The following is a 72,089-nucleotide window of genomic DNA, read 5'->3' as shown; positions in this document are numbered from 1 at the left end:
AGCCTTTGAAACCAGTTTGATTCTGTTCATAGCCTAGGTTCACTACTCTTTCTCTGATGTACATTCTTGTAATTACGTTCCCTGTTTTCTTCTTTTTGGATCAGAGGGTACTTTTCAGTTTCTCGTCATATTGGAACACTTGAACGACAGCACATCACGTGACTTCTACTTCAACGGGTTTCCCTTGCTCGGGAGCGCCACATAGAGTACACATTTAATTTCTATATTATCTATTTAGCCGACAGGTATGCATGTACGTGTTCCGTTCTGATATTAATATTTCACAAAATTAGTATTATCGACAGCTAGCGAGATAGTGTTCCTTTATGTTAACATATAGAAACAAACTGTCTTGAAATAAAAGTTAAGAGAATTCTTGCAATAAAAATGAATCCTATAAAAAGTAATTTTACACCGGTGAAATAAAGTTGAGTAAATTTATTTGATTTAGTTTGGGTGGTTTTCTGTTAAAACAATCGTTCCTATACCAACTTCATGCATTTCTGGTAAAACGTTAAAACCAAGTCTCACCCCGTTTGCATAAAGTATTTTAACCGTGTTCAAATCTCATTTAAAAAGGGAGTCTCACCCTGTTTGCTTCGCATGTCTTTCAGAAAACAATGATTCTGGAAACTATACAGTACAGTACAGTACAGTACAGTATAGTACAGCACAGCACAGCACAGCACAGCGCAGTGCAGTGCAGTGCAGTACAGTACAGTACAGGTACTGGAATTATAAGTAATCTTATCAATGGGTGATACCGACAAGATATAAAAGAATGTCCATACAAGTTCTCAAGCCAGCACGCAATATTTCTAAAAAGTATATAGTATATCATCCAGCATAATTTCCCTCGATTTCTTCTCCTCCTACAGTTATGCTGATGATAATGTATATGTTGGTGGTGTGGTGGCAGGGGCCTACATTTCAATGGATGATATCGATGTCGAATATTTTGGAGTCGAAATGGTCGTAGCAGTGATGGCGGTAATAGCAGCAGCAGCAGCAAAATGGTTGTAGTGATTATAGAACTAGTCCCAGTTACGAATCATAGCTGCTATTGACTGATAACTGTTTAAGGTAGTATGCACCTCGAAAGTGAAAGACTTAAACTTTTGCTTAAACTTTCCTTAAGAAATATTTCAACCGTTGTCTTTCCAAATCAAGAATAAAAATCAGGGGTCACCGTGCAAACTTTAGTACTAGAGAAGCAAAGTACCAAAGATTTACCGATATTTAAAATCAAAATGGCCACCATCCCTGTGTCAAATCTATGGAGAAAAAATAAAATTTTCAATTTTCGAAAAAACTAAGTCGGTGAAAGTTTTTGCCCCACAAGTGGTAGAACACATAAGAATTGTAAAAGTTTGAAAGTCCGATATCTGTCCCCGACGCGCGATCTACCTTAAGTGATTGCAGTAGTAATGTTAGTATAATTATAGCCCTACCAATTGTTATTTGCGACTAATAAAGTGTTATTTGACTGCAGCTAAATTTGTCCTTCTTTATTCGAGGCTTCCCACCAAAGATCTAGTAAAATTGAACTACACTATCTTACGAGTCTTGAAAAAAATCGTGCCAACACGTGACCTTCATCCAGATCAGGAAACTATGGGTATCCAAGCGCCCGCAGCTACCCTTTTGAACAGCTCATCCGTTTTGAAAGGAAGGTCGTTTCTGTAGTGACTTAAAAGGCTGGATGTATACTTTTCCTTTCTTATTCAATTGCTCCTGGCTTGTGTTTTTTGCTAAGCTGATCATGTGACTGAGGAGGAAACTTGAGATGTGTTCCTATCGGCTGTAGGCGAACAAATGTTCTGCGGTAAGTGGCTTTGTACAGACCTCTCATCGGAAAATTCATCAGCGATCGTTTGCGTGGTGGAGAATACGGGTAGTCTTTGTTTGTATTTTACAATCTTGAAGGAAAATTAATAGACCAACCTTCGCGGTTAAACTTGGTATTGCTATATATTATTTATGCATTTCTGTTTGCCATGCGAGGCTTTCTGATCTCTTTTTTGTTCAAAACAGCATTTCTTAGGTTGTTATAGTTCTTAAGAAATATCAAGAATCGTTAAACAACTAGGTCTTGATATGTCAATTTTTGAAAACCCGTATTTTATAACCGATATATACTATCATATCGATAGTATATCATATCGATATATGTCATATACTTTAGATTGTCCTCGTGGAATGTGTGAAAAAGATGGAGCTTGGTGAGCCGAAAGTCTAATTTTCAATTTGATAAGCCAGGATGATTGTCCTTGCCTGGAAGTAACGGTTGAAAGCACCGTTTTAATGATGTGTGCGTTATTACCAATAGTTTCAGAACCAGATGTTTTGAACAACCTTCGTCCAATGTTCATTGAACCATGACGAAACTAGGCCTCGCAGCATACACATCGCCTGAAGCGTGGACTTTAAGTCCATTACGATCCTTTCAAATGAAATTGTGGACACAGAAAGATGATGGCTGCCTTTGGTTCAATGCAGACAGCCTGTCCGATGATAAAATTAGCATGTATGTTTTGCAACGAAAGGTTACCTCGTCACAAAAAGTATTTATGATTCAACAACGTCTAGCGAGATGACAAAATAACGTTATGATGAACACTGTCCGCTTTCTACAATGTTAGTGGAAGATTCTTTGATCCTGTGCCATTAATATGAAGGTATTACCTCGTCAAAAGTGAATATCTTTTGTACCGTAATATCTTCAGAAGATACGCTTTTTGTATCAAATTCATAGCGTGAAAGGATATATACATTTTGATAAGCCATTATAGCGACCCTCTCGCACACAGTTATAGCTAGAAGACCGGGGTATATTTACGATTCGTTTCCTTTGAAGTAAAATTGCACCGTAACGGCTGTAACAAGACAGAGTCATAGGTGTGTTTTGTGAACTGCGTTTTATCCTTCCCTGTGCTACATATTGTAATTCACTAGTGTAGACCCCCTGTCTCCATCGAGCGCGTGGTATAGCAACTACGCTACAGGGTTTCTCAAATCCAAATTGAACTCTGAGACTTGGATGACGACAGATCATTTTCGGAAATGTTGAAAGATTCTCTGTCTTTTTTACAAGATATCAGTATATCATAAATGACAATTTTAAACATTCTGTCGTGACTGCAGGTATGCCACAATAAGGGGCTACGAAATAGCGTCCCACAGACACTGCTGGAACACGACCATAGGTCTGTCTCAATTACATGCACAGAGAGACGAGTACGCTAATTGTTAGAGTAATGAAATATGATCATTAAACCAACTTGCAAAACGGTATTCTTGAAAGATTAACTTTAAAAAAGAGTTGGTGATTTGAGCTCAGAGGGGGTAACTCTGTTGTAATTTCTGCCTTATAATGCTTAGTTGACAAAGTATGGAGTAAAATGTATCGCAAACTTGCTTTATTTGCGCTGATGACTTGATAGGACAAACAACGTGCCCCATTGTGTTATATTCAACTGTACTAAATCTACACTGTACGCTTACAAAACTTTCTCCAAAGAGGGCGCAACAAGGACAAGAGAAAAAAATATTTGTTTCGGGTAACTAGACCATGTCACATGTACTCTCCTTTCAAACTCATGGACCGTACTTTCAGTTTTTTCTTGATTCTCGATGAATCTCGTGAGATTTGAAGGAAAGTTGGACATCACGCGTACACGTTGACGTTGGCATACGCGTTGACGTCTTGCAATCCAAAATGGCCATTTCGTCTTCAGTAAAAGTGTTATCAGTGACATGTGCAAATTTAAGAATTGTGTTTGAAGTACTGTATGATATTGAGTCGTTTCCCAAATTTCACGATATTCGCACAAGATGTACAATAAAATAAAAAAAAGATGATCAGTTGGGTATATTTAGTGTTGAAACACATTGAGCAGTGCAAGGTGTATTTCGAGATATTCTGCAACTTTGTTCAGTCTACGTTTCGACGAGCAAATCACCAAATATCAAGCAATTTTGCACGAAGCGTGCTTAGGTTGAGTGTGATGCATACATAATACTTAAACATGGTGTGCTACAAATTTAATACATAAAATTCAATAGTGTGCTATACGTTTTGGTAAATGCAACTTTAAAATACACCAGCATTTATATGCCTTGAAACATTTAACATCAAGCAGTAAAGAATTCTACTCAAAGTAAAACTATTATTCTTGTTTAACGATAACTTAATTACTCACTTGTACGTATGCCACTCAAGTCAAAATTAATTTAGTAATGAAATCGAAATTTGCACTTTCATATTCATCGTAGTCTTCTTTATTTAATACACAATATACTATATGACCATATTACTTAAGGCATTGAAAATACATCAGGCTCTCTTTGCTTTAAAACATGCATATTACGTCTTTCGGGATTTCGGGAAAAAGGCAAATCATTATGTGACAAGTTACATTTGTATAGACAAGGCAGTGGTTGACATAGATACAAACATACATGCATGCATGCGTATGTGCAAACGTATTATGTACGTACATACATACATACATACATACATACATACATACATACATACATGCATGCATGCATGCATACATACATACATACATACATACATACATACATACATACATACATACATACATACATACATACATACATACATACATACATACATACATACATACATACATACATACATACATACATACATACATACATACATACATACATACATACATACATACATACATACATACATACATACATACATACATACATACATACATAGGGGGTCTTGCATCTGATACCCTATGGTACATTGAATATTTATTGAGAAAATAATACATTACAATACAATTAACAATAACGACAATAGTCATAAACGTCAATTGACTCAAAGCATGATTTCATATCCACAATTAATTTGTATCCTTGCCAGGACGCATACAAATGTAGTCTAACAATATGCACTGATTCAGCTTCGAACACGACAGATCACGTGTAACAGGTCATGTGAACTTTGAAAATGGTGCAAAGGCGACGTGAAGGGGCACTTGTCTTACAATGTCAAGCAGCAAGGAACACGTATGTTCTGTATATGACGCGGAAACAAGTTAATAGTCCGATGTACCAATTACACCAAACATATGTTACAAAGTATTATCGTTTTAAAGACTAGATGCACATCTTTCAAATCTTTCACGCATCACTTGTCAAGAAACAGTGATCTTACCCGAACGCCTTTCGTTTCTTCCTGTCATTTGCATAGAAACAAATTTACAACAGATCGCTCTCGTGCAACTAGTACACGTCTACCCCATCGTAAAACATGTCAACTGAAAATGCTCAAGCATGTATGTAGCGTGGTGCAGTTGTCTGTAGTGTCTGTAGATTGACACTCTTGTTTTCCCTGACAAAACGCCTATGTCTTATTATGATCTATATCACTCGAACAGCATCATCACATTTTACTTAGCCGTAGATGTGATAACAGCAACATTTTTAAAGTTTAATATACAACTTATAAGTTATTTGACGTGAAACATCAATACACCCATTCGTTTACTCATATGTTGCTATGAGCAACACATGTACAAAGTTTCATCAAAATCAATGCTGTCAACATTGATAATATATAGCTTCATTTAGATGAGATATTCAAATTAGCAATTGGCTTATATGGAACTGCCATCTGTCCTTCACTGTTGTCAAGTGACAAGCTCCATCAAATTTGGCCAGTCCTTCGAGATGTAAATTGCTAAATATGATAATATAGGCCTATATATAAATATTAGCAGTTATTTGACTTGAAACGGTAGTATTTCTCTTAGTTCACTCATACATTATCATTATTAATATCTGTACCAAGTTTCATCGAATGGTCTACTGTTGACTTTGACATATAGCTTCAATTAAACGTACAATTGATTGAAGTGAACAGTCAGCTGACATTAAACATTTTCAGTGTGTGTGAAAGGTTTACTCAATTTTAATCACGTCCTTCCAGACATATCCCTGATGGTGAAAGTTCACTGAATATTAACATTACAACAGCATTTGAATATTGAAATTAACAACATCATTAACATGCAACCGTTAAATGACCTTGGAAATCGTAATTTGTTTGTACGCTCAATATCTATAGCAAGATTCAGCAAATGTGATGCTGTCATTATCATTCATTATGCAAATTAGCATTAAGTATACATGTCACGCTTACAGAAGACTATTCAGTTCTTGCCGGTTTGTTTTACAAAAAATCTATAAACAAAATTTGATTGTGATCTGATAACCCACTCTTGAGACAGACAAACGGACAGACAGACACATAGAATTAGACATTGGCATGATATTAGATTTCATGGGTGAACAAGGGAGCTAAAAAGCTGCTATACGAGATATCACACTCAAGATTACCGGCATAGGTATAACAAAACATGTCGTTATCACATTTCTGATGATAGGCATGAGGTTAACGCTGTGTTGGTAATCTTCAGAGTTTTCTTTCACACAGATACTCCAGGTGAGGATTGAGAGCGCTAAGTTCTTCCAGAATTAAAATAAGACTTAAGTAGTCGACAAGAGTTTTAGTGAATAATTTAGAATATACCTAAAGTTATTGATTTCATGCGTTTACAAAGTAAAATATCTTACATTCTAAATTTCTACCACCCATATCTGCAGCGTGCTTCATCAAAATTGAATCAGTTTTTCAGATTTTCACAGATCCCTTTACACTTCAAAAACAGGGAATGCAGATCAGGAAACAGACAACTAACTAATATTCGGGGTAATACAACCGTCACGGTCATCCGTACACGTGATGAAGGCAATGATATGCATAAGGATAGCAGTGCCCGTCCAAAGAAATAATTCATGCGTTGAGGTCTCCTCTGTGAAGGAAGCATGTCTCTGTAGAAAAGGATTAGCTCTCAAATCTCCCGTAAACATTATTAAACATTGACGGCTGCCACGGGCTGTCAGACGCCGAATATCAAAACTGTGTTAACACTCTTTGAGTGTACAATCTATGATATAGTTGGAACGGAGGAGAAGGTGGCAGCAAAGAAGGCATATAGAAGCTATTTTATAGACAAATATCTCCTCTATCATGGCTATTATCTTTTTTATATCTAGTTCTGCATAAAGGTCAATAAACAAGCGGAAAACTGTGAGTGATTTATTGAAAATTCGGACCGTGAAAAATCAAGTAAATATGTTGTAGTCAGTTTCTACATTAAATATAATCTATGTGAACATGTTCGAGCATTTTCGTCTCTGGGCCTCGAAAGATGCCAATACCATTATCGTCGCCTCTGTTTTGTGGTGTTGCAACCGACTGGGCGATGACACTGCGCTGCAACTCTGTGATTTCATCATCGGCATCCTACTGGGGTGGCTGATATTGTTGCCTTCGCTGAATAGCGTCTCCTACGATGGGTGGTCATGCATGTATTTGCATATCTCGTTGTTACCAGGATTCTCGACCAACTGTTATGCTCATGATCGATGTAGTCCAGGAAATTAGCTCGGTGCAGAGAACTACTCCAAGGTCCGATACAGTTGAGACTTTCAAGACGAAATTACAGTCGATCAGGTTCACTGTAGAAGTGTAAAATTACACAGTTGTTGGGCCAAGGTTAGAATGATACCAGTTCTTGTTCTAAATTCTCATTGTCCTCTTCCTTTTAAAGGAATCATGGTATTCTTTGCAGATTGATTTGGAACAGCAAAATATTAATAATCGTCAATTGGTTAACAATAATACAATCACTCTTTCATTGGAAAGTATATTACATAAATATTTTCTCACTTGGTGCCAAACTTATGAAAAATATATAGTATGCATTTATTCCGCAAATAAATAATTGAAATTCTTTATCTTTTTTTGATCACTGGTTCCTGACTTTAAACATTATCATCTCATGGTCGGCACCCCTGGAAATGAAGTCTTTATGGCCAAAAACAATTATTTACTTGTTAGATTTCTTTCGGTTCGTATCTTTCATAAATAATCACAACTTGTGACCTGTACATTTGCCCTTGTGCAGAATTAGGTATAAAATGACACTAACGGTAGAGAGAGCTTTGTCTGTAACACTATTTCATTTTTATCATCTGATGAGGTCATTTGTGTTCCCTGCTGAACAAGCTAGTGAAACATCAGCCGACACATGCTAAGTATTGAAGTAAAACACTTGCCACTATCACAACACGATAAAAATACTTTGCATCTGCATCGATCAACTATTTACTAAAGCAGGTTCCGCATTTACCAAATACTTACTGTCACTCACTTTTCAGAAACAGCAAGTCGTCCATTGTAGCTCATTAAAGCCAACATGAACCAGTAGGAAACGCTGCCTCGTCTTTGTGATCTTTGTCATCGTTAGACATCAGATGCTCGAATTGTATTCTAACACGATAGTTGATAAACATCACTGGCGACCCTATGATTTAACATTAGGGGACGTTTCCATCTAAAAACCAATGCATATTCAATGCACATTCACCCCTTGAAATAGGGATTTCAAGGGGTATGGCGCTCCTAATTTAACTTATTTGCCATCTCGTAAGCTGTTTGCAATATGTGATTAGAGATAGCGATTAAGTGGGTGTACAGGGAAGACATCTCTGCCTTACACACTTCACTCATACAGATAATCGTTCGCCTTGAACTTCTTTGAACATTGTACCCTAATTTTCTCAGAATAGGACCTATAAATATACTACAAGCCATATGTTAGTTCAAATTAATAAAAGTAGGAACAAATTCCGATGTCCTGAAATGATAATACTGTTGTCAAGGTTTACACGAGACTGAGTTTGTGCCGCTTCACTGTACAATACCTTGGCAGAAAGTAGTACCGGCCAAGCTATTGGTATCTAAAGTTGTTGACCAAGCGTTATGTAATGTCTGATTATATCTGATATAACTACTTTAGATTGCATATTATCAGTGCAGAAAGAGCCCAAAAAAGTGCACCATTTTTTAGATGCAAGCGTCCCGTCATGAGCGTCTATTCAGTCAGACATAGGACGATGGCATGCTGAAACCCTTGAGCCAAATGGCAAGTTACTGACCACCATTTTGTACAGGAATGACTGGTACTTCTCCGTCGTACCTCGAAAAAGGACCATTGAGCAACAGACGAATAACTTTCCACTGTCATTTACGTTTATATGAATCAAACAGTTTGAATGAATAGTAAGCAACAGCTGACAATATTAATGAAAGTATTAGTAGCTGTCACTTTAACTTAATTTCAACGATAATTGCATTCATACCCCGATATGTCATTCAATTTTTCTTTTATAAAATATCGACTTTGAACATAAGGCACTACAAAACATGCCAGAACGTAAGGTCATTCACAGTTAGGAAAACCTTCCATTATCCGTGTCACTCATAATCAGGTAATAGACAACTATAGTTGTCTGGACCAACTATCGGCCGAAGAACACCTCGTTATAAATTTGCGTGCAAGGCTGTTGAATCGCTTAATAAAGCCAATAATAGTAATGCCTCTTGGATATGGCCTAAAGTCATTGTAAATTCAAAAATGACATTTATATGATGTTTTACGTAGTTTGGACAGGATTAATGTTAAACGATGTGTATTGATTCACTGAAAAGTGCCTCTGAAATGACATTATACTACCGAGTATCCTCACTCGGTAAAGTGTTGACTGTCCGTTCGGCATGAATAATTTACATCCAATTTAGGTAAGATAATGAAAGTGTATCTTTTCTGAGGATAGCTGTACATGGACTAATGTCATTTCGATCATTTGAAATACACAATTGACGTATTTTCAGTTGATTGTCAAACTGACCAAATTGCGTTGACCATTTAGAAATCTGACGTTTATTGTGACCCTAAATGTAATTGGCCTTGTTTCGGTGACTTTGAACCCTTTTTGTCGCTCTTAGGAGGTCATACACGTCAATGCTATCTTACATTGACAAATTGCGAACGTCATTTTGCCCACAATTGAGTAAGATACATATTCTACTTCTTTTTCCGCCGATATTTCCATGCTTACGTAAGGGTGTGATGGTTAGCATGTATGATGACCCAGGGTGGTTAAATGCAATGGTGGGATAGTGGTACCCCTATAGGGCAGCTTTCCAAGAAACGTCGGTCTGGCAGCTGAAGGTACTTGCGTCATCTCCTGTTGTGTCGAGACTGCCTGCTGATGTCCATTGAGTTTCCAAGAAAGATGCTAATCCTTTTTTGAGAAACATCATCAACAGACAGTCCTCAAAAGATTCGTGGTAAAAAGAGACTCGCACTGAATTCGAGCAAAAAGGGGCGACCTAACACGGTTCAAGCCAAAGTACTATGGTAAGGCACAAAATGGTTTGGAATGCTGCATCTACGTATAATTTATTCTTCAAATTACAGATTGCACAGTGTAAACTCGAAACCGGAAGAGCATCATCGTGTCTCTGACGTGCGCATGGGGTTGCGGTTCACGGTCCATAAACCTTTCCGCCGGAAGATCGTTAAGTCAAGAAAGAGTAGAGGAGAGAAGAGTTGCCCCTGGCGATTGGACGGCAATGAAATTATCTTGAGAAAATATAATTACGGGAGAAATACACCTCACCATCGCGAAGTCGTCAGTCGTTTTGCGTCACGGAGCTTGTCGCATTGGATATAAGATGCGATGGTTCAGTTGCGAAGGAATGTTTCCCAGCGTAATCGCCTTATATGTTGACTTAATAGCAATTAACTATGGAAAGAAACTATTTCCATATATACATAAGTAATAGATATGTCATGGTCGACAACTGTGTCTGTATTTCATGTGATGGCATATATATAATACAAGATTTTCTGTGAAGCAGATTTCGAATCAAGGGAGTATTTTAGTAAAACGAATCCAGGCCATTTGCTGCGAATCGACTTCAGTCTTTTGCCATTCTTCTTTGTCATGATGGCACACTATTACTTTGAAGTGCACAATTGCCCTCTACGTGGCAATAAAAACAGACCTGCCTCATTAAGTACGGCTTGTCTTGAAAAGGTTACGGGCCAACGTGGATGAAGCTGAGAAAGTCTGTGTCCATGCAATCGTATCTTTAGATGCCATTCAGCAATGGTTCTTAATAGCTGTCCGTTTGTCGCTCAGACGTGAATTGGTCGGCGACAGTGACGGGAAATACGCGGGAGAAAGAAACATGTATTCGGTGAGGCATGATCTGGATTTTCACCCATTTACCTAGCTCCTCTTGAATACAGGGACATAATTCCATTTGCGATTTCTTGGCGGTTGGTGGCATTTTCCTTGGACAATGGTGTCCACACACAGCATTGTGGATGAAAGATAACTTATCTTTAGCTGACGGGCTTAGAATATGGGCTTTTGATGTACAAATGCGATAGCGATTCCGCGAGTGGGAGACTTTTCCAATCGCTTACAGATCGTAATGGAATATTCATCAGAAGGGATAAAAATGAAATAAAATAAAAAAATGCACCTGTAGTCATTTAAGCCTCATTAATTTTACAAACTTGTCATCTAATTTCAGGCATACCTGTATCCCACGCAAGAGTGATGAACTCCAATTTATGAAAAAATGAATACTGTCACTTTTAGAAGATATTCTGGGCATGTTCTTTGTATTAAAAGATATCGGTAACCGACGTCGGTATGGAGACAAGCTCATGAAGTAGCCGTAATAACCGTATCACAATGACTATATAGTGATCATAAAGCTAAACAGCACGGCTGTTCAGCTGTCGATGATTGCCTGTACGGGGGAAAAAGCTACGACACAAAAGACGAGGGCAAAACAAACAAAAACACAAGTTAATATGCCATTGTTGCAGAACCATTCTGTCGTTTTTCGGGTTTCGATTATTAATGCCTAAAGCATATCCGGTGCCTGCCATGTTTTATGTCATAGTACCTAGCCGCACTCATATTCCATTTCTAAATGACTCATGCCATCGCACTCAATACCAAAACAATCATGACGCGGTAGCTTTAATCCTTTTTGGTTTTTACAACAACTGTGACTAAACTCAGCCACAAACACTACACGCAAAACAAATCACTGACGCATGCGGAACTGCCAGATTCTTGTTACTTTCCTGACATGCTATAGGCGGACAAGATAATCCGTGTGTCTGCCATTACGTCATTACGTGACGAGTTCCTGTCATGGTTGGCGTGACTTTAAAAAACATCCACCGTGCTTGTCGTCTGCACTTTAAAGAAAGTGTCAGACCAGCCTAATCAATCATTGAGGGATAATTTTAGCGAATATTGGAACTAGATTTGCGTACTTGCGTTTTAAGAGGTTTAACTCCGGGAAGCGCGAGGCAATATTTTAGGCGGATACAACAAATTATTGAGGAAATAATTTCAAAGCACTCTTTGGTAGAGGAGGACCAGAGTAAATATCGCAACAACGAAACCGTGACAACGACAACTGTCACAGATATGAATTGCCTGTGGGCGTTAGTGTAGTGATGTAATGAGTGAAATACGTTTGAATGTAAAAAAATTTTCCATCCCAAAGCTTCCAATAAATCCCTGTTATTGCATTAATTACGGATGAACCAGAACATCTTGGAAATTGATATGCGGTGTAAGACCAAAAAGTAGGCTAAACTAGAAGGTAAAGTTGGAATCAACCAGTATTTTTGATCGACCATAATGCTACACTTATAGTGAAGAAAATATCAAAATCATCATGTTAGGTACAGTCGTGATTGAAATGTCAATACATAGCACATTTCGTATACCTTTCTTTACCAACTTTGGTCTCGTTGTGTAAGAGTCACATAAGCAAATGGTAAGATGCAGCTACACAAAAGCAGAAATGCACGAAATCGAAATAAAACACAAAGAAGCCTTCGGACCAAAAATAACGATGGAAAATAAAGCGACCATACAAATTGACCTACCAGACACAAAGTAGCTCTATGAGTGCCGAAATGCATAGAATTGGGTATAGAGACAGATATGTGTTGTCCCACTATATTTTAAATTTTATGCTCATTCAGTAAAGTCAGTAGGAAATAAGCCTACAACAAAGTATGTGCAATATAATAGGATTTGGATGTCATGTATATCATGCTGAAAGGGGCTGATACTTTTTCATGCCATACCCGAACTATTATCTGCATGAAGTAGCAATAGTCATTTATTATTATATATAGTTGCAAGAACGTTCTACGATATTTCTGATCAAAATGTGCACGATGACCGTCAAAGCTGATTAGCAGGAAAACACACAATAAATAATCATTTCTTTACCATTGATTTGTAAACTCTAGGGAGTTGCCAAATCTTGAATAAATCTCAATCACGGAAACATTAGGAAATGGGCCTCAAGAAGAGGAAATGGTTAGACCCCAATTGAAAATTCATCTCTGATATAGATAGAAGGGCGGAAAGACACAAATGATGATAGTGTGCAGAATTCTACACAAAACCTACACGTGTGTAAAATACTAGAGGACCGGTAAACATATATATATACATATATATATATATATATATATATATATATATATATATATATATATATATATATATATATATTGTTTTATGTACACATCGGAATCTTGAATAACTTTAATAGTGTTGAATTTTCTAAATTGTCAAACGTACGTTTATTTTCTAAATTTGCTACCCAGACAAAATGAAACTATTTTGAAAACAAAATTAAAAAACTAACAATTATTAATATTTTCATCACAACGAAGCCTCCATTTTTCTAATTTGATCCGTTAGTCGTATCGGTGTTTACAGTTTGTTTTCCGGCCCTTTCAAGAGGTCCCCAGAATAACGAGAGGCTCTTTATGATGTTTGAAAACGGTAAAAAGTTTGATTTCGAATGATTTTTCCGAAATCTTCAGTTAAAACTTATTATGAGTGTCTTTATAAGTGTAGCCAGATGTTATAAATATATTATTTTAACCGTGAACATACCTATAGGTTTCTAAATTAATGGTGCTATCAATGACAATGTATAGCCAATTTTCCTCTTCAGATGCCCTTAAGGTTAACTAACTTTCATGCCATAAAAGACATACAGTGCTCGATGATGCCTCCTGCGAGTAATGCCATAAAGTAAATTTGTGTCAATATTCTCAGTCCAATTGACAACTCATATCTAAAGGATTGGACCTGTTTGTTCGAACTGTTCACTTCGTATCCCTGTATATGTCTGACCACCCTGATTAAATGAATTGGAAGATACCAAAATTCGGTGAAAGGATTATATTTCTTCCTGATGCTTTTAACTTTTGCAGAGGATTCAAGTTCACGTTTCGAGCGTTACGGAGACACGATATCGTCCTTGTGAACAGCGTCTCGCCGCACCATTCGCATCGATCGAGGAGTTTGGTTGGAATCAATATCGCTGCTCTTTCAAGCACCACCTATTGCCTACTTGTGTGCAAAAGGAATCATAAACATGTCATTACTGCTTTTTGAGGAAGTGTCCCGAATTTTTAAACCGTAAATTGAGTCAAAAAGCCTACCATTCCCTCTTCATGGATGTAAAAATGAGACATCCATGCCCTCTTCAAGACACAACTAAAGGTAATATATCATTAAACTGTCTCTTGAGGATATGCCATGAGATTTAAAACCCTAAAATGTGTCTAATGATCTGCCACACTCTCTTCAAGAAGTCACGTTTTCAGAGAAGCATTTGTCTTTCCCAGCTTTTCAAGGCCTTACCACCTGCCGTATTCTTAGCTTTCATAAAAAAATGTCTCAGACTTTCGGAAATGAGCGATAACCGACGAGTTACACTGGTAAGACTTCCTTTAGTTAAACATCATGAAGCTACTGACAATATTTTCTGAATACACACTGCAGTTGTTGACTGATTGCTTTTGGGGGTACTGACAGTTTGCTCTGATAATTATGCTCTGTTAGTATTCTAACAGTCACATCCGCACAAACCAGGCCGTATTCAGGCATCAGTTTGAGGCGATCGATAGACCGGCAACCGTTAGGCCGCATGAACTTTGACATTTTCGCCACAAGTCCATCACTGAGAGCTCAGGATCTAAACTTAAATGCTTCATCTTCAACTTTTCCCTGCGCTCAAATGGATGCCAATGCCGGGTCGTTTCTGGTCCGTTAATACAGTGCTCGACCCAGGGTGACTTGTCTTCGTGTAGTTCCGGTTTTTCTGAACAATACTGTTGTCGCCTTTTTATCCCAAGCGTTCATTCGGTCAGTTAATATAGATCTCTGTGTTAACAGATAAAGGCATGCACACACATTCTCATCTCTAATAAAGTGACAAGAACAAATAATAGCGGACCACGTTTGTGACCGTTTGAGTTTACCTTTAGTGACGTCATACGGAAGCCATATAGTGACGGCAGAGTCTATCAGCAAATCAAACGACCGTGTTTGTCAACTGTGGAATGTTCAGAGTTTGATTTATTTTGGGTAATTCACGATCGATCGGTCACAGGTCAGATGGTCTTGTGTGTGTCTTTCATAGATCTTCCTTATTTTCAACTGAATGATGCTTATTTGCATATCAAGGCGGACAAACAGAAGTGCTTGTACTGTACAGGTATCATGAAATTAAAAACCAATTGCTGTTCTGCAAGGACTTCAGCAGAACTTTAAACATTGTTGGGCTTCATTTACCAATGTTTACCCATTCTAACAGAGGCCTGAATTGAATCAAGCTTTTGCAAAAATCGACCCTGTCATACTCACGACAACAATAAATGATTCGAGTAACTTCCGTGTAAGAATAAATATCACCACAATATCGCAAATTGCCACGATGGAACAAGATCGCGCATGCGCACACGTTTTTTTTATTTTTAGAAGATTCCATGCGCACGCTTATTGAGTTTGAATTTCTCACGTATAAAATAAGTCTTCCGAAGTAAGCTTCTTTTACGAGTGACATTTACTTAAAATGTCGTAAAATCGGTCACAAATATAGCACACATCAAAATGAGTATCAATAAAGCACTTTCTTATTTTTTGAAAAAGGTGAGCAATGTTGTTTTATGCTAAAATTGTTAAAATGTTCTCAAAAGTTACATTTTAGCCAAATTTTAAGACGTTTTTTGTATGTCTCTCATGAAATCTGAAAAGAGGAGACATTAGAAGGCTTTTAGACCATTTTCGTGCCCTCAAAAAAGCACACCATGAAAACATTCACGTCAACTGGACCCGAACACATAATGGCTTCGGAACGACGTAACCTTCAAGTTCACTGTTTGCCCACCGAGCAATGAGCTCTGTGCACTTATGGTTAATTTTGCAATTCGGGAGGCTTTCACACCGGCCCATTTACGTTAAGGATGTGAGGATGCGTGCCTCCTGCGTTGATTTCAAGGGCCTGATAAAGTTTTAAAAACGCACTCGCGATCACCGCCGTTTCATCCTCGCTAATTAATTCAACTGCAGATCCTACGATGGCGCCACCCTGTCGACAAATTTTGCGGGCAACACACACACGCGTCCGGTTGCTTCCGTTCTGTCCGAGGTTGCCGATAAGCCGTGTATGAATAAGCAATCGATTGTCTCTCTCTGCTCGACGAACCGGTTTCCCAAGAAACGCCGTCATTTATGACAATATACAGGTTTGTCAAAAGGACGTCGACAGTTCTGAAAAATTAATAATATTTTCACCATAATTGTCCTGGAAAACAATAACACTTTGTCGTCTCCCGGACAAATGCTGAAATACACAGTGTCAGCTTTGCCACTTTCCCGCCACATTGAGGGGCGAGAACTTTACAAACGACAAGGCATTGTATACAAATATAAAATATCATTGTTGACAAATGAATTCTAGTCCGGGCCAAAATTCAAGCATTATGAACAATTACATTCAATATGAACATTATCTGAAGACAAGCCTTGTCAAAAGCTGAATACAGGGCAGTTCGATGTGGTTTTAGGATAAGAAAAGGGAACCAAATTTTACAAACGGGAACAGATACAATGGAAAACATCATAGTTACCGTTAAGTGAAACAGCTGTAAATAAATTGTACTAGATGTCTTGTGTGAAAAGCACTTACAAAAATTCAATTAAGGCCAGCAAGTTTCATAACGTGAATTTCGAGAAAAGCAATTTTCTCCGAAAAATCCATCGATTTTGCAAAGTTGATCATGTGTTATTTTAGAAAAAAGTACCACAAAACTATGGAAATTCTGTTATGATTTATTTTATTTTGCATGCAGACTACCCTATTCTTCCGATTTCCGTGCCCCTTGTCTGTGTTTTAGAGTTGTATCGTGACTGAAATATTCATTAGCTCAACTTTCTGTGGGTAATAATATCATAAACCAGTGTAATATCTCAAGTTATCTCGTAGACCCGCCGGTGAAATTCGTCAAACCCGCCCTGATGAGTCGCGCTATCGCTCACCCATCGGGAGATTACGACCAAATGAAATATTTATCAAATGTATTATCACCTGGCGATGAAATCTTGATTTCTGTCTGTTCATAATAAGAAATTAATCCGTGGTTGATGGCAACCCGAGGGGATGGTATTTGATTTGTTGCGAAACTTTGGGGTTGCGCGCCATACGACCACCTGTTACGTACCACATTGATGACGTCAGTAACGCCCTTGATTCGTTACCGAAGAAAGTTCGTATATGTTGTCAATTATTGCAAAAAAAATCGATTACATTTTTTTTTCATTTTTGGATGAGTATCTGCTCTGGCTTTTGTACCTCCTACGAACGACATGCTCAGAGTATGTGTCACAAGAAAAATATGACGCGGACCTGTCAGCTGAGTGATGGCGATTATGCTAGTGACATGCCCATATATGGTGTGGCAGACCACGCCCCGATTCGAAAGCGGCTTTTATTAACAGTTTTTGTAGTCATGTGTGGGTAGTTGCAAGAATCTATATAAACCTTAACCACTTAGTCCTCGGCATATAATGCACGCAAAGAGGGGAGTGTAGGCCAATCGATTCTAGTCAACTGCCCGGAATATTAGGAATACTTGCCGCGCCAAATAAAACGCAGAGGTCGGTCAAGGTAAGCCAACTTTCTTTTTTATCGACGTTGTGAGAGAAATCCGTCACCGGCCGTCCGAACCTTTCTCAACGATGCTCTAATTTGACAACTCCATGAAAAAAAAATCGTGTGTTTGTAACGGCTTTCATGCGGATTAAGTTAAAGTGTACGAATCTTACAGAAAGGCACGTTCGAATAACAACACGTAAGTCGAATCTGTATTTCCAATTTGGACCGCAAAAGCCACACCAAGGCTGAATGTTTAAAGCCTTGAGTGTGTTTCTCAGATTGCATCGATATCAAAGCATTTTTACCTGGCCGAATTCCTGGTGTTGAAGCTGGCTAGCACAGCTGTATGCATGGAACACTCTTAAAATTTCTGATCTACCCTCATCGCTCAACGAGATGGAACCGCCTGATGGTTCGTAAGATGTCTATGTGCAGCATAATTTGCATTGAGTGGTCATCGAAATAACGTTGTAGTAGAGGGGACAGCATAGTCATTTCTCCAAATTAATACCTCAGACGCGAAACTTTCGACATTTTATCAACAGAATGGGAAGATTACTCAGAGATCCAGAGAGAGAGAGAGAGAGAGAGAGAGAGAGAGAGAGAGAGAGAGAGAGAGAGAGAGAGAGAGAGAGAGAGAGAGAGAGAGAGAGAGAGAGAGAGAGAGGCAAGGAGGGTGGGAGAAAGGCGGAGAGGCAGGATAGACAGACAGACAGACAGGCAGACAGACAGACAGACAGACAGACAGACAGACAGACAGACAGACACAAATACCGTAACACGGACAGAGGGATAAGGAGACAAAGGGAGGGGCAATGAGAGAAGCAGGCAGACGGGCGCGAGCATAGACTTATAGAAGGAGAAGAGGAGCGGACAGATAGTTATACAGGCAGTCGGACAGATAGACACCATTGGCTGACATAGCTTCACAGGCAGGCATAGAAAAGTAGGAGGCCTGCAGGTATAAAGACGGACGGACGGATGGACGGACGGACAGACAGATAGACGGACAGACGCAAACAGACAAAGTGTATAAAGAGTGCAGAGAGTGTATAAAGTGCAGAGAGATAGACAGACCGACAGATAATAACGAACAAAGGAAATAGTATGTACGGGCCACAGAGGGAAAGGGAGACAGATATAGAAAAAGGAGCGCGTACTCAAGGGTTTATAAATCAATAGACATACTCAAAATTAATATCATCAAGATAACATCTTAAGAGCCCTATTTTGTTACATTTTATAGTACCCGGGTTGATATCTAGTGTATTATCGGTTGAAATATCGATGCAAGCTCGTATCTAATCACGATTTATGCGTTATAAAACAAAAATTGCCGGTGTTGTGAAGACTGTATATAAAGATACTTTCTAGGAAGCCGTTTGCCGTTAAAGCTTATTTCATTTTGTTCAGTTTACTGACGTAGTCAAACTGATAGTTACCATAAAGGAGTTGGTTCTGCTATGTGAATATGTCCTGCGGGGTAACTTGGTTTCCGTTGTCCAGTGACGATTTTTGACGAAATAAATGTTGCCTTCCACTATTTCTGCATGGTTGCCCCCGGTTACATATTTTTTCTGAACGCCTTTAATCAATTGTGGGTATTTGTATGGGCATTGAAATCTGAAATGCGTGCACGAGTCAGTGAACCAAGCAGTCACTGGAGACTTTAGCTGGGTGTCATCTTTCGATGGACGGAACTAGAAAGATAATGAAAATTCACGGGTATCATGCGATAATGGGCCGTCTGACGGGATGCGGACTGACGGGCACACTGCCGCGAAAGTACGGCATGAGCCGAGGCGGGCCCGCTCTCTGACGCGTCCCTGGGGTGACTACGGCGAAGAAGCGACTCCATGTGACAGCAAAATTGACCCAACTTTTTAGAAGCCGGTGGAAAGTGTGACACTTCAGGGAATGTGATAAGCCGAGTGCTGACACGCGCTCCACCGCCGCTATTATGTAGGCATTCAAACCAAAGTGTACCTGCGTGATTACCTCGCTTCTTCCCGAGCGAATCACAATCCGCCACTGTGACAGAAATTGAAATTTGAAGAGACGGCGGTAAGAGCTGTGAGGGCTTCTCATTCCTCTAATACGCTCGACCTTTACCAAAATGGTCTTCTATGCTATTCTCCCTTTACACGGCAGTGTGTGACAATTTGCGTTCCTCATAAACGTCATTCCCCGTGTATCTTCTGACTCAAATCAAATCGGCGCCAACACCCTCGATGCTGACTCTCTCCTTCTACAGAAATAACAATTTATGATATTTTCCTCGGCTGCTGAACTTGAACCTTTTCTGTTTATGAGCTTTTAATATCGATTGTCCAAAGTAATAATAGTAACAAGTCACTGAGACGCGTTTTAGCGCTGGATGGAAATATATTGTGCCCTTGTTCGTTCTTTTGAAAGCTTTTAACCTTGTATGTCGTCCTTTTTAATAGTACATGAATGAGTTTGTATGTCAGCCGTGTTTGCTTCTCTGATGAATGTGTTTTCTCGATAATCATCAATCCCAACGCAGGAATACAACTCCAATGCTTTTCCATTCATTTATGTAACTACATTACTAGCGAGGGCTAGCGTGTCTGCGGATAAATCCCAAAGCAAATTTGAAATCGTAATTAATCGCGAGCAAACATATCCCTACAACAGTAGCGTAGAGTCAGCTAATACAATTATTATCCCCTCCTCTTCCAACCATGGCAAGACGGAGGTTAATCGAGTCACTCCGAAAAATGCGTCGATCATGTGACCGACGCACATCGCTACTGGTTCTTCGGCGCGAAGGGCCGACACGTGATGCTTTGCGAATGTGTGTTCTGACGGGTTCTCTCGCACGCTCTTTGAAATTCCGATCAATTTAATTGGCACTCCCGTGACAGTCATCTTTTGTCGACGATTTTTCTGACGCCACGTGATAAAAAATCGCCCATTGTGGCAGGAGGCAGTTTAATTTCGTCTATGATTGCAGGGGACTTTGAAATCCACTTTTCAACGTTAATCCAACATTACCAGTTCCCTCAATAGCCGAGCTATTCACAGCTGAACACATCGGGTCTAACTCGACGCCATGATGCGAAGACGTCAATAACTTATCATAAACTCGGGAAAAAATACTTATTGAAAGGGTACAAAGAGAGGTGGGTCACGTGATTTTATTAGTGTGTAAATACATCGCGATGCGAACGGTGCTTCTTGATCTTCTATAGTTTGGAATCTTCACGATTTTGAAGAGTAGCGGCGAGTCGGTAATTTCTTTTTTGAGTGCGTCTCCCAGATGGCAGGGTTTCAGAGCAAAGAAGCTTTTTACTTGGCTGTGAGACCGGTCCTTGATATATTCTCAGACAAATGCAATCACGATCAGCGACTTCTCGAAAGCAGATGGCAGAGTCGGCGATTTTTCGCATCCCCCCTCGCCCCCCCCTCCCCTCGCGCCCTTGTGACACCAAAACCGGGTATTGGCCACTTCTGCTTAGCAAATGTGTGTGGAGCAAACAGCGCACAGGCTTTCGGGGAAAATTCAACGTTTAACGTGTCTGAATGGATGCATTCTTATTCTTATTACAGAACTGAAACACAGAACCATAAGTCTTTGAAATTTATTATTACTTACTCAAGTTGACGCATACAACAAAACAAGACTCCGCCTATAAAGACAAAACAACAAACACCAATTCGGTATACTATGTTCTTATACAACAATGAAATGTGAAATCATTTTTTGAAAAAAGGGCCCTTCGAGGGATGTACCGTTTAGGTCATGAGTGATGAAGTCAAACCCAGCATAGGCAATTTTCCCTTTTCCAGCTTCGATATATTTCTGATTAGTGAGAGCGTGCATAATTTTATCTCGAAATCCATACTTTCTCATATCCATTTATGTGGAGATTTATTCGGAAGAAGAGCGGGGCTGGATTTTGTTCATATTTCTCTCTGAATTTTTATTCATATTAAACCACCCCTCCTGAGACCTTGTGGCACATCCCTTGAGCAAGTGATATCCGCTTTTCGATATTATCAACTTTTCCAAGCGTTACACAGTGCCATCATCCTCGTAACGATGACAGATTAAGACACCAAACACAATACAAGACATTGCTCTCAAAGGACTAAGCGTATTTTTGTTCCTTTTTTTTCAATTTTATTTTTGTGATTTGAAGGGTGTCCCTACTTGCCGATGTTTGTACTTTATCAACATAGAATGTATGATCAAATGAAATATTACGCTCACGTTGGCAATAACACTGGCGCACATTGACCTCGAAAGTTGCGTTCATGAGCTGATGGATTGACTCGCAGTGGTCCATACTTTTTCATCTGGGACAGTACAAGAAACACTGGCAATATTGAAACTGCTGCAAGATAGAGGACTTGACCCCATAGGCTTTTTTTTTGTAAAACAATAAAAGTATAAGTTATGTTCAAGTCAACTCTCACCGGCTCTGTTTCGCCTAAATGTTCACTGTATTTGCTACTCGCCGTTTGGTTGCTAAGGCTACGGAACACAAAAGAGGCTTTATTAAAGAAAAAGGCTTTTTCATTGTTATTCGTATTTTTAGAAATCAACAGAGCGAGTTTGCCGGAAACTTAGTGTTCATCAAATATCACATGCAAATACTGAACCAGTGATAGGAACCCGTGTGATGTAATAATGCCGGGGGCGATTGCCGGCTGCATTTGAAATCTATTTGCCGACTTTTCCAGACTGGTCTCGCCGTTCTGCTCCGAACGCACGATAAAATATATTACGGTCCTCGGCCTTGAATCTTACGCAAGCCACTGCCTAACTTTGTTCAATTCGTCCGCTAAACGTGACAAGGCCCTGCGATAATCTACACGCTGTGTCTGAATTAGCTCTCGGGGATTCAGTGATACATGCTTTGTCTTTTCAAAACGTACTCGATGATCGCCTTGCCTCGGGGCTGGGAAACCCCTTCATGCTAGATTACAACACCTATTTTTTTAACTTGGGATGCTCAAAGCGAGCATATACTCTCGGCAACAAGCCCGAGTGAACAGTGCTCAGATAGAATCTTTTCCACGGCTCTAATCACCACGTTACGGTCTGGTAGCGACAGCAATCTAACTTCGATTTTTGGTAAATACCTTTTGCATTTGTTCCGGTTGAAAGACAAACTAACCATTGTTTGGTGGAAGGATTATTAATAGGCACATATTTGTGGTGCACTAATATTACCAAAAATTAGCTGCATCATTTTGACAACGTCCGTATCATTAAAAGCTTACATCTCCATGTGCTAAAAGTCAAAAAGGAGACTTCATCATTCATATTTAAGCGGAGGAAATTACCCATGATTGACAGCGCTCTGGAGTGTTGTGATCCGTGATTGGCAATGTATACAACGTGTTCTCGCTCGGTCTAAAGCGTAATTGCCGGGACAAAATTTGACGCACCAGGTATTGAGGCAGCGCAAACAAACGCCGATTCATGATCACTTCAGCACCTGGCATGGTGTTTGCCAGTTTTTTTTCCTCAGGACAGCTGTTGTCAACGTTTACTCCTTTGCGACACCAGCGGATCAATGTCCGCGATATTTCTTACTCGATCTGCGATTTGCACATACCGATTATCTTATGCTTTTTTAAAAGGAACTGTCATTCGCCTACTCCCAGGGTAATTTGACGACCGTTTTAGTGTTCACCGTGGTAACGAGAGAATTGTCGTAAAATGTTCAGGGTCACGGAGTGGCGCTCTTCTGATGCCTAAACACGTCATCATAAAATCACTTTAATACCTTAGAAATATCGTTTATTTTCATGGGAGAGTTGTTAAGAGTTGTTAGCGAACGCGCTGCCATTCGTGACGATGAACGAGAGGGATCAGTCCTTGTTTTGCACCAAATATCACTCACATTAAAGCATCTAGAACACGATTGGAACTTATTTGGGAAAATTAGATGAGAGTCATTATTAAGGAAATGTAACGAAATCGAAATTTTTACAGCTGAAATTTTACAAAATTATTGAATAGTGTAAAATTTGGAATATTGTTCTCATCGAACAAAACAACGAAAACACAACGATAATTGCATACCTCTTTCATCGGACTCATTTTCATGAAAAAAGTTCATTTTTGTGTAAATGTACTGAAGAATTTAGACAAAATGCTTAACATTTCACTACTTGACGACTTTTGAGTCAGGGCACTTTTGAAATGCCCCTGACTTTTTTCTGAATTTAAGGCTTCATAAACATTAAATTGAGTCAGGGCACATTTTAAATGACCCTGACTGACTTAACTGTGAATCAATCGAAAAGCTTCATTTTGGTCGAGGAAAAGTGACAAACTGAGATTATTACTATTGTTTCAGAAATGAAGAAACTACAGACAAACTCTCATATTTTCATTCAAATTTGAATATTGTTCCTATGTTTTGAACAATATTGCATTAGATACTATCATGCACTGATTCTGACTCATAACATTTCAACAGCATCGTAAATTTTGAATAAAATCTTAAAGATGGTAAGCAAATATGGTGTAATATTCGACAATTTTCTAAAATTCTTGAGAAATGTTTCCAATCCAATTATTCCAAATTAGTTCCAATCGTGTTCTAGATACAAGACTGTAAGCGTCAAATTTTCAGTAAAAACATAAAGCAAGATCGTCATAAAGATTTGAAAACTGGCCTCATGAAAATATTTCATCAATGGCAGGTATAATTTATTTGGGTTATCTGTCTTACAAGACGATCAGTACACGTGAGTCCCAAAGAGCATGTAAATTTGAAACGCCCGAAGCGGTACTTTCTAGAAACAATAAGTGTGTTTTCGTGAGAATTACGAAGTAACAAAGTGAAATAGAAGTTTTACATAGCTCGCCCGCTTGCTAATCCCACGAGTGTATTTTCGTCTTTCTGAACATCTCTTAAAACCTAAGATTTCTTCAGGGAAGCTGAATTTGTACCTTAGATTAAACTTTAATGCTGGCAATGCGGCGAAGTTATCAATGTTTTGACTGTTGTGCTTCTACGGGCACCATCTTTATCACTTTGTTCGAAGCGCATTTTTACCAAACGAAGATATTAATGCGTTTTTTTTAAATCTATAATGCATGGTTGTTGGTCGACCTACAATGGTTCAATGCCGAGCTGTTTGTGGTTAATATTAGTCGTGTTACGATGACAGAGGCTTAGGTATTCTCTTCACAAAGAAATCAGTTGAAATGCAATACACTAATTTGACTACTGACGTTCCATTACATGTTCGAGCCAACATTTGCAGAAGAAATCCCATGCACCAATGGTGTAAAGTCAACCTATCAAAAGATGTTTACCTTTTGTGTTTCCGTATCAGCGCAAGCGCGGCCAAGGGAATGAAAATTTGTTCGTCTTCAACGATATGTGTAATATTCTCAATTTCTCGTCTATCCTTACCTGCAACTCTTCGATAAAAGTTGTTTTTCTTCATTGCAAGGGAAATTGTCTCCGGCTCATACCGTTTCTAACTACACCATTTTGATGACACAGAGAAGACTGCGCTATTTAATACTTACATTTTTATGAAAGCCTAAGTAATTACAATAATAGGATGTATAGGTTGTCGTTGTCCAGTTTTTTCACAGTAATAGGCACTGGTATTTGGCCATACCTTGAAGTTCATTCCAACGTATTTTCGAGAATGGAAGTTTTGATATTAATCAGCTCTTAAATCTATCCGTGTAGCGAGACAAATTTAACTTCATGAAACTTCGTGAAACTGAATCGCCCGTTAAGGTGATGGACGATTTCTGATAGTGTTACTTTGCTGGGAAAGGATAGTACTGTACAGTTAACCTTTTCTCTGTGTCAGGTGCGAAGTTCATTATTGTTTAGGATTGTTGGAACTTGAGAGGGCGAAAGCATTGAAGACTTTTCAAATAAGAATGACGTTTGGTAATGATTCAATCGCACTTTTTTATTTGTTGAATACTGGAGGCAAATTTTACAAAGGAAAATATTTACTAAACTAGTCACTTCTTGTGCGAAAAGGTTAAAATGTAAAAAGGTCGATCAATACCGGAAAACCAAGGCAATCGTTGTGATAGTTTACGCCAAATAACTTTCGCTTTTGTAAAAAGAAAAACATTGATCGGGAAAACAGCAAGTCGAAATGGCCCAGTGTGTACAATCGTTTTCAGTGTGTTACATGTCTTCGTTTATCGACCAAGCGATTTCAATAGTTAGCATTTAATGGAAATTCTGTACTTTTTCCGATTTTGTTTAAACAGAAGAAACAATGGGGTTAACGCATGGCAGATTTTTTAATAATTTCTTCGTAACCATATTTCTACGCAACAAATCAGTACGGGTTGACAGTCAAATCCTCCACGAAAGGAACAAGCGCGGCCGATGTGGACCGTATTTTTTCTCAAATTAAAATTGAAACTTTAAAGCCACCTAATTTGAATGACAAAACAATTTTATATTTTCAGTGGTGCGCGCATTGGAACTAATTTGGAATAATTGGATAGTGAAGTAATGTCGGTTTTATCTGCAAATGTAAGCTCATCTGCGTTCTTTTTAAATTAAACACTTGTTTTTATGAGCAATTTGTAATATTGCAGCATTTAGCCATATGGAATCTAACACTTTTAAGAAATTTAAAAAATATGAAGATCCGATTATCCCAAATCAGTCTCAGTCGTGTTCCGCGGAATTTTAGCTCGTATTTCGTCAGTTGTATGTTCGTCCGAAAGAGGGTTTCTTGCATATTAAATAAATGAAAGTGTCTCCCGAGGATGATATTAAATTGTAAAAGGTTTGGTATAGATTCAGTAATATTCGGTCTTGGCCGTGGATTTTTCTTTGCTTCTAAAGATGAAACATCTCTAGCATCGCAGTTCGTGTAGAGAACCACAATGAGCGGCACAAAATCTAGTAACATTGTGAGCACATAAGCAGGATATCCGCCATTTTGTCTATGTGAATTTTGAGTCCGGACATAAATTTATTCGCCGCCAATGACATTGCCCGTTACAAAAGCGGACTTGCTGCACAGCGAAAGAGAAGCCACGAAAAGCATACACGCTCCTGGCAAGTTGATTAATAAGAGGAGAAGACAATGGTTGATACTGATTTGCGGAAAAAAAAATCTCAAACGTAAGAAGTTCTAACCACTTTCAAAATAGCACACGTCACAGGTGGACCTGACGACCTCATTCAGTTATGACGTCATTCAGTTATTTCGTCTGTCATTGCGTCATTGTAATAGGCTACGGAGCTGTTTAAATATTATTGTATATGATAGAGTTGGAAGCGTGGTGGATTGTTAAGTTTCGGACAAAACATCAAACATCAGCGTTTTTTTCTCTGTTTGAACAATTATGGTGATTCGACGATGTAAAACCAGAGACATTGAAATAAAGCAAGGAGATATATATCTTGTTAATGAGAAGAAAAAGAGCCAAGGTTCATCAGCTGGCCATCAGCCATGAAAGCCATCAGGTATCATTGCAGTCACCTGATGTAATTCTCACAGACCAAAGACCGCGAGTTTCCTGGTCAAAAGTGTGCCAATGTGCAATTTTCTGCCTTGCTCTTTATACGACGTCAAATGTCGGTTAAAAATCGTCTGTTTATCATGATTTAACCGTGTGCTATGTTTTAAAGTACGAAATCGGACGCCAAAGAGGTCTTGGCTGCCCGTTTTCTTCATTTCGAAGAACGGTCAACGTGTCCAGTGCGAAATAAGTGATGTAGGGAGAGATAGGAGATTCAACAGACGCGAATGAGTCGAGTAAGAGCTAATTGGACGGTGTAGTAGCCACGTGGTGGCCTGAATACAAATTCAAAGAGGGAGATTTTCAATAAAGATACACGCGGGAAGATTTATAGAACTAGCAGTCATCACCATTGATGATGCAGCTAATTCTGGAAAATTGTAAGAAATCTCGGGAAAGAGAACAGTAGATTACTGTCGCCGCTGCTTCGTACCAACAACGAGCAAGCTGCGCAAAATGGACGTGAATTGTAAATATTTTCATCGTTGGGGCGATAAGTAAGGAGTCTGCACGGTGAGCGATGGAATCAGAGAGAAAGTTAATGCAAATTGCGCCGCAGGAAATGACGTAGACGCGTACCGCTCGACAAATGGTTACAATTCACCAGGGGCATTTACAGCATTCGCATCTTCCCGCTCTGCCATCGTTACGGCTGATGGTTTCTGACAGCCGACGACAGGGCCGAGATGAAAGTGAAAATTCGGTTTTTTTCTCAAAGAAAAGACTGGTGCGTCTTCTTAACGGAGGGCGTGCGGTTACTAAAAGTATTGGAATCTAAACCTACGATAGTTCTAGCGCCACGAGGTGCTCTACAGCGTATAGCGTTACACTGTAGTTTCAAATTACGCTTTACTTTGAAAATATTTTCGCTCGCTGTGGTTTATTGAAAGAGATTTCTGTATGCTCACGCTAAGGTGCTCTTTATTACGCCGTACGTCCGTCCTTCAGGGAATGGGAATGTGACAATGGTTTCCATCTTAGCAAGAAATGTAAGAACGCAAAGAACAGTGGTTTTGACTGATTTGACAGTCAAATAACGACTGAAATTGCAGCGTCTCAATGCTTGGGAAAAAAAGGACGAAGCATGCGCAATGGAACTACAGACGTGAATAGATCGCAGCAAGAGACACAATTTCGAGTTACACACAAAAAGATGGCTTACTTCTCTTCTACGTACATGAAAAGTGGTCAATATTCGAGGCCTTAATGTAGATAGTGTTGTTTCTGATATCTATCTCCAGCTCAAGAGAATCATGCTATAATCAAGTTATATAAATTCAAAGTTAGCCTGCAAAGATTATTAACAGTATGCGTTGTTCACATGATATTGCGTGGCATCTGCACTCATCGGTTTTGACAAATGCCATATGTGCAAAATTTCATAATACACGGTACATTTTCTGAACTTAGCTTTGTAAAGTTTTCAGTTGAACATATCAATGATTGTGTGCTTTGGTTCTGTATCAACAAAAGGCAGATGTACTGTGAAATTCATAAAGTACTCGGATGAAGTCTCATCATGCCGGTGCATATGGACAGAGAGAGAGAGAGAGAGAGAGAGAGAGAGAGAGAGAGAGAGAGAGAGAGAGAGGTGATTGAAATTCAGGAACCACTAAGGTTATAGACTCATTGCATACGAATCAGGTTGTTTTACACACACACGTACATACATACATGTCTCTATTGCTCTGTAATTTGTTTGTCAAATATAAACTTATACCATATTAGCAGATTTAGTACTATCGAAATATTTCTAAGTCGACGAGGAGCTTTTTATTTTTATCCGACTCTGAAAACTAATCAGTACATCACCCATCGCCGTCAGTTACAACTCTCCCAATAATGTACTCGAGTGTTCTGCTGCTTAGATCTTGGGCAGCATTGACTGAAACGGGCTACAGAGATTGAGCGTAAACCGTAGTCATGCGTTCATTCAATATTCACCATCATGCACTTCAAAACACGAACACACGCGTACGGCGGTATCTCGCGATAGACAAGCCGTATTTCTTTAACGTCTTCCGGGCCCTCGAGGTCAATGCTCTCAGAACATTTTAAAGGGCTTGGTTTGCATTTTATCTAGACTTGATCTGTTTGATTCGGTAGATTCTGCACCTGTACAACTGAAAAGGCATTGCTTAAATTTCTCACACGTTTACCCTTTTATCCCTGACTCTCCGGTGACCTTTGAGATCATGCAGGGATACACCCCACACCTAAAAAAGAAAGTCTTAGTTCGAATGGGCTAACTTACAAGGGTACCGATACTTTTACCTAAAAATTCGTGAGACTTAGAATACAGAAAAGAGTAAAAGGATATTCTGTGATTTAAGCGAAGTTTCAGGAGCTTTGAAGGAAAAGTGGCGAAAAAATGTTGTAGCTTACATATAGGGGTTAATGGCTGGTTAGACAGTTTGTATAACTGCATTGCTCTCGTGGAAACGTAAAGTAAAAAAAAGATACAAATGTATTGCCGTTGAAGCTCTCCTATAGCATGTAAACGTGCTTCAGGAACTTTAGAACGAATAAACACGGAGTACATTTCTTAACAATTTACGTTTGGTAATTTTTACAGCGCAATTTTCCTTTTCAGCATGATTTATCGTGACGCATGCGCGGTGGCTGCCACATCAAAAGTGCGGCTGATGTGATAACTTACTCGTACAACTTTGGTACACCATCAAGAAAAGGTTTCCTTTCCGCTAAGATAATAAGTTTCTGAAATAAAAAAGTTTCTCTCGGACTTACATGTTGCTCAAGGAAATATCAAGCGGTACCTTTTATCCAAGCGAAAATATTTATGGTCTAAACCGCATTTATGATATCGGTGATCTTTAAAGAAAATAAACTACGTTTGAAATTTAAAGTGGCTGCTTAACTCCACAGGGACATTAACATTTGATGTTTGCGACGACGAAACGGCAAACGTTGCATTTTGTTCATTGAGCGCAGGAAAAACATGAAAAGGTTCCGAGAATTCCGTATATGGTTAATTTGTTATATCCTCCAGGCCAGTTTGGAGATTATTCACAAGCTGAATATTGCAGCAGTCGGTTGCCTTTCGGGTGTCTGGGAAGCATGAATCGGTGGGACAATGTCGTCACGTGACTCTTCTATGCAAATACGTGGCAACTGCGTCTTTTCAATAGCATCAAATGTTGAACCAATGCTGTGAAAGCTTGTTATCAATCGATTAATATTCCACATGAAAATGATGAAGCCTTTGTGACAACTTGTTTGCAAGAATGACAACTTTTCGTTTGAGACTTATCTTCCAGGGACGGTTGTCGAGACAAGATTTCCCTGTGCACTTTTTAGCCCTTGTCTACAGGCCGTGATTGAGCAAAATGTCATCGTATACAAATACCCGTCGGTGTAAACAGTGGGTAAAGAGTATACCGCGAAAGTTAACAAGTCGAAATAAGATTAAAATATGCCGAAAAAAACACATTTCGCTCGGTTCCTTTAAGTCATTTTCACGAAATACTGCGGAAGAAGACAGGGATGTCAGATGTTGATAAATCACCGGCTGATAGTAATGACACCCATAAATCACTGATAAAGTTGTGAAAAGGATTCACCACGCTCAATTTGTCATGCTCAGTGACACTCACAAACCGCTTTCGATTCATATTCACTCGCATCAATCGCCTCATCCAATGTGTACTTAATAAGCGCGGGAAGTTGTCAGCAAACTTTTGTTCCGCTAATGAAAGGAACACACAAACGTGTAGACGGCACCGACAAATATAAAACTGATTTCTTTTTTTATCATGATTTACATCATTCTGGCCAATCACGCATCCTTTGATCGGCAAAGCTCATAGGTAGCGGATACAAATCACTTTTTAAAATCTGAATGAAGTACTCAATGAAGGAAACCTCGTTTGCACTACGATAATAAGACGTCAAAATCAGAAGGCGACGATGACTAAAAACCGATAAGACTCCCCACCACCACCCCCGAAGCAATGGAAAAAATCAAAAACATGTAACCTAAAACCTGCTCACTGAAATTTGATATTGAAGTGTCATAGATGTCGTCTTAAATGTCAACATGCTTCCTCGTCTACGACAAGTCAGTATTATTCCAAACCTTTATGAATAAATGAGGAACTGCATATGTATGTATGTATGTATGTATGTATGTATGTATGTATGTATGTATGTATGTATGTATGTATGTATGTATGTATGTATGTATGTATGTATGTATGTATGTATGTATGTATGTATGTATGTATGTATGTATGTATGTATGTGTGTGTGTGTGTGTGTTTGTGTGTAGGTAGGTAGGTAGGTAGGTAGGTAGGTAGGTAGGTAGGCAGGCAGGCAGGCAGGCAGGCAGGCAGGCAGGTAGGTAGACATGCATGTATGTATATATGTGTGTGCTTATGTACGTGCACGCACACACGCAAGTACGTACCAACGTATACCTACGTGTATATGTATAGGCATTTCTCTTTGCAAGTTTATCTCAGTCACCGGCTGACGTAGATACTTTATAAAAACTCCTCGACTTAACTTTATCAGCCAGGTTGGCGAATCGTGTTTCAGTAGTTGCTTAATCTAAACGGAACGCGGAGTTTTCTTCCGTGTCTTCGGTGTATTGTAAAGATGTCGATCAATCCCACTCTTTGTTGGTCGTGCTCAGCTCGTATTAAATGACACTCAAACACGAAATGAAAGTACTACACGCTTGTAAAGAGGTGTTGCTGAAGGGTACCGTAATACGGCACCTTTGCCGGTGCTATGGTGTAGCTCCTGATATACGACACGCCGCTTGACGGTTGCTTTCCACCCTTGTAGTTTCCAATATCTGGCTGAACCTCCTACCGTCACCTTTCAGCTCTCCGCAGTATAACTCGTAATCATAGGCGAATTTACATTGTTGTCAAACCCATGAGAGTGTTTTCGAATCGGAGAGTTATTGCTGCATAATGTACCAGCGTGTACATTCATCCTACAAATGTGTTTACACATTATACCCTATGCCCGGGCCAAATTTACGGCGTGTCGTGTTTCGAAGTCGAGTATTATCTTCAGATCAGCGTGTATAGACTATAAATTTGTCGGGAATAGAGTTTCCTTGAATAATGGTATTTCAGTTGAGTTCTGGCATCAATGCTGAACGTGATTGCAAAAATAGCAAGTAATTACAAATGGAGCGCAGTCTATATTCCTTTGAATAAACGGTTTCTTTTTACAGTATATGAAAGTTCTTGGGTTTTCTTAGAAGGTCGTCACGATTTCAGAATCGGCGAATTTCATCTTTGATAAATAAATGCCCATTCGATGAGAGTAGACATTTAAAACACAGTATCTCCTCGGCATGGTTGTATCTATAGTATGGTGACGTGCCTCGAGTATTTAATGCAGATGGTGTTGACGAGCAGATAGACAAGCTTGATAATGTTCCAGCCTTACGTCATTCGATCAGGTGACTGGACAGCCTAGCTTGTACTTTCATCGATGCATTTCCCAGAGAGAGAGAGAGATAGGGAGACAGAGAGACAGAGAAACAGAGAGAGAGGCAGGCAGACAGGCAGGGAGACAGACAGACAGACAGACTGTCTGCATTTGACAATGGAGACCGAGAAAATGATTCACCTTGTAGCCAGAAAATGTGTTTGGTGGATCTTGAAAAGTCTAGATGAAATTTTGAAGCGTCTTGTCTAAAATCTCTTCGTGTTGGGGATTTGGCTTGTCAGTGGTCATCGCGAAGGAAAATATACCCAGAGGCCACAGCTTTCAATTGTCGCGGGTTAACGTTTTGTGTGTAATCAGGACGTGGAGATATCATAAGATAATCTCATTGGCCCCTACGCGGTAATTCTATTTCTCGGTGTTTCCTGATGGCAACCTGAGTCACATTCTAATGGCACTATACTCGAAATATTATCAACACTTTCCTAAAGACCGAGTAGTTCACCTCGGCAAATTTGAAATATTCTACAGTTTTTTGTAGGTTTCCTTTTGTTTCGCAAGACGTCGATCGACCGTCCATTTATTTCATTCTGTCTATATACTTGTTTGCTAAGCAACATCCTCATTTAAGGGGACAGATATTTGGACTCTAAAACTTTTTCGATTCTTTTCTGATCTACCACTTATGGGGTTTCATTTTAAAGCTCTTGGTGTGAAAAGGCTTTTCAACGGCTTAGTGTTTCGAAAATCGAAAATTTTATTTTTTCTCCATAGAGTTACCACAGGGATGGCGGCCATTTTGAATTTTAAATATCGGTAAATCTCGAGTTATTTGTTCCTCTTGGACCAAAATTTGCATGGTGACCCCCGATTTTTATTCTTGATTTTGGAGGAGAATGGTTAAAAGATTCCTTAAGGAAAGTTTTAGCAAAAGGTTTAGTCGTTCACTTTCGAGGCGCATACTACCTTAACAGACTTGGAGCACCCCAGCTTTTTTGTATTTTGGTAAATTTTGTGAACAAAGGAGGATCAACTACTATCCAGTGCGCTGTCACAATTAATTTTGTGAATTACCTATGCATACGTCTACCTAAAATCTTAATCTGTAAATGTTTTCCGTCATATTTTATCAGCAATGATTAAAATTTTCCCGGACTGCTAGCAAGGTTTACAATTATATATCTAGATATGCCGCACTGTAGTTAAATTGAAGCCATGAGCGAGTGAACTGTCTCTCAGTCACCGCATCGATGCTGAACAACTACGAAAATTCGTTATCGTCAGCATCAGCGCACAAAAGGGAAAGAAATCCACCAATTAACGTTACGGAGTATTCGTTTGCTTGTTCGGAAAGGCCGCATCCCGATGAGGCGGTCATGTGCTTGTCAAAGACGAATCGGTACCATTTACGCGACACGGAAAGCCGAGTAACGTCTGACCCTGGGTGACCGCTCCGACGAATGCGCAAAAGTTTTGTTTGATTAGCTTTGCGGGGAAAACTGAGTGGGTTATTTTTAGCAGGAAGATTCGTGACGAAAAAATAACAGCCACTGACATTGCTAACAGAAAGCAATCCACGGGAAAATAACTACAGTGTAAAATTCGTGAAAAAATACTTAGACACCAAGCCTTTCTGGAAATCATTCCACCATGTCAGACTAAGTATATTTGCTGAATACATGCAGTATCAAATTCCTTATTCTCCGAGGATAAACGTTCCTGCTCCACGTTTCCGTTTCACAAAACTGGCTTAAGAGAGGGGATTGCATTTTATGTCAGGGTTCCTTTTCAAAAAAGACTCTATCAAATTCAAGCGGAGTACATATGATAATATTAAGAATTTTACCACTACATCTCCAAAACTTTGTCAATGAGAAAATTCTTCTCGTAATGAATGTATACAAACTTATTTCAAACTCAGTACAATTGATTATACAATTTGAAATTCGAGGGTGTGGGTCAGGTAACTTGCTCGTGTAATGTTTTCTAACTGTAGTGCCTATAATCCTATAGGGGATTCACTTCAACCGCGCTATACTAATCCCGCTGATATCGGCTTCCTTTGTTCACAACGTTTCAAAAAATGTCAGTAAGGAGCTCGCTACAGTCAATCACACATTCGTTGGGTGTACAATGGGTAATTGGTGTTTGGTGAACAATAATTGAGGGCTTTCCTCGCCATCCTACACTTAGCGGCTAAGCTTATCGACCCTGAACTGGACGCCGAAAAGGGACACCCCGGAGTGATCCCTGACAATGCGAGGCCCATAAGCCCTGTCCACAATCTGATGCACATCCGCGGGGAATTATTTTTCACCCAGAAATAGTAATTTCCGTTGCCATATGCGTTTCCATATTGCATAACGGAAGGATCCTTTCAACACTTTTCAATGAGTGATTAAACCTGCGAGAATTGTACACTGGCGCCGGCATTATATGTCTGAAGTTCCGTTGATATGTGTTTCGAGACAGTTTCTGCTACCGCAACAGTAACCTGTAAAGGAATGTCTCAGCAGAATTTGTCCTCATCTTATAATGATTTGGTCATTTTGGTGATGAATAAAATTAGCTAAGTTTGGAAACTGAGCAAAATAATGTCTGTTTGATATTTGCTCAAACAATTCATTCGTGACGTTCATAATTGTCATTTGAAACTCGCGTCTGAGAAAACTGACAATATTCATCCAAACCGTCGCATGAGTTGTTAGCACCATTTTTGCCAGTCATAGCTGGTAATGACAATCTCTGGGTAGAAACACCAACGATGGATGTGACTGGGCATACACTGCCGCACGATAGACAGCTGATAGAACATTTGAAAGGTGATTCAACTTTGTAAAAGTTAGCAACTGAAATTTGTGAACATTGATTATCAACAGGATGACTGCACAAGAATATCACTGTCAAATGACAAATCTCCACAATGGGTGTTGAGAAGTATGATTAGGTTCATCATGATTGAATTAATTGAATTTTAATTTTTTTGTAATTTCTTTTTTTGCTGTTCTTACAACACCGGACAAAAAACACCACGACGAAAGTTGTCACATTTGAACATGAAGTACTCTACGACAAATATTTAATGACTGTTTGTTGAAGTTTGTTTGTTATTCACGTGTTGTGGTCATTTCTACGGGTTTTTATGTCTGTCGTGATGATGAGCATGGACTGCGCCAGGTGTGCTTGACGTTGTAATCGTCAATAGGCTCAACATTTTAGAACTTTAATTAACTTTCTCCAGTTGTGTGTATTTATAGCCCCAGATTCTGCGTCTTTCATGTGCCGCATTGAAGATAGCGGACTTATTCCAAACGACTCCACAGCCAGTCGAGGCTCGAAGTTGGAATCCGTGAATTTACGATATTTCAGTCGCATGCGTTCCGGTAATTGTACCGGCGACAATGCATTCAGATCACTATTGATAAGCATTGATACACCGGTCATTGAAAACCTTCAAAGAATGCGACATCATTCGGTCTAGCTTATGAAGTGGAAGGGCCGAATATATAAAGTGCGTATAAGATATAGATAACATTTGTTTGCAGACATGAACAGTCTTAGGATGAGCACTCCCAAAACAAATTACACTCTGATACTAATATCGAATATCAGAATCTGTTTTTCTTTGTTTTGTCTCCTTTTATGGAAAAATATCTCAAGAGTTAAGTGATTATTCTATCATCTTGTAAATCTCTTGCCTTAAAAATACTCTGATCCTACAAAGAAAGCGGTCGATGGCAGGGCATGCAGCAGCATCATGATAAACAGCATCAAGATAGAGCTATAATCTATGTTAGCCTCTGGATAGTACAGAACGAAGGATCATTAGAAGTCGTTGTTTCGTGCCGGTGATATGCGATAAGTTCGTCTTGTGGAAAAAGGATCACCCTCTCTATTGAATATACAGCCCTCCCCCAAAAAGGTCGGTATGATTACAGACATTTATGCTTTTGATTTTGCGGCTTACAAAAAAACATTTGAAAATCAGATTATCGACAGATATTACACTAGTGAAAAACTCATTGAATAGATAAACTGTAAATACACATCACTTGAGGCGGACAATCTGGAAAATTGAATCGGTTAAATTATACATGGGCGTCATTAGTCTCAGAGCATACATAACGACTCGGCAGCGAGAGAAACACCTTCCTGTGAAAGTATGACAAATTTGCGTGGGAAAATGCATTTCGACAGATTTAGCTTAGCGTAGCAAATCTTGCCAAAAAGATTGATTGCTGTGCTTGCATGGTTTACGACGCGGAATAATATAATTGAATTTTCTCCTGATTCACACCTTACTGGAGGCATCACGGCGTCATTATTAGCGACTGTAAATATAAGATGTAAAGCTGGGTAATACGGGAATTGTATCGTAAATTGAGTTCGGATAAATCGGCGCGTGAAAAGGCGAAGTCTGTCTTGGCGGAAGAGTGAAACGAGGAGTAGCGATCAAATGTCTCGTATTTTGGAAACGTCCAATCACTACAATGTATATGGAATGCATCTACCTCCGCACACGCCTGTAGCCTCTATCCCTCGTCTCAATCGTACAAGTAAACACCATTTCGTACATTTTGAACGGCGAGGGTATTGTACACAAGGCATAACTGGCACAAGAAGCCGTTTCAAGCTTAGAATAAAGTGATTAAGCAAGCATGTGATGCGTTAATGATGCGACGTGGTATGGCGTGTGCATATGATTTGCATATTAAGTCCAACTTTACACGGTATGAGCTGGCTGGCATAAGTTAATATACATGCCATGATAAGACATGATATACGTGCTATGCTATGGTATGCTATGGTATGCTATGGTATGATATGATATGATATGATATGATATGATATGATATGATATGATATGATATGATTTGATATGATACGATACGATACGATATGATATGATATGACATAATATGATATGATATGATATGATATGATATGATATGATATGATATGATATGATATGATATGATATGATATGATACGATACGATACGATACGATATGATATGATATGATATGATATGATATGATATGATATGATATGATATGATATGATATGATATGATATGATATGATATGATATGATATGATATGATATGATATGATATGATATGATATGATATGATATGATATGATATGATCAGGTATGATGTCCACAAGATACCGGAGTCAACTGAGCCAGATAATTGTACTAAAACACCGACAAAAACACTGGAAAAAAATCCCCGCTATATTCTTGAATTGAGTTCTGAGTTGAAAATGCTGCCTGTTATTATGACCGCGGAACAGTAATCGTTCGAAATATCCAAAACTATGATCCAATCGTACAGAGAGGACGCTTCGATACTCATCTCTTGGCTATCCTAGCAAGCCGTTGTCAGGGCACCGGCGTCGTTGCTAATGGCGAATGGAGATGGATGAAGTGGGAGCAGGGAGAACAGAAACAAGCAAAGACAAAGGTTACTATCCTCCTCCTATATTGTGACGTAATCATGGTGGCATGGTGACAATGCTCAGTCTGTAGTTTGTAACATTTCGCCGGCAACTGAAGATTTTACGGACAGTTTATCCCATATTTGATAGTTTTCTGTCTTCTTTTTCTGTCTTTTATCTCAGTTTTCTAGTATATGTCAATATATGGTCGTAATAATACCGGTATTGCTATTTCTTAATATAATTTCGATTATCTTTCTGTTTATTTTCCCACTACAAAACTGAACCCTCTGAAAACGAATACAAGCGCAGTGGCATGTGCAATTCCGAGGGCGTTGAACTATATCGAAGTTTCTTGGCAAGGTCTTTCACTTCTAAGGAAAATTCAGTCAGTTATTTTGTGTTTATTCTCCTCTAGTCACACGGAAAGGCAGCTGATTTTGAAAAGAGAATATTGTCTTATGCCGTTAGCGTTGACAGGAATGCCCTTCCTTTTGATCAGGTCTGAATAGATCGAGTTTCCTCAGCTCACAATATACTATTATATTTCATCGTAATATAACTGCATCTTCCGTTACTTCAACTGATTCCGTAGACCTTACAGCGACTATATAGGCTTCCGTTTTCCTCCACCCACCTGGACACATTTCTGCCAATTCTGCTTCGAGGTTGACTTATCCTCTGAATTTCCCGCTTTAAATTACGGTGATCACCCTGCCTCCCCAACCCTCGCCAAACCACTAAGTTCCCCGTCTTCCCATTTATGTACACACTGACAAGCCAAGCTATATCTATTAAGATCTACAGATACATACATAGATACATACATAGATACATAGATACATACATACATACATACATACATACATACATACATACATACATACGTACATACATACATACATACATACATACATACATACATACATACATACATACATACATACATACATACATACATACTCAAAATTTGAAACCAGTAACTCATCTTTAAACGCTGTCGCCAGTCTGCCATTTTATGTACGTTGTGACGCTTGGAGCAACTCTTGTATACAAGCCTACCTACTGCAGCTTACAGACTTACCAACTTATCTGTTTCGCAACGTTTTTACTTTGCAGCCGCACTTGCCTACATGTGTCTGCCTATTGACTTACCTTCCTATCTATAAATTTCAGCCATCTGTTATTTCTTTGCTTACTTAAAGGGAGGCAGTCGTCGGAACACTGCTCAAAGGTTGCCAGGCACCCCCCCCCCCACCACCATGACCGATGGAAACACTGTATCTAGGGTACGTTGGCGATTGATGAAAGTTAATACATGATTGTTAACAATGATTATCGTAAAATTTAAATGTTGCAGCTATGTTGACTTGATGCATCCAGATATCATGCATGAAATACATTGTTTGCAAACAAGAAAATCGTATACGCGCAGTTCTGACGACTGGCCTAAGTAAGTTTAGTGCATTCAGATGGATCAAAATTCGTGCAACGATTATAAACATGTGCAGATACAGACTCGACTGTCTAAAATATTTTCTGCGATTTACATAAAACAGGGCGAATTCGAAATACGCTATTACCTTCAAACCCAGCTCTTGACTTCGCGGGAATAAATCAAAGTGAAATTGACATTCTACGATTTCAATCCGCTTAATTAAAATCCACTTAAGCGCAGTGGTGGGCATATCAGTCGGATAACGAGATGCACGATCAGGCGCTGCCAAATCCAAAAGCAAACAGCAATACTTCTGGTAATTAGTTATTTGTGGTGTACCGTTCACGCAATGCATGGCGTAGCATCTTGATTGTGTTTGTTCGGGGAAAACCAACACATATTAAATTGGCCTTTGGGGGATATTGTGAGATCGCACTCGTCCCCAAGAGCGTCGACCGATGGAAAACTGGAACGCCACAACGACGGTTATCAATTAGCTAAAATTTAATAACCGATCTGTTCGGACTAACTCTATCTGCATGTGATTCCACCGAATCAGATACAATCTACATTCAAAATATATGGGGATTCAAATGCGATTTCTCAAGCGGTTTAATCATTTCTATGTCAGAGAACATCATGAATATTTCTCTATCAGCATGACCAAGTAAATGTTGCTGTTGATTTAACGAGTTTGTTTTTAAATGCATTCAAAACGTACGTTTCTTCACAAATACGATTTTATCAATTCCAATAGTTGCGTTGGTGACATTCTGTAGTAACCCCAAGGTAGCATACACCTTGAGGACAGATGTTTGTACGCTAAAATGTTTACAATACTTTTTAGCCTACTACTTATTGGGGCTCATTTTGAAACTCATGGAATAAATAACAGTTTCACCTGCTTATTTTTGTGAAAATCGAAACATCACTTTTCCCAACAGATTTAACAAGGGATGGCGGCCATTTTGAATTTCAAGTTTCAGCAATTATATGATTGCGTGTTTCTCTGAAGTACCACATTTGCAGGGTGATTCCTGATTTTTATCTTTATTTCAAAAGGTAAATCGTTGACAGTTTCCTTACGGAAAGTTTGAGCAAAAATGTAAGTCTTTCAATTTCGAGGCGCATGCTACCTCAATGGGGTAAGAGGGTCCATGCGACTGGCAAATGCGCTACACATCGACTTTCAAAAATGATTATCTAGCGCACTATGACACCCCGCCGTAACTGTAAATGTGTCTTTGTTAGGTGCGATTTAGGCAGAACATAGCTTTTGCAAATTATGGTATGTGCAAGTATGGCGCCTTTTCAACACACAGTAGCTTGCCAGAGATTGAACATGTCGTGCGTGTCTCCAATTACCAGATGAAGAACTCCGCCGAAAATGAAAAAGAAATGACCACGAAAAGGAAGAAAATTGACACAAGTCTTCCGAAAGGCATAATCCCAAATATGAGATATCAATCAAGATTGTGAAAAGCGTTCTGTGCAGCGGCCTGAAACGTCGAAAGCGGATACCAATCAATAAGGAAATAATCCATTCTCATAATTATCTCGACTTTGTTGTCTCAGTTCTGGTGCACATGATCCTCCCGGGCCTTGATTGTCAATAGAGAACCAGTCAAGTCTCGTACTCGAGGGAGATTCGACAAAGTGACAAAAAAGAAATGAACAGAAATGGAAGAAACGATCTATTTTTAATGGCTTTGTAATTTAGCAGAAAGTGTGAAGGGCATCTGTGACATTTTCAAAGACGAGTGGAACTCTGATTGTGAAACATTATTGTCGTTGGGACAGAGCGCGCACATGTCTGCAAAAAGAAACGCTCTTTTCGGGCGCTCATGTGGCTGGTATTCAAACTAAAATACATCATTAAAAGTTAAGATAATTTCGAATGTAAGATGTTCGATGCACTTAGCCCAAATGACACTGTATCTGAATCATGCACTAGACACTAGTTGAGCCCCCCCCCCCCGGGCTGCATGACGTCATTGCCCCATGTGACTTCGTACTGCTCCTGTGATCAACCCACTGATATCGCCTCCCACTGCGAAATGTATTAACTGACACTTTGCTAAACAAATGTGGACCAACAGACATCAAATTCATTTATACACAGCGAAGACAAGCACCATAATAATAAAGTAATGAGGTTGGTATCAGAAAATTTAATATTCGAAACCAGCGGCAAGGGGCATAAGTCCCCACTAGTCTAGTTACAATGCCCTCAGAACGGAGACTTAGTGTCGCGTGTGTACAAACTGTCTCAAAAACGGCTCAAAATAAAATCACATACTAGTATACTAACAGTGCATGCATGCACACGAACACACGCACACTAGTTCAAGTCTAACAAAGTGTTAAAAGTTGAGGCGGGTTAATCATATGTGTAGATGTCCGTTTCGCTTGGAGAAGGACTCACCGTCTTCACACAACCCGAATCATGGCGGTCAGAGGTCACAGCAACTGTTAAGAGTGTCAGTACCGAATTCGAATGATCAGGTGTGGAAAATGACAAACTCTATACCAGGAAAGAGTTTATCATAGCTCAGACCACAGGCTCATCAGAAAATTGCATTATCATGCGAAAATGAAAGAGAGTGAAAGAAACTCTAAGACAGACAGACAGACAAACAGACTGACAGACAGACAGACAGACAGACAGACAGACAGATATTGACATAGTGCAAAATGTGTATCTGGATACGATTACAGCAGAACACCTTTTCAGTCATTTAAAGGGAGGGTGTCGTCAGAATTGCGCGTGAGCGACTTTTTTGTTTACAAACAATGTATTTCATGCATGATATCTAGATGCACCGCGTTAACATAGCTGCAACATTTAAATTTTACGATATTCATTGGTAACAACCATGTTTTAACTTTCATCAATCGCCAACGTACCCTATAGATACAGTGTTTAAATCGGTCGTAGGGGTCTCTGGCAACCTTTGAGCAGAGTTCCGACGACCATCCTCTTTATTAAAAGATTGCACACAGACATCCGCTTTGTCAAGGATGGTGACGATCATTTTGTGAGCTTCTTGTTGATAAAGGTGCGATTCTTTCCGTCCGTCATTATCTTGGGTGAAGCTAGGGCTAATGTATAAACAAGAGATGTAATTAAGATTGACCAATTTCAACATCGTGCTTTTGATGCTCAGCTCAAAGTGCTTCACTGAAATTTCACGATGTATGGTCAAGATAATAGTCCACTTTCGGGGGTTTACAAATAGAATATCTTCTTTATAATTGAAAGAAATTATTAAAGCTAGGTCCTGGTGACAATTTATAATTCATGAATCACGAGCTCACTGTTATGGCTAGCCTCTCTTTGCAATAAATTTTAATTTACGTTTGTCAAATATCCCCAGGTGTAGAAAGATCCAGCGATTTTAGTGCTGAAGTATTAACCTTTTCGTAACTAGACGCTTCTTGCACTCGAGGGGCTAAACCACGGAGGGACAATATTCAAAAAAAAATTATGCTAAACACCTTTTATTCTGAGTTTATATCTTGAGAAATCGACTACATAGCCTTCAGGGCTTTGGGTTGATTCACAATCAAATCTGCATGTCGAAAAATATTACTAAATCATGCGAATTGTTTCCAGCGAAATTTGGCGCGAAAACGATAATCACCCGTCCGCGACCGACTGTAAGTTCAAATATTGAATTCTAAGCCTGTAATTACATCATATAATGTTGTGAGTCTCAAAATGTACGCATCAATTTTCCTTGACAAAACTGAGCCCACAAACACGTAGAATTTTAATAGTACTAATATATATTTTGAAGACTTCCTGATCATTTGGTAAATTCGAGCGCGATGTGTTTTTCTTTTTTCGCCCCGTGTCATACATAAGCCTGCGCGGTTGACTCATATGTCGTTGTCCAAGCGTATTAAGCTATTGCCATACATCATTTATAATTCTCTGATGACGAGCGGGAAATCCCTTATAACGGACATTTAATTTAACAAATTGAGATCGACGCGACACCGGGTTTAAATGGGACCCATTCACTCATATCCCGATTAAATGTTGTAATTTTTATGCGATAGAAAACAAATTTCTCGTTTGGTTTTGTCCGTGAGTTTTATATTAATACATCGTTTTGGGTTCCAATTGTGCGCACATCACTTTGATTGACAAGTATGATTCAATCAGAAAATACGATATTGATTTCACTTATTACTATCTTATTTGTTAGATCTGTGGTATAATACCGTAATATGCTTGGTGTAATACTATTTTACTCTCTGCGGACTCAATTTTTAATTTGTTTGTCTGAAATAGAATTTGAAAGAAAGGAAAGTGCCCCTGGATTTGATATACACTTAAGGCGTGCGGCGGTACTCATATCTTTGGAACAATTATGAAGCTGGTGGCACAGTGTCACAGCCGTATGAGTAGCTCATAAATGTTTTATGGTAGCCATGACAACTTAAGCTTGTTTTCGTTTCTAATTCCGCTTGAGACAGCAAGAAGATCAAAACACTGTTGAATGGAATGAATCATCGAGTTTCTTTTCTTGTTTTCATTCATGGAAATGTTAACGTTTACACAACTGCCACCCAAGCGGCACGCTAAACCCCGCCGTGCCGTCCGAGCAAGTTCTACCAACACCGTCACACCAATGTGTAGATTAGGACGGCTTGTTAACATACATTTTTATTCCAACACATCTCGGAATGTCAATTAATAGAAAAGTCTAAATGACACCAAAGCAAGAGAAATAATCTTACCGAAACTTGTTGACAATATTAAATTTATGGTCATAATGAAGTAGTGTCATGGCGGGATAACTGTCATGAATTTCGTGCGCGTCTGCGTAATCCCCGAGAGTATCCGAGTGTGACCGAAGATTAAGACTATGTGACGTCATGTGTAATCCCCAAACCCATTGCATGTTGCATTACGCAAGTATGACTGGGCTCATACAATTCAAAACGCCAATCTATAGGCATTATATTTTTCGACATATTATGTTGCGTACTTTACAAATCATTCTTAATTTTACATCAATGCATCACTTTGATCACGGTTACATGCGCAAGAAAGAATGCCATTCGCTGTTCAGCACGAGGCAATACTATACTGGCGGTCAACCTTCGAGGAGTTTGACTCTGGTAGTGATTAAATAGGATTTCTTCTTAAAGTCAGTCATTCTTTGGCACTGGGAAGATGCAGACGCTAAGTTCATGTACAAATACATACACTAGTATACTGTTGTATTAGCAAAATCTAAGCTTATGCCTTTCTCATAAATGTACCCAACAAAGACTATGAACTGTGTTAATACTACTACTATCAGGTTGGTTCTCGTCACGTGATGTTGGTGATCACCAACATGGTGCATCTCTCTCACCAACAATTCAATAGTCGAAAAGCTTCAAATTTCTTTCCTGCCAGAAAATATTGAAAGGAAAATAGCTCCTGTGCCTTCTTGGAAAGGAATGTGATACTATACAAAATGTTGTCATTGTACTTTGTATAAATAGCAGCAAAATTTGATGTGTTATATTGGCTTTCATTTCTCGCATTGGCAAGACCAGTAGACCTTTTTCCCCTCAACAAAGGGCAGAAATATTGAGAGGCTCCGTATACAGCTCGCCGAAGCAGCACACACCTACGGGACATGTATGTTGTTGTTGACGAATAAAATATGAAGTATAATGTACTCTGCACCTAAAACATCACAAGTTTGATCTTCCGCTCACATCCCACTCATGTAAACCGTGAAATACTGTCTCCGATAATGAAGAATATAAATCTGCGGACCTCGAGCAAAACTTTGGAGTAGCTCGAGATGAAATTTATCTCAGATTAATCAGTTTTTTTTTTAATTCAAAACATATATATTAGCTAAAGGGCGTACATATAGCAAAAACAGATTGAGGGGACTCTAAAGTTTCTGATAAGTCAGGTACTCGTTGTTAAGGTAGTATGCACCTCGAAAGTGAAAGACTTAAACTTTTGCTTTAACTTTCCTCAAGGAATCTTTCAATCATTCTCTTTCAAAATCAAGAATAAAACTAGGGGGTCACCGTGCAAATTTTGGTACTAGAGAAACAAATTACCCAAGATTTACCGATATTAGAAATTCAAAATGGCCGCCATCCCTGTGTTAACTCTATGGCGAAAAATAAAAATTTTCGAATTTCGAAAAACTATGCCGGTGAAAAGTTTTCTCTCACCAAGAGCTTTAAAATGAACCCCCACATGTGGTATCAGAAGAGAACTGTAAAAGTTTGAGAGTCCGAATGTCTGTCCCCAAGGTACGTTCTACCTTAATGGCTACTACCTATGCCCCACCAACTGAGACCAATAAGTCACACATATAGCAATGATCCAAAGACACACTGTCTGTAGCTCTAAATGTGACGAAATTTCAATATGCAAGTGCGTAAGCAAGTGACAATGCTACTAAAAGCAATGACTTGCTATACACTTGACATTATCGCCGAAGCAATTGAAAATATTAATCCCCAGGTATTTCAAATGCCAACAACATCAGCTCAACGTTAATATGGAAACTCTGTAGTAGATAGATATCAAGTTTGTACCTTCTCAATTTTTAATGATTCGAAATAAGTTCACAGGGAATAGTAAGTTGTGCGTCAATCTTTTTTCGCTTTGGAACTATTTGCCTAAAATGCGCATTTCTTAAAATACAAGGCAACCGACAAAAGTTGAAAAAAACGATAAAAACAAGATTTTACAATGGTGTACATACATGTAGATCTAAGTAACGTCATGAGGTTTATTTATTATTTATATGAATCATTGACGCATCTTGGAATCGCATCTGAACACTTTTAATGTGTATTTTCATGGCAAATGTTTACGTTCTCTCCAATGATTAAATGGAATGTAGAGGATCCTTTGCCGGAGGGGGATACATTTCTCACTTCTCGTCAACAATCTCGTCACATTTCCGCGAGTGCGGTTCAAAAATGGCGGGGAAAAAGGAGTTCAAGGGAGGGTCACATTAGCAAGGGCGGGAAGGTGACTTTAGATGGATTTAGTCATCGAAATGAGACGGGGGAACGGTGCGCATATAGGTGAATGTGATACATCGTTCAACTGAACAAGGACGTTGTCATTTTCAATGTCCGCGTTGTCATTCTCATCGCTGGCCCTGTGAACCATCATACTGCTGGAACGGTTGATGGATACATGTGTGGGTGAGGTTGTCGTTACAAACAGCAGTAAAAACTTTGAAACACGTATATGTGTTTTCTTTCGAAAATTGGTCTGAAGAATTAAAAAGAATTGTCCATTTCGCTTTAAAACTCTGTGAAGACAAGTGCCATAGATATTGTGTTCACCACTTGGAGTGTCACGCTGGTGTCAATGCTGATGGACACAACATTAGTACACAGTGAATATATCAGGATAGAATGCGCCATGGAAACAGTTTTCGCGATCCTAACATTTTATACGATTCCTTTTCACCTTATAAACTGCGTATTCCAATTCATTTTAGATAAAATGTAAATGAAATTTTCATCGAAATGTTTTGTGAAAATGGAAAGTTTAAAGTTTCCCCATAGGGGCCATTTTCAATGTCTAATATCTGTTATTTGTTCCTGTAATCCCAAACTCTGCACAGTATTATTCCTGATTGTTATTCGTTATCTTGAAAGCGAATGGTCAAAAGTTAAAATTTTCCTCACAGTTTCAAACTTTCTTTTCAATATTACCTTTAGGAGATTCCTGAAAAAAATTGCATAGTAATGATGTAATGCTCGTAGCGCTTTTGAAATGTTGATGGTTCACAACGCGATACGGATTAATTGCAACTTCACAATGTACTGTCCTCACTGTCTAGGACATATTCTTGTCCAAAGCAACGTCAAGAATATGTCCTAGACAGTGAAGACAGTACATTGTGAAGTTGCAATTAATCCGTATCGCGTTGTGAACGTCCAAGAATGACAGGACCAGTAACATATTTTTTTCCGTTTCGAAACCGACTTTTAAAAAAAATCATTACCATCACAATGAAATGTAAAACGTATCGTGAAGAGGAAAAGCGGGTTTTTTTTTTCTCGGGAATGTTTCTGACTGGAGTATGGAAAAAAATCTTTGCATATTGTTGTTAGCTCATATCTTTTCAATAACTGTGAATTTCATCCGACTGAAAGAATCATATTACGAGAATGGAATGAATTAATGAAAGGTGGCATTTATTTGTGTTAATCGCTTAATAAATGCGAAGTCTGATTATCACCGAAAAGCTTAGATTTTAAGTAGAAATGTTCTTTTGTCAAGACTTTCTTTGCGGCATTACGAAGAAAATCATTATTTTAATTGATCTGTGTTTAAATGGAGCAATGTGTATGTATGTATGTATGTATGTATGTATGTATGTATGTATGTATGTATGTATGTATGTATGTATGTATGTATGTATGTATGTATGTATGTATGTATGTATGTGTCTGTCTGTCTGTCTGTCTATCTATCTATCTATCTATCTATCTATCTATCTATCTATCTATCTATCTATCTATCTATCTATCTATGTTGGTTGTATTTACGTATATACTCACGCAGGCATTTTCAAGATAATTAGCAGTCTAGTCTAATGTACAAGTCTCAAAATCGTCGGCCGTCGTGTATGTCAAGATTTGGTTCTAATAAAACCACTGTCGTGGAATTGTACTTATCCGGACGAAAGCAACAGAAGCCTTTAGGATTCACGCTTAAAGCAAAGCTTACAAAAGCGTTCTTATTCTAAAGCTCCAATGATTATTATTTAGGTATTTATATTGAAATTCATCCCAACGATGGAGAATTTCCCTAAAATCAATCTTGAGATGATGAGAAAACATCTGCGATTTCTTGTTATTAAAATGATTCACCGATTTCAATATTGCTAATCATAGGCACCGTGACTTTTACGGTAAACCGATATCGGAATGGGTTTGCTGTCATTCGATGAACATAAGTGACAATGTTGTTGGTAACTGACTCGCAGGAAAAAACACAGAGCTTTCCTGCTGTCTCAAAAGATGTTTTCTTATTTACTCCTTTGTGCCATTTTCGTGAACGCAGTTGGAAAATGATGGACACAAGGGTATTGCAAAGTGGCTTTAAAGACACCAGGTGACTCTCGAAACCTTTAGTTTACCCCATATACTGCCTTCAACATATATCTGAGGAAATGAATTGTTGGGTCTAAATAGTATAACTAACACAGACAACGAGAAAAATGTTCAGGAACTTAATTACACCGAGTTCTTCATCACGCACTCTTTCATCATCCAATAAATGTCTTCTGCACATACCAGTACAGACGGTATCTGACTTCCTACGGTCGTCGCTCATTCTCCTCGGCAACCTCTTTAGCTCTTCTTTTGAACTCACTACCCTCGGACGTAAAATCTTCTCCCATTGTCAACACTTTCAAAATACGATGAAAAACATTTCAACTTTTGATATTAGGCGTTAAATGAATTGTGTTAGATAGATAGATAGATAGATAGATAGATAGATAGATAGATAGATAGATAGATAGATAGATAGATAAATATATAGATAGGTAGGTAGGTAGGTAGGTAGGTACGTACGTAGGTGGATGGGTGTATGAATGGGTGGATGGATGGATGGGTGGATGGGTGGGTGAGTGGGCGGGTGGTGGATGGATGGATGGATGGATGGATGGATGGATGGATGGATGGATAGATAGATAGATAGATAGATAGATAGATAGATAGATAGATAGATAGATAGATAGAGAGAGAGAGAGAGATAGATAGGTAGATTTACATAGACGATAACTGACGACGATAATGATGATGATGCTTACGACAACGACGATCGTGATAATAATGATGATTACATTTTACAACTGTTGTATTTATACATGTTCTATATTATTCTATTTTATTGTTTGAATTCTTCTTTCGCCAGTTTCTCTACTCAGTCCTGCACTAATCTTCTGATCGATGGTTTTGTTGCTCGTTGCAGACGACTTTTCGCAATCCTGGTCGCTATTTTATTAAGGCAACGTAAGAAACAGTACAACTCGGTACAGCACTTGCAGTAGATTTGCACTACAATTCATATGCAAATCAGCATACGTCACATGAATAGTGCATTTAAAGAGGCTCATTATAATAATATAAGCGAGGCTCGTACTACTCACATTTACACTTGTTTGATGTCACGAAATTAAAGAGGCACTCCCACTTGGTAACATTTTTAAAACACATTTTTTAATGCCAACGGTCGATATTTGACGTGGCGACTCCGCGCGGTTCGCGAGATATCGATAAAAACATGTCATTTCCCGAGCGTATTTTTCACATCCCGAAGTTTTACGATCGTTTCTGGTTATGACCCGAAATCCCCCGAAAGTGTGTTGTTGTGCTGATTGACGATATTCTAAGGAGTCCAAAAACGTTCGAATGACGCAATTAATTTACCTCCTACTGCGATGACTTTATATACATCAACATCATTATCAATGCCTTTACCTCTGGTAATTCTTTTTAAAACTTCTCCTTTGTTTTTGTCGTTTTCATTATTCTCAATCAGTTGTATTAAATTTTTAAACAATACCACATAGATATCAGTTTTTACGTGTAAAATATTAGTTGCCTCTGATGACTACATTTTGTCGTCTGCCACACAGTTACGCGTGGTTCGATACATAGCGGCCGCCGCGTGTGGTATGCGCGCATACCACGCGGCGGCCACTATGCATACTATGTATCGACCGCACCTATCTGTAATAGTCACCTATGCGAATTCTGGTGGAATCAGCAATCTTTGTTTTTCGGGGTTTTTTGCCGACTCAGTAAGACTCGACTTTCTCTCATGGGACATGACTGCTCACCGACGAGATTGGTACTGCTGTGGCGTACAGCAGCGTCAGCGTAGACTCGTACTCCATAGCTTAGTTGACAATGGCCCCAGTGCCGAACGTTCTATGTTCGGAAGCTGAATTCAGGTGGGCCACCGGAATTCAAACTTTAACTTTTTTGAGGACATGTTTTTATCGATATCTCGCGATCCGCGCGCAGTCGCCATGTCAAATATCGATCGTTGGCATTAAAAAAATGTGTTTTAAAAATGTTACCAAGTGGGAGTGCCTCTTTAAAATGTGCCGAGTTGCGGCTTTTGTCCCTTCACATAGCGAGATAACCCAATGTTGATAACTTTTATATTTTACAGAAAGAGGAGGAACGAAAGGACTAAGGGAAGCAAGCGGCAAACACAATACAATGCATACGGCTACTTTGTGTCTTTTGGTGGCTCTCATAGCTATGATCGTATGCACACATGCGACACCCATTGACAATTATTGGAGACAGACGGAAGACAACAATAATGGAGATAAGCGTGGAAGTTCAAAACCAAAATTTCACCAGTTTCATCATATTGGACTCGGAAAGAGGACAGGTATGACTCTCCGACAAATGACAAATATTATATATATATATATATATATATATATATATATATATATATATATATATATATATATATATATATATATATATATATATATATATTAATACTTAATACACGTACACATCATACCATCAGATATTATATAATATATATATTATATATATATATATATATATATATATATATATATATATATATATAATATATATACTGATGGTATGATGTGTACGTGTATTATGTGTTCGTGTGCGTATATATGTATAAAATCTTATCGTTGAAAAATATTTTCAGATGGGAAACAGTTTTTGTATAATCTACAGGAATTCCTATGGGTATTGCCCAACTTCGTTCTTGGCGAACTTATATCCACGCAGACACGAATGTAGATTTAAGTTAACACTGATCCATGCTGCTATAGCTTGTGGGCGGCAGTTCCACGGATGCTCATGACTCACCGATGGTATTATGTCTTCTAGATGGCGGTGGAGAGTTTTAAGATATTGTGTATTTAAAGATATCCTGTAAGGCTGGAGTCGAAACGTGAAGATAACGGCAGGCATGCCACATTTCTTGAGTTGGACATGGATCGAATTTTTGTGGATTTGCTCTTTGAGAAGCGTCGCTATTTTCATTGTTTCACAGTTCGAATTCCAGGTTGAAAAAGTAATACCGAACATCTTTCATGGTTCTTTTCTATCCAAATATCTCGGCATTACGCTTCTAACTCTTAGAGTAGAACACTTTATTCCTAAAGTTGCTGGCCATGACAACAAGATGTTGCCTCAAGGTGGAGAACAACATCAACATTTTAAGCATTTCCATACAGTAATGGCAAGACATCCTATACCATTTGAAAAGCTTGACGTAACACTAACATGCATCAAAAGACATCACATGTAAAAACAGACTCAGATTCAGAATAACTTGTCATGTGGCGGTATTAATGTATTCGATCAGTACTGCTAGAGCAGTCAAGACACTAGACTATATTGTTTTTATATTCCCTATACAGTCATCCCCCTCTGATGATGTTACGGTAATTCTTCTCTTACTAAATAACAGTTCCTAAACATGTTTACAGGTATACAGTCACCTGTAATCTAAATATGCCCATATATGGTCAAAGGGGCGTTCCTTGGTATTCAAAATGCCCATGTGAGGGCGCTGTTTTTATAAAGCGGCCACCCGCTTAAAATCTGTGATTGGTTAGATTTTCTCTTTCTATGGTACTGTGGCAAAATTGGAACAGGTAACAGTATACCTTTAATAGCGTCTTGTAGCATTACCGAGAACCTACGCTTGTCTGTTAGACACTTTGATCTTACACGGCGATGTTACATATATCTCACTAAGATAGCACACATTGCTATCCAAAAAGCGAGTAATAAAACTGCATAACTACTTCCGATGTCCTCATCCATCCATCCATCAATGCATAAATGCATACCTACCTACCTGACAACATTATTTCATACCTACATACCTGACTACCCTCTCTCTCTCCCTTCCTCCCTCTCTATATAGATACATAGATACATAGATACATACATACATACATACATACATACATACATACATACATACATACATACATACATACGTACATACATACGTACGTACGTACGTACGTACGTACATAGATACATAGATACATACATAGATACATACATAGATACATACATACATACATACATACATACATACATACATACATACATACATACATACATACATACTACCAGCTGTTTTCTCAAAACTTCAACAAAGTGTTATATCTTGAATGAGCGACCAAGCCTGACAGACAGACAAATTTTGATGAATATTCGGTAATGTAGTCTCTGTTCAGTAAAGACTAAGACGACTATAGCACAGTTGTCTGAGATGGTGGGTTGCATCTGTGCGTACGCCTGGAAGGATTTCTTTAGCTCTTCGGAAGACTTACTAGGCCCGATTAGCTTCAAAGGGGCCCTAGAGTGTTTCGTAACATAACTATTTTTCGCATGTATACAAGTTGTCTCTGACTGTAAGTGAAAGGATTAGTTTCATTAGAACTTTTAATTGAGCTCGCGCATATATTTCGACGTACAGCCATGGAATGTCTAATGATTTATCCCTCATTTTACAAAGCTATGAAAGCATGTTTTTTCAGACTGTCAGGTCAGAATGAAGTTTAATTTGTGATGTGATAGTTTATAATTCACACATTTTATATGTCGACATGCTGCTGAAAAATCAATTTATTGTAATTCGTCTTTACTGGAATGGCATATATTCTTCCGTCCTTGGTTTGTAAAAGAGGAATAGGAAACTAAAGATTATATTTCTTCGATTTTTCCAGGGAGAGCGATAAAATGGTTCTTTTTTCACCGCAAACTCTATAATCGATGGTTGAAAAGGGTAATGGTACATACATGAAAAAAACCACGTAATTATAGCTTAGTCAGGTTTACACAAATGGGTAATGTTGAAAATTTGAGCTTTCATGTCAGGAAGACATATTGAAGATCGTTCAGTCGCAGCAAACATGAACACCATTGTTCAATCGCTTTGTGGAGACATCGACCAATAAAATGTCATCTATTGTGACCTTTCACCCTGCAACTTCGATGTCATCTATTTGAATACATATCTAACAACACGGTCCCTCGACCTTGCATTACCGTCCTTTCAGATTAAAGAAGTCTCTATTTTCATTTGACGTCGACTGCGGTGTTTTGGCGAGAGAGTTTCCCGTCTATTAGAAACCTTCGCTGAAAGGCAAATGAATGGAAATGTATTCTGTCATAATGTGTAGGTGGAATATGGTACGTGAGAATTAAATCCCGCCTTCAGAACTTCAAGATGTCGTCTGCGGGAATTATGGAACAACATATCGATACCGCTGACATCATACTGCGTTCGACCATTCATACGTCACTGATGTTTTTGGCGCTTGTTTGAAGAGTCAGTCGAATTGTGGAAGGTGTAACTCCCCAGGGAGAGAACCCTAGCTGCTCACTGCAGCTGGCAAAGGCCGGGAGCGTTTTAGATTCTTCGGGCACGGAGGCTTTCCGATTTGCTCGGATAAGTTCCTAAGTGCGTCATTCCTGTGCAGAAGATACCCACGGCTTTAACGGTACAGACCAGAAAAGGGCTGTATAAAGCGACCCTAGTCTAATATGTTGACTTGAAGAGGCGCTACGCAAATCTCGAGTGTACTGCCGTTTTGACGGGTTGATAAAAATCATCATGTAATTAAACAGTTTGACAAAAACATTCTTTTCAATATGTGAATCATGTCTTATTAGTTGCAAATCCCGTCGTCATGAGGACTTAAATGCTTCAAACCGTCATAGAGCGTTTGTATCTGTAACTTAAGGTAGAACGTGCCTCGGGCACAGATAGTCGGACTCTAAAATTTCTAAAATTCTTTTCTGATGTACCACTTGTTGGGCTCATTTTAAAGCTCTTGGAGAAAGAAAATACGTTCAACGGCTTAAAATCCAAAAGTTAATCCCCCCCCCCCCTCCATAGAGTCAACTCAGGATGGCGGTCATTTTGAACTTCAAATATCGCTCAATGTTGGGTAATTTATTTTGCTGGTTCCAATCTTTGCACGACCCCCGATTTTTATTGGAGCACGATTGGAGCTAATTTGGGATAATTGGATCTTTATATATTTCACATTTCTCAAAAGTGGCAGGTGTCCTATAGCTGAACGTTGCAATATTACAAATTACTCATAAAAACAACTGTATAACTTAAAAAGAAAAGCAGATGAGGTTACATTTGCAGATTATACTGACAGAACCTCACCATCTAATCATCCCAAATTAGTTCCAATCGTGTTATTGTTGATTTGTTAAGAGAAGGGCCAGTTGAGAGATTTGTCAGGCAAGTTTGATCAAAAGTAAGGCTTTTACTTTGAGGCGCATACTACCTTAATGCTTCGAGTAACTTAGGGCCGAGACAAAAGGCTTCAAGGTTTTTCTCGTAAAATGAAGGCACTGAGTTGCTTGTTTGGTTATTTTACAAAAGTAATCGAGTGAGAATACACTCCGATTACTTCATCCGCTTGTCTGTTCGTCATTTCCGGACGAGGATGGGTCACGTCTACGTCACTTCCTCATTATCTATTCTACTGACAATCCGTGCAACGAAATCTCTTTCAACACATAGTTACACTATAATTTCCTGCGGATCAGTCCAAGCTTAACATTCTCAGATCCACAATTTTATCACTTTTCCCTGGCACATTACCCTGAGGGAGTAATCTTTCCACACAATAATATGCATTCGCTACAAATTACTATCTTCAAGCGTGTAGGATTAATGCCGTCGATCGAAAAACTGAAGCATTGAAGCCATTTGTAAAGCCTAATTAATCTTCGCTAAGTCCACGGCATAGGTACGCATATCCAATAAGAGGATCGCTAGGCACATGGAAGGCATTCTGACGTATTGTTGAGAGAGGTACTGGACACTTCACAGAAATACTTCTGTGTGTATCCTGTCGACATTATCGTTGAATGTCTAGCCCCTGACCCATTTTTCCTGTTAATTAGTCATAAGAAGACGAGTACAGCTATCACACATGACAGTGTTGAAGTAATGTGACAGGTTCATATGGAATCCCCTAATCTTTCCTTGACGTAGAAAATGCTCATCGGGAACAGCTCTCAAACGTTTACAATATTCATTTAGCCTACCAATTGTGGGCACTCATTCTGAAGCTATCGAGTAAACAAAGTTTACACAGGCTTAGTTTTGTGAAAATCAGGAATTTTATTTTCTCCTATAGAGATAACACAGGGATGGCGGCCATTTTGAACTTCAAACATTGGTAAATATTTGGTATTTGTTTCTCTAGTACAAAAATTTGCACGATGTCTCTCAATTTTTTTCTTTATTTTGAAAGAGAACGGGAAAGTTTGCTTGAGGAAGGTTGAGCAAAAGTTTAAGTCTTTCATTTTCGAGGTGGGAACTACCTTAAGTTAATTAGCGTATTAAACGTCTAACGAGATCTCACTAGACTCGGTTGCCGACCATGAAATAAATCATTTATTGTATGAAAGTGTGGTCCCTTTACGTTACATACATCGAGAGATTTTTTGAAGTCCCCCACACTGTAGATGGCGCATGACTCCATATCTCACTGTAAATATCCTGTTGAGGACACGCCATAGTCGGCAAGATCTCGTTGCGTCTCCCACAGCAAGCAAAATGGTGTACTACATGTATTTGTAGCTCTTTCCTGCTAAACTATCACATTTTACGTTGAAAGAAATTGGTGAAGCTAAGTTATACATCTTCGCTTGACACTGTGTACTTGAAATAAAATAATATGTCTAAGCTTATTCCTTTAGTACAGGGTTCTTAGAGAGTAAAATCAAACACTAATACTTGCTAATCGCTGCACTTGAGAAAACGTTCGTTAAATAGGAGGATCATCTATGATTGTGCGATAGCGATACAATCCGAATCTTTGGTTTGGTTTTTAATTCATGTCGCTGAACAATAAGGCACGAGAAAAACATGAACGCAGATGCAATATATCGATTTGTCTTTTGCACGTCAGTCGACATTTGCCCAACCTATAACCATTGAACAGAAAATGTCGTCTGCGCACAACATTCCCCCATCGCAAAGTCAAATATAGAGTAAAGGTTGTACCATCGTTTGCACCGATTAATCGAAGATCTGTAAGATTGGATTTCACAACTTTTTGCCCTTTGGAATAGTTTCTAAACGTTATGACGTCCAACCCTTTTATGACGGTATCATTTACAGAGCGAACGTTTGCGAAGAATGTTACAGCAATTTCTGGCATTTAGATCCGAAATACTTTCATTGCTACTGATCTGTTCTTTTGGCATTTTGTATTCACACGTCCTCGGCGAGAAAAAGATGACGAATTACAGAAAACCTGAAAAATTGACGTAACAGCTCAAAAAGGCTAATTTGCCACACTGCTTGTGTGAAAAAAATGGTTACGATAAAATCCACATTCTTTTAAGACTTATGCTAGTTTCCAAACCGTATATTATGATTTTTCAATGCCAAAGAAAAGTCATCATTCCTTGTAAATGTCGCAGAAAATACGGAACAAACGCAAGGCATGGTTCACTGGAAACACTTCCTGCCCTGATCTTTGAGGCTTTCGAACGGAGGAATGAACTACACAATATGCTGCCTCATTCATCATGATTATCACCGGTTCGTGACTGAAAGTTGACTGTCACTGAGAAGAATAGAAACTTAAATGTCATGATTTGGCAAAGGCAATATTCTTAAAACGGTACGTTGTGCAGAAATATCATGTATGCCACATTATAGTAAACAAAGCCACTCGGTGCGCCGAGGTTTTTTGTACCTGTATTCCAGCATAGGAACACAGTCTTGATCCATTTGCGCTGAGATATTCAAGTAACCGCAGTTTTGAATAATTAAAACACCTTTTTCACTTTGTTGGCGGCTACAGTCCCGACTGATTTCCGACACTTTGAGTGAACCGGCGTTCTTCGCTGTTTGGAAATACGCCTGTTGGCAGCTGTGACTCCATACAATTTGACTCAATAGAGACAGAGTTGAAAACATGCTGTACGCGGACAACTTTACAAGAGGAAGCAATTGTATGAAAACATACACCTGTTTCCGTTAACGTGTTCGGAGTGGTGTTTCTGTTGTTCGCCTTTAGAAATTCCGTTTTACTGTCAAAGACAACAGTCAGGTAATGCTCGCTTAGATTGTTAAATCGAAAGCGATCGTCAAGAGGGGCATGTCTGGCAACGTCAGAGATCAAACCTCAGCTCAGCAAAGCATTAGGAAAGTGGGACGAATGTTTGTCCCGTCTTTTTTCAGCTCCGCTGTCAGCGACGTGGAGCTTACCATTTTTGTACGTCGTCGTCTGTAAACCTTTTGCAATAACAGCTTTTTGAAAATCGCCAGTCTATATTTGGTTTCCTTGGTACGACTTAAATTCGATTTTTTCAACTTGTGATAAAATATATACACTGAAAAGTGTGTTTTAAAACCATTTCTGTCATTTCTCGTAAAAATTAAAGTATTCTTCTTCCTATAACTGCTTGTCAGAAAGCTTTGATATTTGGTATACGCGTGTCTGGCAATGACTTAATTGAGATTCTTTCAAATGTTGATGAAATATACAGTTTGTATATCTATTGTTTTTTACCTTTTTGGCTTTCATGTCTCCCAGAGTTGACCTCATTCAGTTTTGATGGTGAAATTTGCATATGCATTTGAGAATTTTTTGCTCCATTTTCTGCGAAACTATGCTCTACTAAAAGGTTTTGTCCTATACCAATTAAATTTGGTTTATAAGTGTCCTAGGACGGCCTCATCCCAATTTTTAAAATGATGATGAAGTTTGCGCATGCAAATATTTTGAGTTAGTTGTTTATATGCCAAATCTATAAGTGGGTCTTTCGCCTGTTGGATCTGAATGAATAAATAAATAAATCAATCAATCAATCATTAATTTCTCTGATACTATTAGTCTATGAGTTTTGAAATTCAATACTTAGCTTCTCAGAGTTACCTGCTCAATACTCTCATAACCACTTCACTATCATCGACATTATCTAAATAAAAAAAAAATTGGTGCATTTTCTCGGTACAGAGTTCATTTCGCTGTCAGTGAATACAACAATCAGTAGCATGCTGTAAGTTGCATAAGAGAATGCATATCCAAAGGTAGCTCACTGTTCACGTGCAACGACACTACACACCATTAGGCAAAATATTTGTCAACAAGAGGGAGTGGAATTTTCTAAATTCATGTCAGTTCTCCCTGAATCAAATTTAGGAGTACCATGCAGCCATTCTATTATGTGGTTTTCTGAAAAATTAACGGCCGCGGATTCATAATGCCAAGCCATGCTTTCTCGAGTTACCGCCATATTACTATGGTATAAGGGTTGAGTTTGGTTGATTTGGTTTGGTTGAGAGAGAGAGAGAGAGAGAGAGAGAGAGAGAGAGAGAGAGAGAGAGAGAGAGAGAGAGAGAGAGAGAGAGAGAGAGAGAGAGAGAGAGAGAGAGAGAGAGGAGGGAAGGGGGGAGGGAGGGGAGAGACAGACAGACAGACAGACAGACAGAGTCAGACATGAAAACAGATTGAGGCAGAGACAAATGACAAATAGACAGAGAGGGGAATAATGAGTAAGCAGGACAGATAAGTCTACGAAGGCATATAAACAGGCAGAGACACGGGGACAGGCCAATGACATAATGCAGAGAGACAGACAGCCACAAGACACACAGACATGCAAAAGACGAGAAGTTAATAAGGAGGAAGAATGGGGAAGAGTGACAAGGTCTTGATTATTGAAAAGGATTTTTAGGAGATGTTGGATGTTGAGACGCTTATATAGATAAAGCATACTTTCTCATCAATGTAACTTTGAGCGGCCTGTGAATATATTCTGATAATCTCTCCATCCGTTATATAATTACTTTCAGATACTTCAGTCTCATCGGAAAACAGAGCAGAACTGCAAAAACTTCTTGTGCGTTATTTCTTACAAGTTCTTGATTCGGAAATGTCACGACAGTCGAACTACCCTGACCAACAGGAAATGAACGGCTTACTTGGAGGAGATATGTGAGAGTGGTTACACTTAAATCATAGGTAAGCAGAGCCGTAAAACACAGCATGGATGCAAACGTCCGGAGCAACCTTTCAGAGCCGATTGGCATTATCTTGATGTGTGAATGTGCCTACAAGATATGATGATGATGTTGTCGGGCGTTCTGTTTTTTTTCTCGTTCAGACGCCAGTTTGTTTTTTTTTTGTCGTCGACGTTATACCTTATGCAAATAGTGTGCCACCATGTATATTGTAAATCAGCAACCCGCCCTAGAGATTCCAAGAAATCACGCCACGCAGACACACGCTGATTGTTGATTGTCTTCGGGCCATACACTAACTCGCCACGGATGTCGATTCTAATAAACTTTGCCTTTTGATTTTTCCTTAGGTAATTTTGCATCTAGATACGTCCATTAAAACCCCCCGGCTTCGCTCCAGCCTCCCCTTCTATTTGCCTGGAACAACAACCGTCAAGTCTCCGAACAAGGTGTCGTCTCGGCTTAGCCGACTCCGTCATCGTTTTGGCGCCACGAATCTTTATGAAAACTTTTTTGCAAAACTGACACAAAATTAGATTAGGAAGGAAAAACATAGTAAAGTTTCGATTTTTTGGAATGTGTTTATCTTCCCTGCCGCTAAGCGCAGTCTGGAATATTTGATGAGTAGGTTGGCAAGCTAGAAGGAGAACTAATAACAAAATCATATCGATAAATTTCAGTATAAAGCTATACAAAAATTGTACAGTGAGAGACATTGCTATCTATAAATATATAAACTCTCTATCGTGGTAAAATGCATATATAGCATCTTTTGACTGAAGATTTCTATAGATTGACAGAAGACGCTTTCCAAATACTCGATCACCTGATGTCTTTCTTTGTGTGTATTGATTTTATTAATTTGGATCATAAGTGAGACTTTTGTGAAAGTAACACTAAAAACGATTTTTGTGTGTTTTACGAATAAAAATAGTGTATGTTCTGATTCCTAAGCACGGCCATGTTGACTTTGTCTTTTATTCTCACGCTTGTTGTCCACCAGTGATCTTGTTACACAGTTGTGAAGAGAAATGGTTTCAGAAAGTTCCAAATGGTCTATTTCTCTGTTCAGCTTTTCAAAATTAATGAATACAACACCTAAAATGGATATCAAAAACATTCTGTATCTGGCACCAGCGAAATTTGCTTTCGAAAATCAACAAACCTTTCGGTGCTTGTATTGAACGCCGCCATTTTCAGTTAGGACATCTTGTCGTCCGATTCACAATCACAAGTGTCGCGGATGTATTACTGGCGCGAGTAAACACATGTTTGGTACGTCCTTGGGTGATGATTAGAAAAAAACCTTTTAATGAACGGTTGATGCGCGGTTGCAAGTTCCACTCTTAAAAGCATGTTGATATGCATAACATTAAACTTGTCAACACATCCTGTATGTATATAGAGTCCAATTATATTATTGAAAAACGAATTCTGTTCCAGTCTAGAATTTATTTGTCGATAATAATATTGCATATTGTAGGCATTGCACATTTTTGCAAGGTTAATGCTATGTAGTTCAACACACTTTAGGGAAAAGAATAGAACAAAAGTTATAGTCTCAATCTCTCTCTCTGAGTATAAAAGCTGCACATGTCTGAAGAGAAATTAAAGGTATACAGTCTCCTGTAATCTAAATATGCCCATATATGGTCAAAGGGGCGTTCCTTGCTATTCAAAATACCCATGTTGTGGCGCTGTTTTTAAAAAGCGGCCACCCGCTTAGTATCTGTGATTGGTGAGATTTTCTCTTTCCATGGTAACTGTGGCAAAATTGGAACAGGTGACAGTATACCTTTAAAGGTTGTGAATCATGTGAACAAAAAGTATTACATCTTTATTGCAACAAATCTCGTTGAGCGGTCGATATCATACTGCCTGAATAACGGCCTTCCGTCAGACGTCCGAGCACATCCCACATAGTGCGGCTATTTCACAGCCCTTTACCTATTAGCGTGTCTTTCCGTGTGTATGTACACTGTATGTGTATCTGTTATACTACACTTTATTCTTCTCGTACCTCACAAAGTTGGGAACCGCGGTGTATAAAATTTGCATCCAGTCAGGTCTGACTAGAGTTTAGGGGACTGCACTTATCATGATTCAGGTTATTTGCATAACTAGTAAAGTTGGCTCACATGTACTATTCTGGAATTAGTCGGTGGAATTTTATGTGAATAGGCCTATAGAGCTATGATCATGAATTTATGGTAATATTATATGTAGAGCCTAACACACGTGGCGTAACGATAGTTAACTTATTTCCATATCTACAAAATTACAGTAAATTGGTCATACATGAATGCACTGAATTTGATCGGACTTTAGGTATTGTGTTAATGACGTCATTTTCCGTCTCTGACCGGTTAATTAGAAGATTGTTGCTGAATCTAGAAGGTCACGTGCAATGTCATAAATTTACGACAAGTAGATAAGTTTTAGCGCTGGAATTTGCATAAATAAATAAAAGGCCTTCTAGAACACATGCCAGTCGTCAGTTCTCACTTAGATTGCATAATTATTTTAGTGATTAGGTGATGTTAGTGTTTTCCAGAAAGGCTTTTTTGTCCATAAACTTGGGACAATATACTGGCAGTTTGAATAGACTTGAGGTTTCAGTCTGTAGACTTTGATTTTCGTTCTGTTGACTTGGGCTTCCAATCAGAAGATCTTTAATCAAGCCATTAGCCGCAGAGTGGATAATTTTCTTGTACCTTGACTCAATGCCGTTGGGAGACTGTTTTAGGGGAATTCTTCTGCCGTCCAAACTAAGTCAAGTACTATAATCTTTACATCGTTTTGTAACTTCTTGTTAATTTGGAACCTAATCCCTTAGTCAGATAAGATTTAATCATATAGTTTTTGATAAATTTTTTGAAGAAGAAAATCACAGACTTCGCCACCTTTTTCTGTCGTGACAGTACACATACGATACGTAGATGATATTCAAGTGAATTCATGTGATTCAAAGTTAAATGTGCATGATACAATGATTAGTGGTTAATTGAATTTTTTATCAGTTATTCTAATCATACCATACACCAAAACCAAATACACGAAATTTGATCGGATATTTGAGAAACATTGGTCATACTTAGGTTTAATTATTGAAAGTTTGAAATAGGAGTGACGTACTGATTGTAGCTCGTTCGGATATGTAACGAATTTTCTCATGGACTCAGTATATGGAAACTTATTGTACTGAGTGGATCTGACTTCTGAAGTACATTGATCACACTTAGGTCAGGGTGATAGTTTGATAGGCATGACATTCTGATCACACACACTATATGCACATTATAGAAAGTAGGCCACATACCAAAACTTCATTCACAGAATCTGATCTAATTTCAGAGATACTTTCGTAATGCAGGGCTTGCGTAACGAATGGCTAAGTATCATTTCCATGCCGACTAACGAGCATTGTCTTCAATGTACCGCGTTGATCTAGATAAGAATCTAAGTATAACAGTCAAAGGCCTTTCACAGATATCTTTCTTTTCTGTGCTGAACAGGACAGCCGCGCAGGATATACACTCGATGCACGATCTGCGTTCTACTGCTTGTGGTATTTTGTGGTGTCTCAAAGTTGAGACTAATTTTGCATGTGTTCCTGCTTGTGTATTTCCCCTTCAGATGATACTTGTTGTTAACACTTTGAAAGCTATAATTTTTCCCGCCAAAATTTTAGTGGAGCATTTTACCAATTTTTAAGATTTTTTTCTGTATTTTTTGATAATTTTATATCAAAAGGACACAAATTTTCATTGGCTTTAGTTTTTAATTGATATTTTGTGAAAAAATCTGAAAAAAGTTGCGTGGAACTGAATAAAAATCGTGTGCATCATACTTTGCAAAGGTGATAAAAAATTGACTTTGGCTTTCAAAGGGTTAACAATGCTGATCGGCTTCCTTTTCTCTCATGTACTACTACTAGATCAAAATTCGAATTCTTGCCGGTTCTTATTTGCAGTGTGACGAATTTAGCAACACACTAGTAAAGGACGAGTACGGCCTGTGGCCCTGCCCATGTTTCCGTTGCAAGCAATTTACAGTCTTGCTAACGTAACGAATTCGCTTAAGTATGAGGAAACTTGCGGAAATTTGCAATGGTCGGATTGTTAAATTCTAAAACATACAGTTGCCTCGGAAACTGAATCAAGAGCAAAAGACAGCCGTCTTATGTGACAATTCTGATGGAAACCCAAACTAAAAGCAAAAATACGACATTATCATCATCATCATCATCATCATCATTATCATCATTATCCTTTGTGAATGTTTTAAATTGAAATGTAGCCGCAAATTCAGATTCAAATATTATGTACGTCTTCAAACAGAAATCATTATGTAGCAAGTAAATAAGTGCTTTAAACCTTTGCAAAGCGCATGACCAAATGTGGATACCATGTGAGAATTTTCTTGGCACTCTGGTATACCAGGTCGCACAATCTGTTGTACTATTTGACTATATCGGCAAGACATCAAGATGTTCTCAACCTCTATTCACCACAAAAGCGTAAAATCTCAAGGAGAGCGTTTTACTATCAAGACAGTCCATCAAACGCATCATGAAAACGATTCTGTAAGCTTGATCATCTTCATTTTCCTCCGTCATATCTTACACTGAATTTGAACGAGTTTTTTGTGAAACCTATCTTTTAAAAAAATCCCTCGCTGTGAATTCAATGACATATATCGAGAAATGCGTAAGACTCGATACCGTCATTTATATCTATTTCTCGAGATTAGGAACCTCTTGGGTGAAGACTTAATTGAATTTTTTTAAAAAAATTAGTCCTCAGATACCATCAACTTACTCGAGAAGTATCACGGCGGTGTAGATTCTATTATTCGTTTTATTGACTGAGTCGTACAAGACTTTTGAAGGACATTGACGGCCTTACAAATTGTTACCTTATGCAGTTGTAGATTTACTATTGTTGATAGTCAATTCTGATAACATGAGCTGTATAATCACATACTCATTATTACGTTATTCTTGTAAAGAGGCTTAGCTGCCAAGATTTGACGAATATGATGGTTTCTTCTCCGTAATCTACCGTAATCCCCACCAACCTCGATGAAAATAAAGGATATACGTAGGTGATCAATCGGCGCTGCCGTAAAACACGTCAGTTCTTTTAAAGATATGACTTTCGATCATGCCCGATTATCGCATTTTCACTGATACTTTATCCCAGAGGACTTTGCTCAAATTTTGAATTTTAACAGAGTTAAAGAAACTTTATCCAAATTATCAAAGTGCATTGTTGAGTGACGCGACCCCAATACATAAAAGCCCGTCCAGTTATCGCAAACATTCTATACTTGGTGACTCTGGAGCGCCCCGCGCAACCTACAGTTCCACAACGTGAGAATGGTGGCCGTGCTGTGTTATCGCTTTTCCGGAGACCTCAAATGAAATTCGCTAATGGAAATTTAATTGCTATGTGGATTCAATCATTGGCGATTTTGCGATTCAGTCTTCAGACAGATAGCTGCAGTGTAAATAAAGGCCACGGGACATGTCACAGAAATCCAATAAGGTAACATTTCAGTAGCGATAAACCCTATTATAATCTTGACAGTACCCGATATCAGGACACTGATAAAGTGCGTAGGTGAGTTGAAAAAAGCCGTCGGCGAATAAAACAACATTATACCCCCCTCACTATCGCTGATGATTATCAGAAATACAAGTAAAAATAATTTTCATATACTTCGAATCGACAACTGGATAACTGAAAGTAATAATGTTCATGCATGTATGTCAGTTCATCTGTCCATCCCCATCTTGGTTTCTGTCCTTTAGTTTCTTTGAATCCTCCGCTGTTCTCTGCATGTATGTATATGAATGAATGTAATGCCTTACCTGTCTGTTTGTTTGTCTGTCTGTCTGTCTGTCTGTCTGTCTGCCTGTCTGTCCACATGTATGTATGTATGTATGTATGTATGTATGTATGTATGTATGTATGTATGTATGTATGTATGTATGTATGTATGTATGTATGTATGTATGTATGTGTCATCTATCTCTATCAATTTCGCTGCATTCTAAGCCCGACCTTTTTTGATTTTTCAAAAGCAACACATGATGACTTTGTGTTAATCTGAATTTATGAAACTCCAAATAATAATGAGTCGAAGTGTACATGAAACATTAAAAGAAAATGTCATCTTTAGATATATTGATGTAGTGCACTACTAAAGAAGGGGAAGTCACGCGGGGCTATTTGAATTTTCATAATTTGTAATTGTGAATCACTCAAATGGTAACAATGTCCAGATCATTGAGTTGCTTCCATGGATGTGTACAATTGATTCCTCGCCTAACCATCTATGCGGAATTAGCTTTGAACTTTGCTGAAGCCGAAGGTATTGGAGTGGCATGATATAAATCTGTTGTGGAGCGCGATGCATAACTGCTTACCATTTGAATGCCTCATGGTTTCCGTCAGCTGTTTCTCTTGCATTCGCTATATCGGTAAAGTGATTTAAGTACTAGTCCCAACTTAGTATATGTGCCGGCCATGATGTGTAACTTTGCTAGGGTGAACAAGCCGATTACCTTGGGGTATAGAATGCTTGAACAGTGAATCAGCTACTTCGCAGAAAAGTAAAACATGAGCGGTTACAAGTGTACTGTCCCTATCATATCATTGATGGAGCTAATTTTACTGGTTTTGGAGAGAAACACATGGTTTTATTTCACATCTACCACACTACAGTCTCAAAACCTTGCTGCCCAAGGCGTTTGAACTAATCCAGATTGACCTTCCGACATCTAAAGGTGGCTCGGTCAGTGATTAGATAAAAAATAGGCAGCTTAATGGCCGGGAGAGGGCATCCCCAACCTTTCAAATAACGTCAACAAAAACCCAGTATAAGGACATCGTTGACGTATTTCAGGAGAGATCTTTCAGCACTCCAAAACACCTGAGGGTCAGTCAATCACCCAAGCCGCCGTCTACTATCTCCGAAAGATGACACGCTTAATGTACTTGGCTTCTGGCGATGATTTTAGCATGTTTTTGTTTTTTCAGTTGTATCGACGTAATCCTGTAGAACTCAAGCATGACCTGAAGGACATGTTTTCCCTGTTACATGGAAAAAATCAGGTGGAAAAAAGCTTACACGGAACATCAGAGAGCCGTCGAACCGAAAAGTCAATATGGCATGGGGGCATAGGGTTTATCAACCAGACAAGTGTGGACGGTTTGAGCTGAATATGGTCTCCTGTAGAAGTCTACTCCAAACATTGGAGATACAATATTCCCCCAAAAGAACCCCTAAGTGCTCTACAATCTGTTTTCATTGTAGAACAGCATCAGAAAATTCAACAGATTAACAATTTTGAGATGATAATATTCCGTTCAATTAGGGTTTTACTCCTCCCCGCCTTTCTAAAATGTCAAATTCCATTTCGCTATGTTTGTCTGCGATGTGAAGCCTTACAATTTTGAGAAAGGTCGCGTATCCACGACAGGACAATGCGGAATAACGACTGTGAGCTACCGTTTCCCGCCAAAATTGAGCACAGATGTGCACGATATATCCGAGGTACATCAATGTTGTCCATTGATGACGAGTCATCATCAGTAGATTTGCCTACCGGAACAAAACTCATTAATGTAATTTGCATATATAAATGAATAGGTAATGTCGCGCTTGATTCATTAGATGAATTTGTTTGCGGTGTCGATTTTCCGATAAAAAACCCCAGCTGGTGTATCAAACAAGTTTTACCAGTAACGTAAAGATACCATTGTAATTAGATGTGCACGATTTCGAGTGATCATACATAGAGAATTTTACAAGTTAATCATGATTATATAGTAACCAGCTGAGCTGAAAAGAATATTGAGGTTGTATTGATAAATAGAATATGTAGGTCGAGGTGATCTTCAAATCAGGGCCTAGACCGTTTACACGGCTAGACTGATCGGATTTACCAATAATGAGTTACTCCATTATGTGTGCAGCATGAGTAATTACCGGCATATGGAAAAGCTATTTTCACTTTCCCTCGCGACGGACAGTCGAGCCTTAACGCGTCATTGAAACAAACTTGCCTAGATGCATCGAAAAAAAGGCAATTAATGTGAGATAAGGCGCGAAACGTATACAGAGAATCGTTTATTTATCTGGCGTGCCTCACTGTAAAGAGTATTAGCGCGAAAGCTTTGACTACACAGAAATTTCTGACAATGTACTCGGATGTGTAAATGGAACATGTATTTAAAGTACAGCATAACTTTCTCGACAAATCTTAAGGGTAAATCTGCAAAATCTTCGACTTAACACGAACTTAAACCAAAGATGTGAACTACCTTACATCTGTAACAATAACTGAGTCAAATAATCGCACATGCTTTGTTGACACAGAGTCTAACTAAATAATATGAATTAACTTACTCCGATACAAACAGTTTGTTCAAATAATTGTTCAGGCCGTGTTATGCCACAGTACACTTGTATGCTCTATTCAATAAATAATATTGCGTTTACAGTTGTATCGATCTGACGTCATCTTAACTGAATACCCCGATAATGGTGACCTACAATGCGGTAGCTCTGAATCAGAGCCGGCTCTAGCGAAATATGCAACACAAATAACCATCGATGTGTATAAGAAGATTTAGGCGTTGATGTAGCGTGGGATTCGAGCTGACAAAGGCATCGACCAAGTGAAATGCGTTCGATCATTTTTGATAAAAGTTGTTCGCACTGTAGCACTATACCGACAGTAACATGTGGCAATTTAAAGGCCATAATTTGAATATGTGGTTTGTCACTTCTCGCAGACGACGTGTATCTTCCCGCCGAAACCAGCCTCAATATAGCATCACTCAATTTCAAGTTCCAGTTGTCATGATAAAAATCTTAATATTAAAGGGCAAACATGTCTCTTTTTTGCTTTTTTTTCTCCCCTATGTTTGAATTGCGACCTTGTCCCGGATATTATTTTATTTGCTGAAAAAACAGTGCCTGAATTTGCATCAATGAAATACAGTTTCCATATTCTTGCTCCAGGTCCGCGCGTGTGCTTCTCGTTGTCCAACTTTGTAAAAATGGCATTCCAGATAGTTTTGAATAAGACAGAAACGAAATTGAAAGATGCCGACCTGAACAGTTAACAAGACGAATGACAGCCCTTGAGTCGAAGCTATCTCAAGATATCAATTTTAGGCAATGCGAAGCTTTTTGTAATGTCGCTTGAAAGCAAAATCTTAGGACGATCAGCTTGAGTATGTTGTTTCAGGGGAAGTTAGGAAAGACTGATACAATATAGCAGCAAGCTTTGGATTCCTGTTGTAGATGGCAGATCCAATTATGAGCAAAAGACATCAGTTCCTGTCGGTCCAATAGTAACTCAAAAACGCCCTCTATCACTACTTCCTGTCCACGTTACAGGCTCCAGTAGCCATTTTGAAATTCTTTCGCCAAGTTGACTTACACCTTTGTCTTTTTGTCGCGTATATGGTGCTAAAACAAGGTCTCACTAGTACCGCCATGTTCTGAATCAAAGTTTCGAACACGATTTGTGTATTTTCCATGTACAACTGATCAGGGCAAAATCGACACACTTTCTGACGGAAAGTTTGGTAAATAAGCTAAAGTCCTATAGGGACCGGTCAGTTTCTTCAGCCGGGGGAGGATAATTTTTTGCAGACAATAAAAAGTGGCTAGTCCCTCTATTCAATCTATTCCAACCCCGAGACAATGGTAGAACAAAGGTCAATATAAATACGATATATACACATATCTATACATATATATATAGTTATATAAAATATATAATTAATATATAGTTAATAGTTATATATGGTTATATATAATTATATAGTTACATAGATAGTTATTTTTAAAACTTTCAGTAATTCTGTTTTGATTAAATTGTTGACATGTCAGTTGCAGTATAGGAATTTCAAATTTTCATATTTCAATTTTAAGTGTGAATACAGTATTTTAAATGAGCTTTGAATGTATTCACACTTCTATGCATAACGTCCAGAACTGTCGTACAAAAATTGATGTCAATCCCCAAGCTTAATATCAAAGAGAGAACAACAGTAAATCATAAATTAAGCGGGTAATTAGACTGTTGCCAGCCGTCATCTTATTACAAGTGTTTATGAACCATGCTTGGCTCACTGAAAGTTTTTTTTTTCTCATTTGTGGGTAAAGCTTAACATTTTTAAGGGGCAGGCCGGTTGTATCTTTTCCCAATTTTTCATGATTTATATTATGTAAATTAACGACAGAAATGCCCAGACTTGAGTTTGTCAACATAGCATATATATGTATGAACTGGACATATAGGTCCCATAATCAGTATCATTAAAGGTAAATGAATTGCCAATACATGAATTTTGGTCTAGAGTAAAAATCCTATTTTTGCCTATGCATATGTAGGCTATTTCAACTGAACAAGCTTAACACTGGGCATCACAATGTACATTTAATCCTTTCACCATCATGGTGGACCTCTAAAAAGGAAAATGGTATAGCAAAGTTTCAGAGAGTACGTACATGACACTGTGGTTGATATTACAGAACAAAAATAGAAGTTGTATTGTCATAAGTTATATCCATCTTTCCATAAAGGAGAATTAAGTTTAACTCTGTCTTTTCATGATAATTTAGGCATAACTGTTTGTTTCCATACACTGACAATGTATTATTTCAGTTTTCTGAAACCGTCCTTTAATGTAGTAAGCTTATGCGCCTCGAAAGTGAAAGACTTCAACTTTTGCTCAAACTTTCCTCAAGGAATCTGTCAACAATTCTTTTTCAAAATCAAGAAAAAAAATCGGGGGTCACCGTGCAAATTTTGGTACTAGAGAAACAAATAACCTAAGATTTACCGATATTTGAATTCCAATGTGGCCGCCATCCCTGTGTTAACTCTATGTAGAAAAATAAAATTGTCGAATTTCGTAAAAATAAGCCGGTAAAACGTTTTCTTTTGCCAAGAGCTTTAAAATGAACCCCCACAAGTGGTATATCAGAAAAGAATTGTAAAAGTTTGAGAGTGTGAATGTCTGTCCCCGAGGTGCGTTCTACCTTAATAGTTATCCTTGTACTTTACCTTCAAAGGTATTGACTGTGAATTTTGGTTTTCCCTGTTACCTTTTTAATGACAGGTTGAGAAACTTTACAAAGTAAACTATCACTACCAGTAATATTAACAAAGTACAATCACGCCTATACTAAAGAATTAGACAGGAGCAAAGAAAAATGGGCAATTTTCTTGGTTCCGATTACATCTCCAAAAAGCCCTAGAGAACCCTTTTCTTTTAACGTTGAAACCATAAAAGCACACTAAAGCTAATAATAGCAAAAACTGCCTTTTGTTAACTATCATTTTACGCATGCAAAAAAAAACTTTATTTGAAAACTTGTGATAGAAAGGAAAATAGAAGCATCAATGCGAATGAAAAATATCTTGTCATTTTTCTCTTCTAAAATATATTACTGTATCAATGTATTGTGAAATATTAGTGCATGCTACTTTCTCATTCCTAAAAAATAGTAAAGGATCATATTTTTGTCATGCTTTCTATATAAACTGCAGATTTCATAATAGTGAATACACTTTGCTTAACAGACTTTCAATTTGCAAACATATCCATATACCTCTTATATTTGTCTCTGATATATTAAGGTTATGCGCCTAAGGGCGCGCCGCAAACTGCAGCTGAATGATGCAATTCTTGGCTGGTACGATGTATTTTATGCAAGTATGACCCTGTGTCCTAAACACACTGACCCCTATTGAGCATTTCGAAAACATGGTGAGCCCCATCACTAAAGTCAAATACAGGCTGACTCCCCCATGGTCCACAGCCCCCCTCCAGGCTCAAGAAAACTGACCCTAATGAGGCATTGATTAAAGAGTAAAAAATCAACAAACGAAACACTGGCCTTTTTTGCTGTGCCTCATGACCAACTACGTAGGGCTTATTTCTATAGACATTCCATCATTAATATGTTCAATAAATATTTGTCCAAAAATCTGTACAAGAAATTACCCTTACATGTAATGACCCTTACATGAACTGGGAAATTGGTACTTCGATGCTACCGATGTTCTGATGGAAACTACTAGCATGTATAGATCACGGTCAGGATTCGACCACATACTGTAATAATAAAGACGGATGGATAACGACAAAATGTGTCTGAATTTGTATCGGTAAGCGGCCAATGTCGCGTTGTTGTACTTAGTTACTGCAGCACAT

General features: G+C 38.6%; 1 long non-coding RNA gene across 1 annotated transcript; it reads left to right on the top strand.

Annotated features, from left to right (window-relative positions):
• Positions 1–17,824: 17,824 nt before the first annotated feature.
• Positions 17,825–60,794, top strand: LOC139117074 (uncharacterized). The gene is made up of 4 exons (XR_011548452.1): positions 17,825–17,980; positions 50,977–51,204; positions 59,674–59,842; positions 60,192–60,794. It is a non-coding gene; the product is annotated as an uncharacterized lncRNA (long non-coding RNA).
• Positions 60,795–72,089: the final 11,295 nt, after the last annotated feature.

The sequence above is a fragment of the Ptychodera flava genome, chromosome 18 (assembly GCF_041260155.1).
Source record: "Ptychodera flava strain L36383 chromosome 18, AS_Pfla_20210202, whole genome shotgun sequence".
NCBI lineage: Eukaryota > Metazoa > Hemichordata > Enteropneusta > Ptychoderidae > Ptychodera > Ptychodera flava.
The sequence above is the reverse complement of the archived record's forward strand: the minus strand, read 5'-3'. Positions and strand labels throughout refer to the sequence as shown.